The sequence below is a fragment of the Daphnia magna genome, linkage group LG8 (genome assembly GCF_020631705.1).
Source record: "Daphnia magna isolate NIES linkage group LG8, ASM2063170v1.1, whole genome shotgun sequence".
Taxonomy (NCBI): Eukaryota; Metazoa; Arthropoda; class Branchiopoda; order Diplostraca; family Daphniidae; genus Daphnia; species Daphnia magna.
This window is the reverse complement of record NC_059189.1, coordinates 6,676,522-6,748,610: the sequence shown is the minus strand read 5'-3', so window position 1 is coordinate 6,748,610 and position 72,089 is coordinate 6,676,522. Positions and strand designations below refer to the sequence as shown.

Sequence of the window (72,089 nt, the reverse complement as noted above, 5' to 3'; positions counted from 1 at the left end):
GAAAAAGATTTCCTTTCGGATTTGCATTGAGGGATGGCCAAGCAAACTTTTGGTACAATTAATTTTTTTTAAACGCTTCTCTTTTTCCCAAAAAGCGATACCAAAGACCCCCCCCCCAAATTTCAAAAATTTGAAAAAACCCTAACTTTAACATGAAATATCTCCCGAACGGCAGAGAGTTTTAGAATTCTGAAAAAACAGGCAAATCCGGAGTAAAAATATGGATAGGCCTGTATTTTTTTTAGAATTTTACATCCCATAGCGGAATAAGAAAAAAACGGGGTCCATGAATTTGGTGCACTTGAGTGGTGGATTGCTTGTTAATGTTGCACCTTTTTCGCGGGTTGAAAAGAAAGAGAAATAGGAATAGCATAAAGGGGTATGGTAGGCACCAAACTATTCCCTCCATCAAAAACAAATAGAAGGATATAGACCCATTTGCCTGCTAAAGAAACTTCCACGCATGGCTGTATACTGCAGCTTCTTTCTAGTTCTGCTGTACCCCATAATTTATTGTCATTCCAACTTACTTTAGGAACGTATTGTGAGACAAATAGGAAAAAAAAAACAGGTAATAGAGTAAAAATGTAATGACTAATTATATTGAGTTTCATGCCACAGCATTTTCTTCCTGTTTTAGTAGGGAAATGGTATCACAAATTAGTCTGGTAAACTTGGTTGCACATTGTACTAGTTGTCATGGGATGGAAAGCTGCAACGTTAAGACAGTTCCATCATTGAGCCAGGAAAAAGAAGTAAGTATACAATTCTACTAATTATTATCATTTTATTACCCCCAGGAATGCCTGCGTTCTGCTGTTGCTGCTAATGTGGATGTTCTACGTCCTATTTGAAACAATTAATGGCAAGAATGATCCGAATAGTTACAAAAACCTTTTTAGTGTTTATTCATACAGCTTGTATTAAGCATCCATCGTAGAGGAAAATACAGTTATTGTCAGTAAACATGTATTGTTTTTCTTGGGGTTTCCTTAGTGTTCCATTAAGTCCATCAAAATATTTCATTTTTGGAAACCTGATTGCATATCGAACCAGTCATCAACAACTGGATCCAGCTCCTCATGGTTAGCTTCTTCTTGCAATTGGTAGTTTACTATCCTTTCACCATTAACAATAAAAAAATGATGCAACGCACAACAACACGATATAATTGTTACAGCTTTAGGGACATGGGCATGAATATATTGCAACCTGCGCCAAGTGTTTTTTAAATCACGGAATGCGTGTTCAACGACAATGCGTGTTTTAGACAATTTCCTGTTAAAATTCCAGTTTTTCTCTGTGTTGGCCATACTAGATTTTAACGCAAGAATAATATACGGGGTACAAGGGAATGCCGAGTCTCCCAAAATATGAAATTCTTGACTTGGGAAAAGTAAATTTGGATTATCATAAGTAATAGCTCCTAAATCCGATCATCAGAATACTCTAGCGTCATGAGCACTTCCCGGAAAACCAGCAAACTAGCTGAAGGAACGATTTGGGAGGAAAACGGCAAGAAGAATAAGGGAGTGATGAAACTTACGATTGTTATAGTCTTTCTGATTTTCTTCTGGAGCTCGAATATTTATATACGTTCCATCCATGGCACCTATAACAACAGGGAATCCGGCTCGCTGTTGAAATTCTTCACTTAATGCAGGAATTTCATTTGCGGCTGGCCATTTAATTAAGTGATGGAGATGCATTTCCATTATTCGCGTAACAGTATCGACCGTTCTCCAGATTGTTGAAATGGAACGATTAAACAAGAGGGATAAAACTCTGTATGGACAAGGGTTAACCAAGAACCACAGGGTTATCTAAACCATCTCTTTCGTTAATAGCTGGTTTTCTGGCGTGTCAGGTAAATGGGCATTACAAAATGTAACTAATTTGTCAAATGTAGCACGTGTCATACGGAAATGCTGATGAAATACATCTTGAGATTCAGATTATTTTGCAAAATCTACGAGAATTAAACAAAAAAATCAATAGTATACATGCGTCTTTACTGCAAGTGAAACGGAACCATATCTTATTGAAACAAAAATTATTTACCCGAAAACGTGAACATGGGAATTACGCATTAAATTCGTAATGCCTACTGCAATTACCACTTTTGTATGGTTTGCGTAGAAACTGGAAATGTCTTCTTCTTCTTCATTTTCCTGAAACTTCGGGACGTCAGACACCACTAAATCTAGTACACTTTTGCTAACGGCGAGAGCTAATGAATCCATTGCTTCCTATCGCAATAACTAACGCGAGAAAAAGAAATTTTTTTAGTGCACTTGGATGAAGTTTATCGACGGGATCAAAGGGAAAGGGGGGGGGGATATTTCCTTTCGTTACAAAAACTAAAAGAAAAAAGGTTTTCTATATATTTTCTCTTTAGAGAGAAAAAGAAAAATATTTTAAACGATTTTTTTCTTTTAGTTTAGTGAGGCCATCGTTTAATGTTCGAGCTACAGTCATGGAAGACACGCTTGAAAAAAAACCGTTCGACTATATCGGCAATGCGGTTGCCTATGGTTACATTATCTATAAAAATGACTTTTTCTACATTTATTCGGGCACTCTACTCGACGGTAAATGTTATTAAATTTGATTAATGCTTTACTTTTATTACATTTACGATTTATTCTCAAGAACCATGTACACCGTTCAAGTAGACATCGACACTGTCCCTCCATCCCACCACGACGGGACATGTCAATGTGTAGAAGAATATGCTAGAGAAATTGTAGAAGAACAAATCCGCTCCCGAAATGACCAGCAGGACGTCGAGGGTACTGAAAAACTACCACCAATCCCCACGGAAAGTATTCAGGAAGAGCCAGCAGTAGACCCCAGAAACGCTATGCCTGAAACAGGCCACGTAAGTGACCAGAGTACCGATGAAGAGCTCTGGGCGGGCTGCAGATCTCAAGCAAAAAAATCGATAGACCTGGTGGAAAGTACCAAGTTGTTGTAGTTTATTAAAGACCATTGGGAAGTGTTGGAATGTTCAAATTTATAGTGAGAAGGATTTTCTATGTTGTCTTTGCCCGTAGTCATAACTACAGTAATGTGTGACAGTCCTAACTTCATGTCAGGTTGAGTCTCAAGTTAGTCTAAATACAAGACAGTCCTGTTCAAGAAGTACATCGTTCCTTATCATAGAAAACTTACAGGAAGAAGTGTCAAACAAGAAGATGCCGAGAAAAACAGTATTTACTACGATTTCAGCTAAACTTCGATCGGCTGGAGTAAATATCAGTCGGAATCCTGGCTCAAAGTTTATGGTAGGTGGAACAAGCTGAAAGAATCCTACATAACGTACAGGGATTCAGTTTCAGAGACAAAGAGGGGGTCATGCAAACCACCATTACTCGGTAAGATTTGTAAAATATATATTTTATAATTGGTATTTTGCTCTTCGAAATTTTTACAGGGAACCGTGCAATAGTAACGCCCAAAGCTCTAAGTAGCTCCCTTCCTATGGAAAAAAGAGTTTGGGAAACTGGCGTGCAAGAAGCAGCACAAGAGTTAGCAATGATCCAGCAGGAAAATGAATACCTGGTTGCCGACGGCATCATTACAGCCGAAGAAGCAGCATCCGCGGAAGCAGCCATAACAAAAAGTGATCTCCTACCTCAAACAAAAAAGAAAAAGCTAGGATCAAGCGCAATTTGGAAGATTTTAAGTCATTAGTGATGGTAAGTACAGTTACAATTTGGGTTTTGCGAGACATGTATTTTACTAACTTTGTTTTTATTAGAAAAAATAGAATTGTTTGAAAGGAGGCAGAGAGAGCGGGATGAACAAACAGCCAAAAGAGATTTGTACATACAGGAGACAGAGGCCCAAAAAATCAAAATAGCAAGTTCTTTAGTTGACGTGTTAAGTTCCATCGTTCACAAATAAAAAAAGGTTTCCATCTTCTTCCAGCTCAGGATCATCTTGAATGATGTTACGATACAGCTGTTTCCTGTAAAGAACACTACAGAAAAATTTGTGAAAACATACGAAGACAAAAAACAACCATTTACTGACACTAATTGCATTTTCCTCTCCGATGGATGCTCAATACAAACTTTATGAATAAACACTAAAAAGGCTTTTGTAAGTAGTCGGACAACTCCTGTTGCCATTAATTGTTTCAAATGGGACGTAGGACATCCACATTAGCAGCAACAGCAGAACACAGGCATTCTTGGGGGGTAATAAAATGATAATAATTAGTAGAATTGTATACTTACTTCATATTCCTGGCTAAATGATGGAACTATCTTAACGCTGCAGCTTTCCATCCCATGACAACTAGTACGATGTGCAACCAAGTTAACCAGACACATTTGGGATACAATTTCCCCACAACAACAGGTATGAAAATGCTGTGACATGAAACCCAATATTATTAGTCATTACATTTTTACTCTATTACCTGTTTTTTTTTCCTATTTGTCTCACAATACTTTCATAAAGTAAGTTGGAATGACAATAAATTATGTGGTACAGCAGAACTAGAAAGAAGCTGCAGTATATTTAATTTGGTTAGAAGTAGCAATTACTTATTTTTGTTTAAGCGATTACCTTTCTTGGTTTCCGAAAGCCATTGCACTTTTTTTAGGCAACAGCAGTTGAAATTAGCTGTCGAAAAGTGAAAAAAAAAAAAAACTTATGGCAACCAATGGCAAAGGCGGAAAATATTTTTCTTCTGCTAGGACTCAGGAACGGGATTTTCCTTAGAATTATCCGCGCAATCTGGCTTTCTCTCTGGCAATTCCCAGAGACAGCAAGGAAAACGCCTAAGACTGAGAGAAATCCAGTAGGCTATGCTCGGTCTTAACCGCTAGGGGCATGGCGTACGTATTGGACAAATTTGTCAGCTTTTTCATATTTTAGTACTGAATACGTGCTTCACACACACGTATTAGCGGGAATTGGGGTTAACCTTCTTTCTTCAATTGCACACCTTAATTTTCTAGATTCCCTTCCGATATCCTGTGAATTATTTCATAATTTAATTCTGATTTTCAGTTGCGTTTCTTAAAATTCTTATTTACCCCATCGTTTTCTTTTTTTGGTAGTATACAGCTCATCATAAAACGCTGCACTTCAGACAGCATTTTTTATCGCAATGAAATGAGCGCGAAGTTCTGTTGTTACCGTTGCTTCTCTGTTAACTTTATGTTGACATTTATCACGATCAAATTCTCATTAAGTCAATAGTTTTTGAATTTGATGTATTTTTGGGACCGTCTGCACAAAGAAAAGGGTATTCTACCATCTTTGTTATACATTAATTAGTATTCACTTCATTGGCATGTTAGAAAAATATATTGAATAATGTTTGGAAGGAATCATTATCAAGTAGCAGCCATTTAAAGTTATACGGTATCCAATGACAAATTACACAGTAGTAAAATAAGATTCAAGGACCGAGGATAATACTTAAGTCCCAAAATACATCAAATTCAAACACTATTGACTTGATAAGAATTTGGTCTTGATAAATGTCAAAATGAAGTTAACAGAGTAGCAATGGTAATAACAGAACTTGACGCTCATTTCATTCTTCACGCACCCGAAAATCAGAATTAAATTCTGAAATAATTCACGGGATATCGGAAGGGGATCTAGAAAATTAAGGTGTACAATTGACGAAATAAAGTTAACTACAATTCCCGCTAAACGACATATTTCGTTGCAATAGTGAAATAGTGCGTTATTGCACCGAAAGATTTCGTTGCAATGGGGAAAAAGTCCCTTATTGCAACGAAATATTTCGTTGAAATAGATTCTACCCAACACCAAACTTACCTTGGAAGAAAAAGGCGAAAATTCAAAAAGATTGGCTAAAGGTAGATATGACAGAAAGAAAGAAAATAGAAGGAAAAATCCCGTAGGAGTTTTGACATATGGAAATTAGGGGGGTAGGGGAGACCGGACCCATCTTGGAAAGTTCTGGTTTTCCCCTTATATCTCCATTTTTTTTAAAGAAATTTTATTTATTTTTTTTCAGGATCAATCAATTGTGGTCTTTGCATCCCCTTGAATTTTTCAACGATGTTCTTCAAAATTGTAGAAGTTACATCGAATTAAATTTTTTTGTGTTTTTGAGCCGAGCCGGGGTGGGATTGGACAAACCCCTGTTCCAGGTTAGACACGGCCCAGAAAGGAGAAAAGAAATGTAAAAAACTATTTCAAAAATATTGTGCGAAAGTAATTGGTGTAATGACAGTTTCAAAAAATTCTTTTTTACGATATAACTCAAAATCGGCCCAACGCCAGTAAAAGAACAAAAAAAATTTGTGATTTTTTCTCGTGTTTTTTTTCCTAAATATCTAGTGAAATAACAATCGGGGATATATGAAATTTTCTACAGTTGAAGATTTCATAAATGGGAACATACCGTGTAAAAATTTGATTTTTAGAACTTTTTTAACTAATTTTCCCGTCACTGTCCAACATGGTACAGTGTCCAAGATGGGTCCGGTCTCCCCTACCCATAATGTTTCAAGAAAACCTTGGACTCGAAAATCTAATTCGTCCCTTGCAGTTACCATCCCTACACAGGAAGCTTAGCTTCATGGAACATCACTCATGAACGAAGGTAACAAGTGAGCAGCAACATAAGCGTACTAGTTACTAAGTAATCCATCTTCGTAGAATGTTCAGGGAACATCACACATGCTCTAGAGGAAACTGATCTCCATCATCTTCACCAGTAAAGGAAACTGAGCATTGATCATCTTCACCACCAATCGTGGAAAGTTCACTCATGGACCATGGTATTGAACAATCTTAAAACACAAGTTGCTTATTAGTTAAACTATAACCTCTCTGTCCATAAATTGTTCAGATGATGTTCACAGTGCTTTAGAGCAGAATGTTTTACAAGATTTCAACAACATTCACTTCTTGTTCCGTTAAAAAATGCATTGTGTTATTATCGGTATTTCGGCGAAGAAAAAAGTTCTGAATATTTACAGTTAGTTCAACTCGTCGTCAAAAATGACGGCAGAGAAATTGATTTTCTGCTGAACAACCAATTAGTGTTAGAATGTAGTGATGGTGATGATGAATTCGATTCAACTGACGATAAAACAATTTTAACCGATTTATAACTTCTCAATTCTTATTTTATTATACAGTTTATTATACTTTTCTGATTCCTGAACTGATCACCTTATAAGATAGTTATATTGTTTGGTTTTGTTTTGAGTTTTGAAGATGTGTTGATAATAAATTTGAATTCCCCCCCACTGGAGAACGGCATGTAATGCTCGTAGCCGATTGGCCATTCTTTTAGTTCACTTTTAAATAAGATAAACACGGAATAAAATGAATTTAAATGCATCGTAAGATGCACTGATTTATAAGGCATGTGAAAAATACAATCTAAAGCACTAATTATGACAATAACTGCCCTAACGAACATGTAAAAATTCACTGTTTTCTGTCATTTCCCTTCCTCCCCAATTAGGTCTAAAATTTAAAAGAATTTATTGTGACTTAGTTATTCGTCATAACTACATAAAAATTTATAGAATTAGATAGATCTCAACGACATCTATTGAATTCTGCAAAATTGAAATTTAAAAAATGAAAAAGAAAAAAGTAGAAAAACAGTTTCAACTTTTTCGTTTTCTCAGTAAGGTCAAGTATTGCACTAGACTGCAAAAACGAAAAAGTGGAAACTGTTTTTCTACTTTTTTCTTTTTTCTTCAAACTCGTTGGTATGTATGTCTAAAATTTCGACGGTTTTTGGGCGGGGCACAGTGGTGGAAACTAGAATCCGAGTCATCTATCGAGAGAAACTGAGTTATTCAACGGCCATTGTTAGTGTTTTTTTTTCAAGCTTAAATTTTTCTGGTGTCGTCTGCTCCGTCGTTTCCTTTATCACTGTTGTGATTGACTGTAGAAGTTTTCAAACATGTTTTCTGATTGGTGCATTCATCACACCCCCGCTAGAGGCTCTGACTGCTATTTCCGAAATTAGACACAACGACAGACGATTCCCCCCATGTCGTGAACCAACCAGGGTTCTATGACTCTGCTCTAGAGTTCATATGTCGATTTCAGATGGCGGCCCTCGGTGTAGTAGCCAATGCACACTGGCTCGGAGCGAGAAGGGTCATGTGACGTCATGCACTCCACCGGGTTTTCAGAAAATGGAGTTTACACTCGAACACTTTTTTTACTCTTTACGCCGGCTGGAGGAAGAAGCAGACGAAAGAAAAAAGGCTCCTATCACTAAACAACACACTTTCTAAATTCGTCAGCTAAAAATTGCACTGCACCGCTTGCACTGACTAAAAAGGTCGGGCAAGAAAGTGCAGTTTTCGAGTGACCTCGGACAGTGCCGGATTGCAATTGGAACGTACAAATTCGATGCACCAAAAAAGTGGATTACACTAATATTACCACTCGAACAACTTTTTCTCGGGGCAATTGCACCAGTGCAGAAAAGTGCAGCCATCCGAAATCGACAATAGACTAAGAAAAAGTGAAAAGAGGCTTCAAGAGTTTGCTGAGACAATGTGATCCAAACCATCTAGTCGAAATTTTCACTGAGGACAGCTGAGACAAGCTGAGGTCTCAGCTATTTGATACGACCAAGGCCTACTTAATGCTTAAGGCCTGTAAACATACCTCCTATGGCGGTGACGCGTTACCTGTCAGCTAGGGATCGGCCCCGACCCTAATCGGGGCGCAATTTTGCCAATCAGGTTTCGAAATTCGGGGCTTAGGGCGGGGCTTGAAAATTTTTGAATGACCCCCCGAATCAAGGTGCCTGATCGGGGATGCAACCAAGTTTGCCTCAGTTGTCCCAATAAAAACCCGACCCAATTTCGTAGTTTGAATTCAGGTGCTTTTTAAAATCACGTCGGGGCAAGCGGGTTAATCTTGATTTTTGCCCCGCCCTGCCCCGGCTGACAAAGTGGCACCCTGATTCAGCCCCGATTACCCTTTTCCGGGGCAGGGTGATTAACCCGATTTTGGCTAATTGGGGCCGATCGCAACTGGCAACAACTAATCAGAGTAAAAACTAGGGTTACGACGGTACCATCTGGCGCTCGCTCCTGCTACTGCTTCGAAAACGTTCACTTAGTAATATTTTCATCATTACATTTCACCATTACAATCAAACTTGCATCGGTATTAGGATTGTGGTTTAGGACTCCGTATAGAAGTTTATGAATATTGTAACGAGGGGTTGAGAGTGAACTGTGTATTTGTATACGACTTGCAGAAAAAGAGACTGCCCCGATTGGTTTGGCTTGGATTCTCTTTATGCCCTCTCGGGCGGAACTACACGATACTTTAATGTATTGCCCTTTGTTCGAGCTCTAGTCTGTAGGGCGCTGTTGCTTCCGTTACATGCTATGCTACCCGGCTAAAGACTATTAATCTAGCCGTTACAACCCCTTTTTTACTTCCTGATCGTCCCGATCAGCTAAACTAAGGTCTGATAAGTGGTTACGTGGCACTACCTCCTAGGAGGATTTAACCCTTCATTCAGTTTCATCTGAGCTGGTGGTCTGTTCATGGAGTAGTAAGCGATGTTCCAGAGCTTGTATCTGGGCTACTATTTTTTGTTGGCGGTTGGCTGTTTTAGTACGGTCAGCTGCGATGGCGACTCCGGTTCCAAACATGTATAATATCAGGATGCCTATCCACTCCCACGGGTAGCGGGAGTAAGTCTGCGTGTTGTCTATGTTGAATCTGGCGTGTTCTAGGTCGGACAGCCCGTCCATTTGGTACCATGGTCCATTTGTACCATGCCGGTTGTCAATTCTCGCAGACGGTTGTTGGTGGAGCCCGTGCGAAATCCGGTGTGCTGTGTCGATATATCGTCTTGTGTGGTGATCAGTGGTAGTTGTGGTGGTCGTCTGGGTGGTTTTAGGTCGGGGAGGTGTGGGGTGGTCCTTGTAATCTATTGTTGGTGGGTATCCTTTCTGAAACTGGCCTTGTTGATAGAACTGATCAGTGTTGTATAGGTCTCTAGGGCGTGGACAATGGCCGTCGTCTCGGTGGATAGTTTGGCGACTTATTGTTTTTTTTACTTTGTCCAGTTCTTCTGTCGAAGACAAACCAAACAGCCAATTCAAGATCTTGCCTCCGCCATCGACTAGTCCTCGTTTGTTTCTACTTTGTTTGATAGATGCTTTTAGGCCTTGGTAATTCCTCTCTATTGTTTTTAGTCTTGTCAACTCGTATACCGCTCGGTCTCGGACCATTGTTGTCAGCGGTTGTTGAGTTTTCTCGGCGTTGTATAGATTGTAGCTGAGTATGTCCTGAGATTGGGTTTTGGACGGTTGGTCGTTCGTCTTTTCTGATGGTAACATAATCTGAAAATCCTTCTTGCTGGAAGTGCCTATTACAGGTAATTTGGTTTTTTCAATTAGCCACATCTTGAATTCATTTGCTACTTTGTCTCTTTGGTTAAACGAGATGTCGGTGACGATTACCCATTCCGAATCGGAGAAGAAACACTCATCTCATAGATTGGAATATAACGCCATGGGATGACAGCTGAATCTCGAGTGCACCATCTATGGGTGTTGGTCTCATTACCACAAGTAGTAGTGCCATCGACCACCAGGTGGCTGGTGTTTTTTGTTATCACTTGTGCTCTTGTCTCTGCCGGGAGTGTGTGTGCTGATCGTCAACATCTGCTAAAATCGTCTTTAAGTCGTCATTGTAGGATTTAAGGACGGAATAAAGAAATCCTAGTAGTGCCGTTAGGATGAATAAATATCCTTTAAAAGACGTCAGTGTGCTGTTTGCGCAGATTACTTAAATAGTGTAATTAATGCAAATACAGTCTTATCACTTATCTGTTATTATATACTTTACATTTTGTACATACAACTTTACATTTCGTACATACAACTTATCGTTGTATACATATTGTAAGGACTCCCGCTAGAGTCAAGACTTTAATTAGAATTAAGTTACTTGCATTTAGTTAAGTGTTTGTAAATCTTATATTCCCCCCCCCACCCTTGACCTCCTTTTTACGCTATCTCTTTTATTACTTTATTGCCCCCTTCCGCTGACCAAGGTGTCAATGCCCCCACCTTATCTCTCAACCTTGTTTTCTTTTTTTCGCACCAGTTCACATTTCTTCATGAACTGGTTGCTTATGTTTTCTTTTTATTACCCCACGCCAACCTTAGCGTCCCCAACCCAGCTAGTGGTATAAAACCCAAAACACGATTTCTTTTTGGCATTCTTCTCCTAGCTAGTGTGTGTATTAGTTCTCTTGTAGCTGTGTAACCGACTTGTTAGTGTTGGGGACGAGTCGAATAAACGTTCCACACCCTGCCATCGTTACGTCCTTTTCTTCGTCCAACGTTACAATACCCACCGTGAAGCCGTCTTCAAACCGAGTCATCTGGTATCAGAATGGAGTCAACTCAAGCGTAAGTACTACTCCAACCTATCTTTCATTCCTTTTCTACAAACCATTTACTTCATATCCGTGCAGCCGACGTAACTGGCTGATGGATCTTTGGTTACCACCCATTGCACAATTGTTTGTTTGCTTGTCTTTAGCAGTTTAAGTCCGTCAGGTTTAAGACGTGACGGATTAAATATTGCAATATTGTTTAAATAAAATATTTTGATACATGACACCTGTATATTTTTTTCTGATTAATTTTTGCATAGTTGTGAACTGGAAAACCAGATGAACAAAATCGTGTTCATTTCATTAGCTTGCACGGAAAGCTAGTTTATTTAAGAAATAAAATAAAAGAAATAAAAGGTAAATCTTCTTGACCGAAATCCTTTTTTAGAAACACAATAAATGACAACACAATAAACGACGACATAAAACTTAAAACAGGGAACCATCAGAAAAAATATTCTTCGCTTTCAAGAGTGAAGTTCACTTTGGTGTAAAAGAATCTACGAGCGCTTTCCAATACACGTGACGTATGATTTTATATTCCAGAATTTTTCAATGGGGACACATAGATCTTCTTGGTTTCCTGGCTGTTTCGCGTTAAGGTAAATTGTTTTTTCAAGATCCAACCATACCTTTCGAAATGGCTAAACATCTCTGAAATTTTCCGGCCACGGGTTAGCCGTAACATTATCTTGGCCAATGATCCACGCCTGCAGTGCGTTCGTGATGCGTGATGCTTTTCCGTCCATGTAGGTAACATTGACAATCTTGAACTCCGTCAGCCATTCCGGACCAAATTCGTCACTGAATACTTCGATGATCTCGCTAGGGAAATTGGCCACTCGACAAATGGATCCTACTCCCCCAGTCGTTGAGAACCAAGCCCACACATGAATGGAATGCTTCGTTTTTTTTACCTTTCATATGAAATTGTAAAAAAATATGTGACTGGCTTGATGGATAATAAAGAAAAACGAAATAAAAAAAATTACTACTTTTTAGCGCAAAAAAAATTCTAAAAATTAAGAACCTTACCTGCATGTAGCGAAGTCAGTAAAAATAGTATTATTCAATTGTTGTCTATCACGCCGGGCTGCAAGATCACTTGGCGTGGTAGATATTATATTTGGGAATGATGACGATGCCATGCCAAGAGCAAAATTCGTGCCTAGACTTCAAGAAAAATGACAAGAAATGAAACACGAGACCTTTACTTTTTTCCGTGTCAAAATCATGAGAGAAAAGGGTAAGAAAAGATAACATAGGTTGGAATTGGACAGAAAGTAAAAAAAAAGCTACCTAGGCTGAAGTGGAACAAGAAGTTTGTAGCTATGACGTAGAGGGATTTATCCTTGACCTAGGTCGAAATGCGTAAGCTGGAAAAAGTATACCTTTTGGCACAATATAGTTTTTAACTGGAGGAGGAAAGGCTCAGTACTAAAAATTATTGAATAAGGTCAGTCGCACCTCTAAATTTCCTTAAGTGCTATGTTTTTTCGGGAGCCGGGCAAACATTTAAGTCTCCAAGATAAAGGAGCTATAGTTGCGCTTTTTAACCAAAACACTAGCATACCTGAAATCGTTGAAATAATTCAAAGTGGATCTGTCGATACGAACGAAACTTTTGACGTTAAGCGCAAAATAGGATACGGAGCAACCCGTAAAACGACGCCAGCGTAAGATGCAATGTTGTTGCAGGCAATGAGTGTAAAACCAATCACAACCCTGCAGGAACTAAAAGGTAACAGCAACATCAAAAGTTTTATGTTATATATTGTTAAAGCTGTTGCATCGATAGATATTTGTGAAATGCCCATTCATCGAGGAACGATTTCTCGAAGACTAAAGCATGGCATTCACGGGAAAATTGCTGCCAAAAAAGAAATCCTTACACAGGCCCAAAAAAATGCAAGATTAGCATTCGCAACGGAATTCGTCAATAATGATGCAGATTGGCGAGCAAAAGTCATATTGAGTGATGAAAAAACTTTTGGGTAAATAGTGTATTTGAGATATGTTTTGAATTTTTCTTTCATTATTTAATGTTCGCTTAATAGTTCCCATGAGTGTGGTCGTTCCTTCGTGTATCGAACAAACGGAACGAAGTTCAACCCTAACCACAATCGGACGATCGCAGCGGGAGACAATCAATTCCAGTTTGGGCCTGGTTTTCATCCAATGGTGCCGGGAAAATGCATCGCATCAGCGGCAGTCCTACGGCTATAAAATATATAGAAATATTGGATAACGATCTCTTACCATCTACATGGGCTAGGTTTGGAACGGATGAACTCATTCCATTTGTTCAGGATCAATCCCCAATCCACAGGAGTTAGTTTTGTTCGGGACTGGTTTGAAGATGAAGGTGTCTCCTTTCAGCTTCTGCCTTGGAAAAGGAGGATATTTAAATCTCATCGAAAATTTGTGGAGTGAAATGTTGCGTAAAATGGATTCCCACCACGCCAAAAATCCCTTGAGAACTTTGGAATGCTGTCAGTAATAACTGGAACCATCTAAGTCAACGGCCATCTTACTGGCAAACTCTCGCAAAGTCCATGATGTCCCGTCTGCAGCTTGTTATAGCTGTGGATGGTGACTGGACTAAGTATTAGAAGTGTATGTAGTATTGTTCGCCATAAAAAACACATAATCTGGTAATCAACTGGGTGTATTTGCATTAGTTACACTATTCACAAAGCCTGTATTTAATACAAAATGTTAATCGTGCACCAGAAAAGTATTAGACCACACTCTTTAACGATTAAACTTCCTACAAAAAATAATTAGCAACTGTAGTTTTAATTCTTATTTTATTACCTGAAGTTGAAGTTACATCATAGCACCCCTCCGCTTTAACTGGTGTATATATTATTGCATCACTGCAGATTTAGCCTTGGCGTGTATGAATTGTAAAAAGATTATTTAAACTTGTAGCAAGTATATCTTTACACTCTTGAGGATTTTTTTGTGGATAGACATTTCTTTTTATTAAGATACCAGAGAACACAAACTACATGGAGGCTTGATTGTGATGTTTTTGTATTCCCTATTTTCTACAGCTCCTATTACCTAAGACAATAGAAAAAAAAATAAGAATAAAAATTTTAATTAAAAAGTTTTACACATTTACCTTTCCACAGTGTATTGCTTTCTAACCATTTTTTTTAACAAGAACACCTTGGCACAAAATTTATTTTTGACGTTTTACGTTTTCAATTTGACAATTGACATTCGGCTAAAACCATCTGCTGGTAGGATTCTGAAGAACTATGCTATGCGGAAAACGTCACTGTCAAAGCAAGCCATCTTGCGGCCAATATGCTGAAAATAAACATGGACTACTCTAACTAAAGGACGGGACTTTTTTCCTATCTCGCCTTGTTAAAGGGTGTCGGGTGGACTATTTTCATGAAAAAAATAAAAAAAACATCGTTAAATGCAGCTTCAAAAGGAAATTGTAACCATCAGTTTTTTTCTTTATAAAACGAATAATTTAAGAAGATATTGCGATTTTAATTTTGGTAGTAGGGGGAATTGGGCGAGCCACCGGTGCCATTTATCAACCAAAAATCGCAAGTTCTTGCTGATTGACAACTGAAATCGAAATTTTCGGGAGCCATCTATCAACTAAAATCGCATGATCTTGCTGATTGACAACTTAACTTGAAATTGTAGAAAGAAAACAAGCCATGAGTTAGGATTTTTTGCTCCCAGATGGCACCGGCGGCCCCTCCAATTTCCCGATTTTCTGATACAAAATAACTAATATCTCTTTAAGGCTTAATTTTCAATATAGGAACATTTGGTAATTCAATAATTATTTTTTAAACTGAATTTTATAAAAATAAAAAAAAAATTACATGGGTTATGATGAGGTCCAGGTTTGGTATATGGATATTTGCTTTTTGTTTTATCCAGTCTCTGTCTGTTGAATTATGTTCCCAGGTGTGCGGGAATCCGTTTCAATTTACCAAATGATTCCAGAAACAATCGGAGTAAGGATGAATTGACCATCCGTCTACTCCGATTGTGCAATTCTTATCTTCGTAGGTAAAGAATGGCTGAAATCCACTTTTTGATTCTTTTGCGGAGATAAAAATCCGGTTTTCTTCACATTTTTGAAGTGTCATTGTTTGTCCAAAGCCTTGTAGCCTCGAGCAAATTGGCGGTCCAAGTGTTGACGCAGCGAGAAGGTCGTTACCTTGGGCTAAAATCACAGCCTGGTTTCTCTTTATCGTAGAAAGTTGGCGGTATACGTCGCGGATTTCTTTATTCTTTATACTTTAAGGCACGTTTCTGATTCTTGAGAAAATAGGTAGCTGTTCTCTTTTTCTGATATCCATCTAGTTGATTCTTCTGAACAGGTTGCAGCTAGGGATCGGTCCCGATTAGCCATAATCGGGTTAACCTCCCCGCCCCGCCCGGGGAAAAAGCAATCTGGGCTGAATCGTGGTTCAATTTCGTCAGCCAGGGCAGGGCGGGGCAAAAATCAAGGTTAACCCGCTTTCCCCGACGCCATTTGCAAAAATTGCGCCTGAATTTAAACTACGAATTTGGGTCGGGTTTTTATCAGGGCAAGCGGGGCAAACTCCCCAATTTTCATCATAATAATCGATTTCGACTCGATCGATTATGTTTTTACGTCGATTGATTGATGGCAATCGGGGTTGCAGCTCCGATTTGGCACTCCGATACAACCCCGATTGAGATCGGGGTTCAAAAATTTTCACCCCAAGCCCCGAACGCACCGCCCTGGGCCCCAAATTAAAAAAACCGATTGGCAAAATGCACCCCGATTAGGGTCGGGGCCGATCCCTAGTTGCAGCAAATACGTAGTCATTTGTTGTTTCTGTGATGCAAATATTAGTGTTTTGTACACGTATTGTTTGATCGACAATGTATTCAAATTTCGATCCTGGTGGGAGATGGTCGTCCTTAGCGAGTTGACTGTACGTTATTAAAGGATTTCTGCTTCCAGACTCGTAAGTAATGTATATTGTAGCATCCTTTTGTACGATTTTTCCATCTTCATTGATTATTTTTGGTCTTCTATGCGCCAATCTTATAGTTCCCCAGGCGTATGAAATGCTGTAAAGGCGAATCCCAAGTTGGTCGTCTTCAATTTGGGTGTTGAAAAGAAAGTGGACTTCTTGAAGAAGAGAACGTTTTGACCTACACTTGTACAGTTCTCTGTAATCTTCGCATACTGGTGTAGCAAGGTTGGTATTTTGGATAAAGTCTATTTTACCCGACCAAATATACTTTATTGTTACTATACTTTTACTGAATTCAGAGAACCAAGTATACTGAACTGATCTGTATCTAATTGTAAACTGAATAAATGTTCTGCTTAAATTCCAATGTTGCCACCTGTTGGAATGCAATGTTGCCGTCATTAATTGGTAATATAGATTAAATACCTATATAGATATTGCAAAATATTTATATGGAATCATTACTCTGCTAGCTTAGTGGTATAGCAATGGATTGTTAAGAGAAAGGATCTAGGTTCAAATCTAGTTATTGGATGTATATTTAATATTATATCTTTAGTATTCAGTATATTCAATTGGTTATTAAGTTGATAAAGTGATTCTAGTATTTACTTTATTAGTATTACGACATTTTAAAAAGTATTGTTTAGTTAAGTATTGTAGGTCTATGATAATTAAGTTAGAAATTTTTTTACTATACTTAATTAAATTATATTTAGGGGTGTGTTGTTACTTAATATTAGTATTGATTCAGGTATGGCTACTAATGTATCTATTTTCATGAGTTCCTCAAGTAATATTATTAAGAGTAATAGTGAAATGCTTGAAAAGTTTTATTTCAAATGCAAAAAAGGGAAATCCAGTTCTAAATCTCAAATACCATTTGATGAACTGTGTTGGACATCTTTTACCATAACAATGATTTGTTCTGTGCTTACTCCAATGGATTTGTACAAATACTTAGGGGAAATTGGATTTATTGATATCAGTGTGTCTTCGTATTGTCTTCAGTGTTCTGGGTAACTAACATTGGTAATTATTTACAATAAGCTATATTCTAAGATATTAGTTGTATTATTTACATTTATTAATAGATTCCTTCTACTACTGTCATTGGTGGTTGCCAACTGAAACGTAATAATAGAATTGGAGTTAATGGTAGTACTATAAAAACAAAGTTGTGTTCTAAAAAATTTACTATTAGAAGATATTCTTGGTTTCACAAATCTCATCTAACGATTCATGAAATCTTAACACTAACGTATTATTGGTGGAGTGAAATTTCTCAGAAGTATGTGGAAAATGATTTGGATTTAGGTATGTTTATGTTTTATGTAGGTAAATATGTTTTAAGTTACTGTGTTATACTTTAGTTCATTACTGATTGATATGTTGTCTTATTCTGTACTTTATTTTTTTTGGTATACCGAATATGATTATACTGTACTATATTATTTATTGTACTATGTTTGTTATACTAACCTATATTTTGTTATTTTATACTATACTATACTATACTATACTATACTAAACTATAATATACTATACTATACTATACTATACTATACTATACTATACTATACTATACTATACTATACTATACTATACGAGCTCCAAATTCTACTCCCCACATCTCTCGTATTTGCCTGGATATATTTCGCCTAAAAGTCGCAGATGCTGTGATAAATCTTGTAGTACAAACCAATCCGACTACCTCCACTATCGATGACATGATTGTAAAGCTCTCTGCCCTCATTTCCTCTGCTGCCAAAAGCTCTAAAGATCCTACCTACATTCCTGTGTCCACACGCAGAACGCCTTGGTGGACAAAGGAACTCTGGGTACTTCGTCACAAATCCCGACAGGCTTTTAAATTATGGTCAGTCCAACGAACAGAATCTAACAGGCAGGCATTCAAAGCTCTCAAAGCTACCTATCAGAGGGAAATTCGCAGCGCCAAACTCTCGTCTTGGAACAAGCTATGTGACTCCCAGCCTAGCAGTAGTGACCTCTTCTCGGCCCTAAAGGCCAAATCAGGCAAATCATCAAACGTCAGCCTTCCATCCTCTATTTCATTTGACGGCTCGATCTCCTCCAATCCTACAGAAATTCTAAAAAAGTGTGCAGAACACTCTTTCCCCTCCCCCACTCCATCTACGCAGGCCCACGCACAGGCCGAAGAGCTTGCGGCCTCCTTCTCACAATCATCCACGGCATTCGTTGTACCATCCAACTCTCCTCCAATTTCCCAGGAGGAGCTTTCTAATGCTATCGCCTCTCTGAATCTCAAATCTGCTCCTGGAGCCGATGGCCTTTCCACTGCTATCATTTGTGCAATCTCTAATCAGATAATTGGTCAGCTTCTATTCATCATGAATGCATGTTTCTCTCTTTCTCACTTTCCTAGCTGTTGGAAGGTTGCCAAGGTGACCATTATCGGTAAACCTAACAAACCCGCTTACGACACTCTGAATAGCTTTCGACCAATTAGCCTAGTCAACACATTTGCTAAGATCCTTGAAAAGCTCATTTTAAATAGACTCCTTTGGCATGCGTCGATCTCTCAGTGGTTGAGCCCGAACCAACATGGATTCACTCAAGGCAGATCAACTGAAACGGCTGCTCACTCCTTGATTTCTTTTTGTGACGAAGGCAGAGACGCTAAATGTGTCACAGCATGTGCATTTCTTGATATTAAAAGCGCATTCGACGCTGCTTGGCACCCTGCTATTATCTCTGCACTTGCTGTCCGCAACTGCCCAAGATATTTGGTCCAGCTAGTCTTTGACTATCTCTCCAACCGCACGGCCATCCTCTCGCTTGAAGGCTCGTCCTCCTCCTTTCACGTTGATCTTGGCTGTCCTCAAGGTGGGGTCCTCTCTCCATTTCTGTGGTCGGTTCTTGTTGATGATGTCCTGCGCCTCAAATTTTCATTTCCGTATCGGATTGGTGGATACGCTGACGATCTGAACGTGGCCACATATCATAAAGACCCTAGCATTGCCACCCGAAATTTACAGACCATGTGTGACGAGGTGTCGAACTGGTGTCTAACCAGCAAACTCTCCCTCAATGCGACAAAAACGGTGTTTATGATTATGTGCAAAAGATTTTTTGACTGGTCTCATCTCAGCATCTCTATAAATGGCATGCTTATCCCCCCATCTGTAGAGACACTCTTTCTGGGTCTAACAATTGACTGCCGCCTCAAATGGAACTCCCACATTGCCAATAAAATTGCTGCAGCTAAACGTGCATTCTTTACACTGAGATCCGGTCTGAAATCCACCTGGGGATATGACAAAAAGCGTCTAAAATTTCTTTATCACTCTGCGGTTGAGCCTATATTGCTTTACGGCTGCTCCGTCTGGGCCCCTTTTCTTAACACTAGAAAAGGCGTTAAGCAGCTACGCACCTTCCAGCGCTCTATTGCGCTTTCATTAGCCAGCTCTTTCAAAACTGTCTCCGCAGAGGCATGTTTTGTTCTAACAAATATCCTTCCGATTGATTTACGTATACAAGAGATCACCCATCTCCGATTCAGCTCCGGACGTACAGGATGCTTTTCTGCTCTTTCACTAAAGTGGCTTACGAGCAAACTACCACCCTTTTCTCCACTGCTCAAATGTGATTCTAACCACCGCCACTTTAATCTCTACTGGCCACCATGGGCCCCTCCTTTACATCCGACACTGACAAGCGAGGTTTGCAGATTACTCCCAACTAAGGATTCTGTTCTTAGAATTTTTGTTGCTACCTCTCGGAGCGGCGACTCTTTCAACTGTTGCATTATCTCCACATGTCATAATATCGTAATGAAAGTGACCAACGGCCCACTTTCGGCTGACAGCTTACACCATGCCAGTCAACTCACTGTCCTTCACGCTTTGATCCAGGCTAGCCATGTTGTGGAGAGCGGGTGGCAGGTTGAAATATTTGCCCAGCACATTTCTTCTTTTGCGTTTACTCGCTACGGTGCTCACCTCTCTGAAGTTGAGCGGCTTTGTGTCGACGCCACTGCCCCCTACCGAGATAATTTACGCCTCTTCGTCTGCCAGCCCTCCTCTGCTGAGGGCATCCAACTTGCATTAGCCGGTTGCGACATTCCTAGCTCAGGCCTGAATGTCCTCCCACAACTTCTTATCTCCAAAACTTCTTACCGTTACTCAATCGGTAAGCTAGTGCGCGATGCATGGCAGACAGAATGGCAGGCTTGCCACAACGGTGCAGTAACTAAAGAATTTTTCCCCACGATCCAATCAGCAACTGTGCTTCACCCAAACCAACTCTGTCGCCAGATGGCTCAAATTCTCTCAGGCCACTCTTTCCTCAAAGAACATCAATTTCGCTTCAATTTTACCACTTCTCCAATGTGTGATTGTGGGGGCGGCTCAGAGTCAGTCTCTCATTTCTTATTTCACTGTCCTCTCTTCTCTACACAACGCCTTGTATTTCTTACGTCTTGTTCCTCTGAGGATGGCCACTGGCCTAGACCTCTCGCCTCTATTCCAGCTCATCCCAACATCTGGAAAGCTTTCATTGCTTTCATCCGCTCAACCAAACGTCTGCGATAGTATAGCTCATAGGCTACCCTATCTATCGGGGCTAACTAGGCTTTGTTTGTTTTAATAATAATCCTTTTCATCAATTTACCGATTAGGCATGTTTTCATTTCTCGCTGCCTCCATAATTGTTCTAGGCCCTTGAGCTTCATAGGCCGCCTCTGAGCAAATGTGCAGCTCATTATGTCTTGGGTTGCATATCTCCTCTCTCTTGCTGGCCAAGGGAGAGTGAGTCAGTTTTACCACCCTCCTTCGCTCCCTAGCTCCATCTCTATACTCAGCATGCCACAGATCTCCCCACTGCAACTGCGCGCGATACCCTCTCTGTCTTGGTGGAGGCTGTATCGGTGGCCGTCGGCTGGCGGCCTCGAAGGTCCAACCAAACCGAGTAGGCTCCAGCAAGCCAAACAGAGATCGTGTACGTTCCGCCCTCTCAGTGTGGTGCAGATAGGCCCAGTTTCCCCCATGTACATATATATATATCTGGTATCCACTCGTGTATGTCACTTTCGCATGTATTCTAGTTGTTGACTACGGAAAATAAACTCCGGACAATACTCCAACCTCGGAGTGCGTCCAGCTATAAAAAAAAAAAAAAAAAAAAATACTATGCTATACTATACTATACTATATTATACTATACTGTAATAAACTACTATACTACTCGACTATACTACTACTATACTACTAGACAACTCTGCTGGGGGGAGAAAGAAAGGGGAAAAAAGGATAAATTGATAAATTGGATTTTCAAATTGAAATTCATTGGGTTAAATTTAAATGAAAAAATTTGAAAATGATGTGTATTGTAGAACTAGCATAGTTCTGTTTTTTGCATCTTTTCCCGTAGTTTTATTACAAATAGTTCACTAATAAGAGGTCGTAAAAGTAGCCACATTTCCATAAGGCTCTCTCGCGTGTTCCGATACTTAGGGCTCGGATTTAAAACACCCCTTCCCAACATTGAAAAAATCTAAAAAAAAATCACCTAATAGCTGACCCCTATAACTCCCTACAAAAAAAAAATTGGTCGCTTTCCGACGAATGCGCTGTATTTAGGAGCGCCGAGAAAATCGCGTTTTCCCATAAGGTTCTCTAGCGCGTTCCGATACTTTAGGTAGCCACTGTACTTTACCATGTTTTCATGGTTCGGAACATTAAAAATCCTTATTCTATCTATTATCGGATTTATTGCATTCATCATATGCCTACGCATATTTCTTACATGTGACCCTTTCACAAGATTCATGGAAAGAATTCGACAAATTAGAAGACTGAGAAGATACGGAGTCAACCTAGAAGAAGCTCACGAGTTAACCTCAATGATTGCTAATTCAAACACTCAAGCACCAGAAGAGATTACAGATCAACCATTTAATGGAATAGCGGCACCAACAGCACTTACCACGGAAAGAATTGCACAATCACGCCCTGTACAACCAAGCTCACCGTAACATCGAAGTATTTATCCCAAAGTGGAAGAAAATTGGGAAGTGGATCAACCTGGCAGATGCACAGGAAAACACACGACGTGCACTTACGTTGTCCGACTGACGTAACAGAACGTCAAGAAAAAACTAAAAGAAGAAAAGAGAAGAAAAGCAGACAAAAAATTGAAATCTGTCGTAGCATTCCTATAAAAAAGGAACGTAGACAATCATTTATTAACTAACACTCTTTTTTTGCCTAAAGGCATTGAATAACGGTAAAGGGAGCATATCTTGTATACACATAGCCCAACAAACAAATAAAACGGCGAAGGAAAGAAAATAGGTTAAGTTGGTGACAGGTAAAATAAAAACAAGTTTTCATCTAAGTATTGTCTTGCCAAATGCCGGAAGAAAGTAAAGAGAAGAAGAAAATCGGATGACAGAGAGGAAAAATTGGAGGACCAATTTCGTCTTGTCGTAGGGGGAAGGAATGTAATAGACAGCAGCAACCGCTCCCAGCAACAGCAACCTCACCCAGTAAGAAGGTCGTCACGTATGCAACCTTCCCTTAGGCTAGCTGTTTATCACAAAAGTAAAAGTTATTGTAAACCCCTCCCTTCTTAACATGCAATCTTCGGTATATATGTGCATGATTGTAACATCATATTCAGAGTTATCTATTGGCAAATACACAGTCTGGAAACCTTTACAATACTTTAATGTATTGCCCTTTGTTGTAGTTCTAGTCAATAGGACGCTCTTGCTTCCGTTACATGCTATGCTACCCAGCTAAAGGCTATTGATCTAGCCATTACAATATGATTATGACGGTTCCTTTTATGTCATGTTATCAATGTGAGTAAAATGTTTTATTTTATCTCTAAGTTACAATGTTTAATCCATTCATAGATTTTTTGCCTAAATGATTATTTTTACAACTACAAGAACAAGAAGAAATTTTTTCATTAACGTTACAATAAAACTTATATTTTTTTAACAAACTACTTTTTTCTTTTTAACTACTCAATTGCCATATTGCTGTCAAACTAGCACCCTTTTCATTTAAAAAACTTGATTTCATTTTGTTTTATCTTTATTCATGAGTTTTGGGGTTGTTTTTTTAACGAGGTTATAATTGCGAGCACCAGATGGTGTCGTCGTCACCCTGGTTTTTTTTGGTCTGATTTGCCCCTACTAGGGAACTGCTACCCGCCATAGGAGGTATTCAAGTTTATAGGCCTTAACCATTAAGTAAGCCTTGCACAAACACCCTCCGAGATCCAATACAGTCTTCATCAGAGAACGGCTACAGATCCGATTACGTGTTGGTCGAAAACAGATCCACCAAGTGGTGGGAAACGGGAAAGGGCTTTACGACATTTTTTTTTACCCTTTCCAGATCGTGTAACCACAGACTACGAAGTAAAAACCACTATAATCGCCATAAGGCTGAGAGAAGTCCAGTAAGCGATGCTCGGTTTTACCGCTAGGGGAATGGCGTACGGATTGGACGAGCGGTAAGACCGGCATCGCCTACACAAACACCGTCTTTTCCCGTGATTGGATACAGTTCCGTTTGCATTGGTCACTCAAAACGGATACTTTAGTCGATTTCGGATGGCTGCACTTTTCTGCAATGGGCCAATTGCCCCGAGAAGAAGTTGTTCGAGTGGTAATCTTAGTGAAATCCATTTTTTCAGTGCTTCGATTTTGTACGTTCCAGTGGCACTCCGGCAACGACCGAGGTCACTAAAAAACTGTACTTTCTTGCCCGACCTTTTGAGTCAATGCAAGTGGTGCAGTGCAATTTTTAGCAGACGAATTTAGAGAGTGTGTAGTTTAGTGATAGGTGACTTTTTTTCTTTCGTCTGCTACTTCCTCCAGCCGGCGAAAAAAGTAAAAAAAGTGTTTGAGTGATACCTCTATTTTCTAACAACCCGGTGGAGTGCATGACGTCTCATGCCTCTTCTCGCTCCGAGCCCGGTTGCACTGACTACGGCACCTAGTGCATCCACCTAAAATCGACATTTTGAGTCGTTACCAACGGATTCGTTTCCACTAATTAGTGTGAATCCAACGGAATGCGCGCTACCTTTCTCCTGTACACGTAAGTGTAATGGCTCAAAACCATTCAGATTTGAATCTCTTCACCGATGTTTGAACTCTGTTTGCTTTTTGCAGTTTTAAACGTGAATTTCCGTTCACGGGTGAAATGAAATCAAGTAAAAGGAGTAAAATTGTCTAAAGGACTCAACTGATTTGTATCCGTTTTCTATTTTTATTTTTAAATATTAGATTTTACAATTATCAAAGGATTTGATTCCATTTTCCTGAACTGATGAAGATGACCTTTGATAATTTAAATTTGATATCAAAATGTTTATGTTTTACTATTTTGACAATGCCTGCCTCTACAAAGGTGAAGCAAAGGTATCGCCAAAAATCTAAAAAACGTTAGTTTCATTTGAAAATTGTGACACCTTTGTGGATGAGAATGTTATCTACTTATGGTGTAAGTTTCAAGGAAAAACAAAGTTGTTTCAAGGAGTTTTAGTGATTCTCATAGTCGTTCTAATTTTACCCGTAGTCTAATGAAAGAAACTGATGTGTTTCCAAACTTTTTCCCTATTCTTTTCCGAAAAGGCTAGAACAACCCGGGGATTGAAAATTTTTGTGGCAATAGATTATTCTTTTGTCACAAAAACGTATCCAAAAATATAAGATGCAATTACTACGAAAAAAGTAATCGCGAAAAAACCAATGATACATTTTCCCGTAAGGGGCTGAAAGTTTGGAAACTCGCTATGGTTTTCAGGCGTTTCCAAACTTTCTGCCGCTAGTGTACGTTGGTGTAGCATGATATAAACACTGGAATTAACCCTCCAATTCACCAGCTTCCTTATAAAAGTGCCTGGAAAGAACGAGCTGTGATCCAAGAAGTCATGGAATAAATGAACACTCTGATAGCCCTTGGTCTTCTCCTGTGGTCCTAGCAAAGAAGATGGAACTTGAGGAATTACCACTAGCTAAATGCAGTGACTGTAAGGGATTCTTATCCCCTGCCTTGTGTAGCCGATATATTGAGCCGCCTAGAAGGGGCCCCAATTATCTACAGCATGGATCTCCAATCCGGATATAACCAGGTTCCAGTCGTCATCAAGGATAGACCAAAGACAGCCTTCGTACTGCGGTTGGATTTTATCAGTTCCGTGCTATCCCGTTTGGATTAATTAAAGACCCGGGTACGTTTCAGCGGGCAATAGATATTATTTTAGCCGGACTTAAATAGACGACGTGTTAAGTGTATCTTAGTCTTGCAGCGAACGCGCACAACGTATGAATGGCGCACCCCCCACGCACAAACGTATGGGCGGCGCACAATTAGTTTATAGCGTTGGAGGGGCGTCGCATAGAATTTTGAGCAGTGAACGCTCAGTTTTCCGCTCAAACTCATCAGTGCCACCATACGGTCCCACACAAAAAGCTTTGTTTCGACGCTGTCGTCGACGCAGTCGTCTTCAGTTGGGCGTTTGAAAGAACAGCAGACACACTTAGAAAATGAAAAAGGTGTTGAAAATGTTGAAGACATAAGTGTGTATTTGTAGTCTTTAGTCTTAACTTGATTGAACTTGTGTTTTTTAACAGTAATAGCGATAAGAAGGTAATATTTAACCTTAAACGTTTGAAACTTACTGACAAAAACTTTGAATGTTATCGTTTTTAAAAGTGAATCACAAAGTTTTTCAAGAATGGTGACTTACTGACTTACCTAACTCACATCTGTAACGAGTGACAAACTTTATCCGTTAATAATTAAATTGAATGAAGAACGTTGTTGTTTCTAATTTTCATTCAACATATAACATAAAAATAAGAAAAGCTTGTAGTTGTAGAAAACAATAATTTAATTGTGCCTTTTCACCAAGAAGTGTAAATTTTAGCTCTAGATGTCATGGAGAAATAAGCGGTATAATGAGCGGATCAAAAAGTTTGAGTGGATGGCAAGACTGGTGTACCTAGATGACGTCATCGTCTACTCGGCAACGTTTGAACAACATTTGAATAACTCCGCTTTTTGATGGATTGCCTTGCAAAAGCAAATCTGAAACTAAAATCTATATGTTTAGTTACTGAGAAAACATTAAAAGTGTTAGGACACGTCGCTACCAAGGAAGGTGTAGGTCCGGATCCTGAAAAATCGGAAGTGGTAAAAAATGTTCCATCTCCGGCAGCAGGCCATTCAATGACAAGCAAAATTAAACGAGTGCAAAGCTTCCTGGGATTGTGCTCCTATTATCGACGTCACATCCAGAATTTCACAGCCATCGCACATCCACTCACATCACTAACAAACAAAGAATCTCCATTAATTTGGGGAACGGATCAAGTTAACAGCTTGAATACTCTGATACTCACATCTGCTCCAGTGTTACTTCATCTAAACTACGATTTGCCGATGGAAATTCTACTGTACGCCTGCGGTTATGGCATAGGAAGTGTACTAGCCCAGCACACTGAGGGAGTCGAAAGACCAGTAGCCTACACAAGCCACTTACTATCTAAATCAAAAACAAATTATACATTCACGGAGAAAGAGTGTCTTGCATTAGTGTGGTGCCTTACCAAGTTTCGATGTTTTGCTTGGGGTTCCAAGGTGAAAGTGATCAACGACCATCAAGCGTTGTATTAACTAAAGAGTAAGCGCAACCTCGCAGGACGTTTGGCGCATTGAAGTCTCTCGCTTCAGGGGTAAGATAAACTATCGTATATCGCAGTGGGAAAACCCACGACAACGCCGACTGCCTCTCACGAAATCAACTTCTGAAAATAGGAGAAATAGAAGATGGTTGATGTTTCATCGTTGCGACCATTGGACCAGACGCATCGGACATCCTTTCCGCTGAAGAAGAGGATTCAGTTGTCAGCAAACAAAGAGTTCACACTCACCCACCGCGATTGGGATGAACAAATCTCTAAGCTAAGCGATACATCTGAAAAACTTAGTGATGTACACGAGTCCATAAATATCTACCCCCCACCCCAAAAAAAGGGCACAAAAAATAAAAGTACCGCAACAAAATTGGTTTGGCGCTTACTGTCATTGTAAACTGATTGAAAGTATGCGTAGTGTTAGAGATACCTTTTTTCGTCGCAAAATAAATGGGAAGGATGGGCGATATGCATATTTTTTAAGCCATACAAAAGCTTTACAAAAAAAAAATACTGTATTTTAAAGGAATCAAATGATAATTGCAATATTTCAGAAAAACAAGGAAGTCAAATAAATTATAACTTAATATTATGGCAGCTGGCAGACAAGAAAAAAGGTGAATTTTTAATCAGAATCTAGTCCAACCACCTTGCGCATCTATAACACTTTGAAGACGAATAGGCATACTTTCAATCAGATTTTGAAGATACGCTTCATCAGTCATCAATTTCTCCCATTCATAGCTAACCAAATCAAAAACTGGTTTGCATTATTTGAATCCCGGGCGTGAAAGGGCATTCCTTCGGGAGTTCTCGAATTTTTCAGTTTACAGACAAGGTATCCCCAAACGTTTTCGATTGGGTTCATGTCCGCACATTTCGTAGGCCAGTCGAGCGCAATTAGCTGTGGGTGTTGAACTAACCAATTTCTAGTATGAATAGCGTTATAAATCGTCGAACTGAAATAAAGAGACCTTATTAATAGATAAATTGAGTGAAATTTTTACGAGTTTTACTTGTCTTGCACGAACGTGACGGGCTCTCCCGCTGGGAAAACTTCTTCAACGTATTGAAGTAAAACTCCTTCCAACACGTTTGTCACGTATTGTGCGGATGTCAAGTTGCTCATAACACGATACAGTGGAGTGAGTCCAGCCAACCACATCCCTCCCCAAACACTGACGGTCGTTCTCCCACTTCACTTGATTGAATAAATATTTTCTCTTGCGAATCCTTTATTTGGTAATCGACGAACTCGTTTTTGGCCGTGCGATGCTGACGACCACGATTTCTCGTCCGTGAAACCATCCAGCGCAAAAATTCCAATGAATAATTAACATACCGTCTCGCAAAGTGAAGACGCGCAGCTCGATGTTCATCTGAAAGAATATCCTTCATTGCTGCAATACGAGAGGTTATTCCTGGATTTGATAGACGTCGTGATATAGATTGTTTGGATAAGTTGCCAAAACCAACTCTTCCAGCAATATCTAGTGAATTTTCGATGTTGTTCATGGTCGCTGTCATATTATGAAACAATTTTTAAAATTTTGATGAAAGATTCGTGACATATTACAGTAACTTGAACAAGCCAGTAAGAAGTTTTCGTCTTCTGTTGTCAAACTTGGTCTTCCGTCCGAATTCACCTGGGGTTCTAAATGTCTCTTTTCATTGTATCGTTTTATCCAAAGTTGGACTGATTTTTATTGATATTTAAAAATTGCGCAATTCTGTCCTTTCCAACTCCATTTCGATGAAGCTGAATTATTTCGATGCGAATGGCTGGAGTTATACGATAAGTATTTCGATGAAAATCGGGTAAAGGCCCTATAAAGAGCTCCACTACACGTGCCATTTTCAAGATAATTGGGCCGGATTTTCTCTTAAAATAACCAGTGTCAACCATTTTCATTTTTCTAACCCCCACCCCTTATTTTTGTGACGAAAAAAATGTTTCTAACTCTTTGTATACTCGCTGTGCCGATGCATAACACTATGCGCAAAAACAATTTTGCAGCGGTAGACGATTTTTATATTTCGCCCTTTTTTTTTTTGGGGGGGGGGGGAGATATTTATGGACTCGGGTGTACAACGAAAAACTTTAAAAAGAAACTTTTAAAAATGGCAAAATTAACAGACGTCTATGTGTACCTGTGGATTTCTGCGAAAGAATTTTGTAGGCTTATCACGGCAACATTGTTTCCGGTTGTTTAGGAATGAAGCGGGCTCTCCACAATTTAGCAATCGATTCTTTTGGCCAAAAATTAGCCTTTAGATAACTCGCTACATTCAGAGCTGCGTTAGCTGTCACGGAAGAAAAGGAGTCCCAGATAGACCTCCGGGATTCCTGCAGTGCATAAAAGTGAAAAGACCTTTTGGGAAAGTGGGTATTGACTTGTTAGGTCCCTCTCTCTCACAAGGGTAGCACATTTATAATTGTTGGAGTGGAATACCTTACTAAATGGGATGAGCTGAAAGGTATGCCAACCGCCGAAACTGTTGCTGAATTCTTCGTTAATAAAATTTTCTACTCCACGGAGCTCCAGAACAAATCATCACAGACCGAGGAAAATTTTTCGTTGGTGACTTAAATCCAACAGTGGTCAACAAATTACACACCAACCACAAACCGACATCCAGCTATCATCATCAGGGAAATGGAGCTGTGGAAAGAATGAATCATACATTAGCGCCAATGCTTTCAATGTGTGTTAGTGGTTAACAGCGCGACTGGGATGAGACCCTACAATACGTGTGCTTTGCGTACAACACAGCCAAGCAGGAATATTCTACATTTTTGCCTTTCGATGGACGTGAGCCTAAACTAACAATCGATTTAGAGCTTGGTGCTGACCCAAATCTATTATTGCCAGAAAATGGTGCCCCAACAGACTACGCAGATCGACTATTGGCCGAATTATCGGCAGCCAGAGAAATGGTGAAAATTAGAATGGAGAAGTGAAAAACCAACAGAAACAGAGGTGCGACTTACGTCATCGGGAACTATCCTTCCAACCAGGAGATTTAGTGTTAGTGTACATTCAGAAAAGTGGGAAAATCTAAAAGCTTCTTCATCGTTGGTTAGGAACTTTTAAAGTTTTGAGAAATAACACGCCAGTGAATTATGATGTGATATCGGCAACTTGACGAGGAAAAACAGATATTGTGCGCATCATAAAGAAGAAATTTTTTTTGAACATTCAAATGAATGGCAGCTTCTACAGGAAGTAGCTCCAAGCGACTCAGAGGAGGCCAATGAAAAAGAAGAAGAGGAATTTCAGGTAATTGAATCACAAGATGTACCTGTATTTTGCATTCCACAAGTGGGTGTAGACGACGAAAGAATAGCTACCAAGTATTCCCCAACAGGTGAAGTCACGGTACCATCTCCTGCTCTGACGGAAGTACAGAAAGCTCAAAGGCCCAGCCGTAACAGGAAACTACCTGCTAGGTACAGTATCCTGCACAAAAAGGTGAACACCGATTTATTTTGAAAAAGCTATCTGTGGGTAGAAAATATTAAAAGTTTACTTTTTTAAGGAGAGGTAGGGCGGTTTGGCGCAAAATCATCATAAGGGGGTTGGGTAATGTCAGCCCAGACACTTTTTTTTGCCCTAGGTATTAAATGTCTGGAAAAGAGTGTAGACTGTATTATCGGTAGACTCCCCTACCTAGTGGTGGCAACCTAGTTTTTTTTGTTACTAGGTATTACTAGGTAAAATACCTAGTTTTTTTTACAAAACTAGGTATTACTAGGTTATTTACCTAGTTTTCGCAAAAACTAGGTACGATAATTGCAAAAAAAAACTAGGTACTAGGTACTAGTAAAATTACTTTAAAAAACTAGGTAAAATGTTTAACTAGGTAATTACCTAGTTATTTAGGTACCTAGTTTCAAAATTCAAATTAGGTACAACTTTTAAACTAGGTTCTTCAAAAATGTTTAATTTCCCAAAAAATCAAATGTAAGCTGCAATACCCATACCAAATAAAAAATTACCATATACTTCGATTTTAAATCTCTTTGTTTCACTTATTTGAATTACTGAAAAGAAGAAAACAGATTAAGGGTTTATGTCAAATTTCTTATTGAATCTGAAAAGCGTTTGCGATTCTAGTAAAACTGATGACACTTTTGTTTTTTTGTCTTTGCAAGAAAGCCCACTGCAAGAAAAAAGTCGCTCTGCGGATGCAGACGTTGCTGGCATGGCCAGATATTGCAATGCTATTCCAGACAGATAGGAAAACCTCCCTGACTTTTCTTTCCAGAAAGAAAATGGGTCAATTTCCGCATCGAACTCTCCCTTGTCCAATATATCCAAGTAATCCTTAATCTCCATTTTTAATTCTACTAGACTTGTATTGCAACGCATGGCTGGACATGGAGTGTCAACAAGTCTCCTTCGTTTGAAGAGCTGCGTATGCTCTGAATCAGAACCAGACAGCATGATCTCTGTGTGAACTGTGATTGGCAAAGTAATAGTTAGTTAGTCTAAAATTTGAAGTGAAAAATCTTGAAGAAAACATGGTGAGACTGTGAGAGATGAGACGTGGTGAGGGACCGTGGGCGCGAAAAAACGTTGAGCAGCCTGCACAAAGAAATATCAAGTGTGTCACATAAAAATGAATAAAAAACATCGTTGCCATTATTTTGACAACGCTGCATCAAAATCAAAATTTCCTAGGTAATTATCTAGGTAATCATTTTAAAAAACTAGGTATTACTATTACTAGCTAGGTAGAAAAATGGACCAAAAACTAGGTAAAGGTAGAGAAAAATAAACTAGGTAATACTAGGTAACTAGATAAAACTAGGTAATACTACCTGGTATTGCCACCACTAATTTGGACACAACAACTAAATGTTGCTGAACCCAACTAGCAGAATACTTTTCGACAAGTGGACTCAAAATCTCAAATGTCAGCGACGTAAAGACTTCCAGTCCAGTTAACGACAAGTGGACTCCCAGGCAATCGACGTTTGGACTCCCGGGTAATTGACGTTTGGACTCCTTTTTGTTTTTGTTTTTGTTTTCTTTCTTTTGGAGTGTTCTCTACGACATAGAGACTCCTGATCCAGCGACAAAGGAACTCGCAATCCAGTGACGCATGGATTTTCAGATTTACTTACCCTGAAGGATTCTTAGCAACATACAGTAGTCATCATTCACTTTAAACGCTTGCGCGTTTTACCATCAGCGCCCCTGTAAAACGCGCATGATTCAGACCCGCGTATTGTGGTCTAACATTTAAGCTATATCTTTTAAACTAATATGAAATTATAGCTAAGAAAATGTTTTATTTAGTTGCGTGATTGAAAATTTTTTCTGATAGCTGGATTTTACGTCAAAGTAAAACCCAGCTATCTTTGAACATGGTGTCATTTGCATGCTAGCTTATGGGGAAATGGGTGCTTTTATTTCTGTAATTGTATAAGAACGGCTTGAACAATTTACATGCCGTTTGTTAGCATCGATGCGGATCTCATTCCTCTGTAGATGCTAGAAATTCCCTGGTACTAACTTATAATTTAAATTCCCTGAATTAATTTTTGTCGACGCAGGTCTAATTTAAGCGAATCGGCCCGGTGTTCCCCCCTCTGGCATACTCACAGTACCACCCTCTGAACCTTTGTTCCGCGCGCGCGTTACGTTCCATGTTTCCAATTTTTTTCTCTCGCTTTACCATCCTTGCACAGCTCTTTAATGCGCTTTATAAACTGACATCCGAGGTTTTCAATGCTAGAAATCCCGCCATCATCAATTTGTGAATGGTCTTTAATGATCAGCGGGCGCGCTTAGTCACAAGGAAATGCCCAGAATATTCGAGATCTTTCCCATCCCTTGGTATTGGTGATGTTTTTTTTTTGGTATAATAGGGGTATTTTTCAATAGCAGTTAGAATGAGGTAAAGTCAAGGTAAAAGTTATGCCATTTGTCGTAGTACAAAACCGCATTGTGCACGTGCAAAACATGGCGAAAACGAAAGCGCTTTCGTTAAACGATCGAATAAAAATCGTGAACCTTCGTTCAAGTGGCCTGCCCTATAGAGCTAGAGCAGCTAAAGTTGGTTGCTGTATCGGCACAGTGTCCAACATTCTAAAACAACATAGAAAAACTGGATCTGTTCAACCAAAATCTCACAACGTAGAAAAAAAGAAACTTTCCACAAAAGACGAAAGGTATTTGCAACTTCTTAGTGTTCGAGACCGTCGCGTAACCATTTCCATATTAATGGAAATGTACAATGCATCAATGCAAGTAAAAGTGTCACGTTCAACAGTGCAAAGAGCTCTTAAACGACGGGGTTTGATTGGAAGAGTAGCTGCTAGAAAGACGTATTTACGCCCAAACAACGTAAAAAAAAGGTTAACTTTTGCACTCGCTCATAAAGACTGGACAGTGCAACAATGGTCCAATGTTCTTTTCACCGACGAAAGTAAACATGAATTATTCGGCAACATGAAACGTGCTTTCGTCCGTCGGAGAAATATTTGGATCAATGCCTCATTCCAACTGTGAAACATGGCGGTGGTAGTATAATGTTATGGGGCTGTGTATCGAAAAAAGGTGTTGGTGATTTAGTCTTAATTAAAGGCATAATGGACAAATATCAGTAGGTTCCTCTCTATACATTGTTTTTTCTTCAGTAACATTTTCCTTTTGTAAGGTATCATAGCATCCTGCAGAGACATGCTATCCCTTCTGGGGAAAGGCTAATAGATGGTAAAACGAAAGACTCACCTAGTCAGAGGCCTTTTATTATGCAAGAAGATAACGACCCCAAACATGCATCACACTATTGTCGAGACTATTTGAAAAAAAAAGAAAAAGCCGGCGTGTTGGCAATCATGGATTGGCCTTCTCAAAGTCCTGATATGAACCTTATCGAATCATTATGGGCCATAGTCGACTCAAAAATTCCTAAGGGTCAACGTACATCGAAAGACCAAATGTGGAAGCTGGCTCAAGAAGCGTGGCGCTCGGTAACGCAGCGGGAAATTGACAGTCTCTTCGAGTCTATGCCAAGACGAATGAAAGCTGTTATACAGGCCAAAGGAGGTCATACAAAGTACTGATTCAACCCTTTCATCATTGTTTGATTATTTTGTGTGTCAACTTGGATGCATGAGAAATAAAATTTTTCTTTTGTTTTAGTAAAAAAGTTTTCTTTTAATTTTCCCGGGTTTTAATTTTTTAATTTTGTTAATTTTCCATCAGCGCCCGTTTTACACGGGCGCTGATGGTAAAACGCGCAAGCGTTTAAAGTGAATGATGACTACTGTAGGTATTCGTAATATTGGATTTATCGGCTAAATAACTTTTTCATTTTTGTTATAGAAGAAAATTTGAATAACAATTATGTGAAAATTGTATATGTGTATTGTAATTATGTGTTTGAACGTTCTTTCCCTTGTATTCTGAAATGGAACGAACATGGGTAACCATGTTTGTTTCAGTCAGACTTATTTCCCCTCTTGTATTCTGAAATGGAACGAACATGGGTAACCATGTTTGTTCAATTCAGACTTACAGTAGGTGCCAAAAGTATCCGAACACTTCGAGTTTTCGGACCATTTTAGCATGGGTTCAAATGACGGAGGGCGCTTAGCGCGATTGCGAAAAAAAGGGATAAAAAGCCCGTCTAAGTGCATGAAAATAATTTTGTGACCTAATAATAAACTAAGGTATCTAAAGAAATTTTTTTAAAATTTTTTTGACTTGTAGCCGCTAGCCGGCATATCAGTGCACAATTATCCGAACGCGGGGTTTTCCGCCGTGCTTCCTTATGGCACTACGTGTCTTCTTTATTATTTTTTAAAATATACCAAATATAAGACTATCAAAGACTAACTAGGCTTATTATGTGTACAAATACGTAATCTAATTATTCCGGCCATTTGTTATACTTAAACTTAAATCTATTTTTGGTAATTAATTTTTCCGTGGCCGGCTATGTGTCATTTTCTGATTTTTCATCGTCAGAAAAATAGTTATACATGCTGAAACTAGGGGCGCGCGGGTATGCGCTCCTTTGTGGGATTTCGCGCATTCAAGAAAAAGCGGAAAGCAAAATTAAATGATAAAACAATTGCGCAATTGCAAATGATATAAAATGTTTAATCAGATGTTGACATTTACATAAACGGCGTCGTCAGTAGCGAGTATGGCCACCTTTTGCATCAATTACGGCCTGGCAACGTCTAGGCATACTAAATATATATTTTTTAAATACATCATTTGTTATACCATGCCATGCATTTTCAAGACTCTTGAAAACATTTGCGGCCGACGTTCTGGGATTTTTTTGCAGCATACGGTCCAAATGATCCCAGATTTGCTCTATTGGGTTAAGATTGGGGCTCTGGGGCGGCCATATCATTCGTTTTAAGATGCCTATAAGTATTAATTTTTTATACCCTGGTATTTTGCTAAATATTAAAACTTTAAGAAAAAACATACCTTTCGATTCCTTACGCTCAATATACCCCCTACACATCTTTGATGAATGCTTAGGATCGTTGTCCTCCTGATACACGAAACCCTCCCCCAATAGTGATAAGCCACCAGGAATAGCCTGGCGGACAAGGATATTATGATAAACTTTTTTATCCATAATTCCTTCAATTCTTTTCAGGCTTGTTACGCCATTTGCAGAAATGCCGCCCCAGACCATCACTGACCCGCCACCGTGTTTTACGATGGGAATGATACAATATTTTCGGTACCTTTCGCCGGGCATGCGGCGGACAAAACCCCGGCGGTTATTACCGAATAAACAAAATTTGCTTTCGTCAGTAAATAATACCTAAGAAAAACAAATTGTAATAATATCTTGGTAGTTAGATAATATAACGAAAATACCTTTGACCATTGCGCACTAGTCCATTTAACATGTTCCTTCGCAAAAGCTAAGCGCTTATCCATATTTATTTTTCTTAGTAGAGGTTTTTTTGCTCCTACTCTCCCATTCATGTTACACTCTTTATGCGCTCTCCTAACAGTTGTTTTACTTACAGTAATTTTTCGAGTAATATTAAATTCCTGGGCTATTACACCTGCTGTTTTTCGCCTATCCCTTTTCGAAATATTGCGAATATACAGTTTATCACGGTCGCTCAGTTTACTTTTCCGCCCACGACCTGGTTGATTGGTATTACTTCCCGTTTCATTAAAGCGATCAATAGTATCTTTAACTGTACTCACTCCACAATTAACTAATAAAGCTATCGCCCTAAACGATGTTCCACTTTTACGCAACCTTCCAATTTCTTCTCTCTTATGCACACTTAATTCCCTTCGCTTAGGCATTTTAGGTTACGCGAACACAAAAGTTAGTGCCTGACTGACCTTTTTCCATGATTTAAAAAAACCTTTTTTGTTTTTCTACTTGAAAATCATGCAAATTTCGGTTGCATTTGTCTCCAAATGCGCGAAATCTGACAAACAATGACGCATACCCGCGCGCCCCTAGTTGCAGTATGTATAACTATTTTTCTGACGGTAAAAAATCAGAAAATGACACATAGCCGGCCACGGAAAAATTAATTACCAAAAATGGATTTCATACTAAGTATAACAAATAGCCGGAATAAGTAGATTACGTATTTGTACACATAATAAGCCTAGTTAGTCTTTGATAGTCTTATATTTGGTATATTTTAAAAAATAATAAAGAAGACACGTAGTGCCATAAGGAAGCACGGCGGAAAACCCCGCGTTCGGATAATTGTGCACTGATATGCCGGCTAGCGGCTACAAGTCAAAAAAATTTTAAAAAAATTTCTTTAGATACCTTAGTTTATTATTAGGTCACAAAATTATTTTCATGCACTTAGACGGGTTTTTTATCCCTTTTTTCGCAATCGCGCTAAGCGCCCTCCGTCATTTGAACCCATGCTAAAATGGTCCGAAAACTCGAAGTGTTCGGATACTTTTGGCACCTACTGTATAGTAACTCTGGCCACAGGTCCACAGTGGCACAGCCACTCAGCCACATTACTAAGGTTTTGCTAGACCTGAAAAACATAAATAATTTTTTGTTGTATGTAAGATAAGTGTAGGTGATGTGTTATAGACTTGGTAATAACTGAAAATGTGCAAAAAAAAAATTTTACAAAAATGGCCTGGCTTTGTACCTCATGTTTTTGTATAAGATAAAATGAATGTACACAAAATGGTTTGTAGCTAATTTTTTTTTTATATCTAACATAAAATACTAAATTCTTCCGTCTCGCTTCGGCAATTATTCAGGGTTCGTTCAGAGGATTGAAATCACGATCAAACGTGGATTTCAATAATACTAGGTTAGATTTGGGCAGCACTAAAGTTTAAAAACAATAACTTCAAAGAAAAAATAGTTTTTATATTATTTCAAAACAAAAAATAGTCCAAAGGTCGCTGCCACAGAAGTCCATTTGTCGCTTGCCCGGGAGTTCACTTGTCGTAAAGTATAGGACTTGCTGGGTTCAGCAACATTTCATTGTCACGCCCAAACGTCGGGAACCAATAGTCCAAACGTCGCTAGACAGATGTCCTCATGTCGCCAACCGCTCGTCCAAGTGTCGAGGGACAAAAGTCCAAGTGTCCGAAAACCTGGAGTCCTTTTGGCAACTAGCCCAAATGTCGCTATCCCAGCCCCCCCCCTCCATCAAACTCTATTCCGCCTCCTTACTTCCGCCATCTAATTATCCATCTAGTGAGTAAACTTTGAATTTATTTTTACAATCATTAATTTTGTAAAATGGCTTCTCGTGCCTTGTTGGAAACCAAATGACAATGGAAAGTGTCCAATATTTAAATAAGAACTGCATAGTTCCAAATTGTTTATTACCTAGTGCAAGAAATAAGATATCGCTTTTCTCTGTTCCCCCAAATAGTTTTATTAGATGGAAAGAGTTAATACCGAATGCAAAATTCAGTAGTAAATCTAGGATTTGTAGTTAGCATTTCGAAGAATGTGACGTTAAAAAGGGGGAATATCTTCTCAGTGACTTTTACCCTAATTCCAGATGGAGATTGAATGCTGGTGCTTAACCAAAGCACTTTCTTGGTAATTATAAAACATCATAACATTTAATAATAACTAAATAATTTCCCAACTGGTTTTCTAGAGTTGCCGTCTCTTAAGACCATAAAAAAAGGCAAGTTCTTTCCAACATTTCAAATGTTGGCCCTTTTTCAATATCTGTAAGGCATCAGCAAGACATGCCATTACCTGTGTGCAAACCTAAACGCATAAAAAGAAAGGAAAAGAATGTTGTTACAAGAACATCAGCGTCAAAAGGTAGTTCTTCACAATCAAAGGCACCTCTTTCCGTATCAACCAATGAAAATTTCACAGCTGTATCATTGTCTGTAAATGATATTTCATCTCATAACATTTCATCTCATATTTATGGCAGTACTGCCACACCAGAAAGTGTAATTAGTTTACTTTCACCAGACGGTAACTACTTTTAATTAAACTAAACTCACCAATATCATAATGAACTCTTTCATATCAGTAGTGAATGTGGAAGAGCATCACATCACTACACCTGTAGAGAAACTCCCCTCCCCCTGCTTGCTCAACTTGCCTTCTGAAGGACAACTGAGCATTTTGATTGATTCTGCAATGTTTTGTGATAAGGATTTGCCAAATGTCGAAATCTGTTCAGAAACAACAAAAAATCAAAGAAGTTTGCTTGCACCGGATGGTATCTACTTTTCATTAAATTACAGTACCAAGTATTTTTAAATTTCTTCTTTAATTACAGTAGTGACCTTGGAGGATCATCACACCATTGCACTTGCAGAGAAACTGTTATACCCCTGCTTGCTTAACCTGCCTCCTGATGAAGGACAACCAAGCGTGCAGATTGACTCTGAAATAGTTAGTGCTGACAGATTGTTAAATTACGAAATGTGTTTAGCAACGTCGGAAACCCAAACGTGTTTACCTGCACCAGAAGGTAGCTATACTTCTCGTTAAGTTACAATGACCAGTATTACAAGGGATTCTTCTTGCAATTTATTAGAGAACATGGAAGAGCGTCATATAGATTTAGCTGTAGAGAAAATCTCACCTCCCTGCTCGCTCAACCTGCAACCTGATAAAGAACAACAAAGCATGTTGTATGATTCTGAAATGTTCTGTGATGACGACTTTCGTAGTGTCGAAACCTGTTCAACATCGCCGGAAAGTGAAGCCAGTTTGCTTGTACAAGAAGGTAATTAACATTTGATGAATTAAAATGATCAATATTAAAAGGCCATTTTAATGATCCAAACCATTTTTATGTCGTAGACACATTTGAAGTGTGCATCACAAAAATGTCAGGCACACATTTAATAGAAATTTTTTGTGAGGAACATCGCGAAGAAATGATATGTTATTTAGCAATGGAGTACGCAAAGATTCGGCATCACTTTGAACAAAAGCGATTAAACAACCTTCTATTGTCAAAGTCTAAGGCTAAAATAAAATCGAAGTCAAAGGAAGCCAAAAATGCATAAGTTGTTTTATCACATGCGTTTGAAGAAAACATGGAAAAACTGTTGATTTACTTTGAATACATTTTTGAATTGAAAACTTGTTTATTTGTCAGTTATTGTTTAGTAAACTGAAGAGTAATGTTTAAATGAATAACTGATATGAAATCAAAATTTAAAAAGATGACAAACGTTGGGAAATAACAATGGCAGACGACAGTGAGATCTCAATAAACCAATATTTTGAGTTTCCCACTATTTTGTCAACGAGTACATCACACACCCACCAGAGGGATACAACAGCTAGATTTTGCAAATGGTCATCGAGGGCTTATGGAAGGATTTAACGTTGAGCGAAGTAACCATAGGTTTGATGACTCTGGTGATAGGGAAAAACACGTCTTTTCATTTATTCAATTTTAGGTAAAATCAGAGTCATAGACCCCTGGTTGCTCCACTATGGCTATTTTCCCTCTCAGAAAAGGGGTACCCTCTTGTGGGGATTGCTATACAGAAAACGGGGGTTTTGGGTCGGGGCGAAAGAGTGATTTTCCGCCCGGTGGGAGCGCCTCTTGCGGGTGTGTGGTTTCACTCCACGCAGAGACTCATTTGTCAATAGATGGCAGTCCCACCGGGCGGAAAATCACTCTTACGCCCCGACTATGCTCCGACCAAAAACCTTTGTTTTTGTGGATAGTAATCCCCGCAAGAGGGTACCCCTTTTCTGAGAGGGAAAATAGCCATAGTGGAGCAACCAGGGGTCTATAACTCTGAATATCCCTGAGAGATTTACCTTGGTAAAGATGGAAGGCTATGCCGTGGTTATTGGGCCCCAAAATGTTTATTGTTTCCCCAGGGGTTCCAGCCGGGTTTTGATTGGCTGAAAATTATTGTGCGTAAAAAGGGGATTTGTTCGTTTTCATTTATTTTTTATCTGGTTCGCCGTGTTCAACTTCGTGCCTATGGGTTGTTTCTAAATATGTAGGTTTGTTTGTTAATTATATATATATATATTTTGATCAAAATTCAAATTTCGATTGTGAAAGTCGGGTTCTGATTGTTTGGTGGCAGGTTGGTGGATTTAGGGACCCTCCTGTGCCGCGGGTTTTCGTTTTTTGGGTAAAAATTTATTACAGTTGGATTCTCCATGTAAAACTGTATGGAATAGGGTATTTTTGGTGATGAAAGGTTGGTTTGTTAATTTTAAATTTGTTTTGGCTTACAAACGACGAGGGCGGCTGTCGTAGTGGTGGCAACCTAGTTTTTTTTTTACTAGGTATTACTAGGTAAAATACCTAGTTTTTTTACAAAATTAGGTATTACTAGGTTATTTACCTAGTTTTCGCAAAAACTAGGTACGGTAATTGCAAAAAAAAACTAGGTACTAGGTAGGCCTACTAGTAAAAGTAATAAAAAAAACTAGGTAAAATTTTTAACTAGGTAATTACCTAGTTATTTAGGTACCTAGTTTCAAAATTCAAACTAGGTACAACTTTTTAACTAGGTTCTTCAAAAATATTTAATTTCCCAAAAAATCAAATGTAAGCTGCAGTACCCATACCAAATAAAAAATTACCATAGACTTCGATTTTGAATCTCTTTGTATTCACTAATTTGAATTACTGAAAAGAAGAAAACAGATTAAGGGTTTATGTCAAATTTCTTATTGAATCTGCAAAGCGTTTGCGATTCTAGTAAAACTGATGACACGTTTGTTTTGGCGAGAAAAAACGTTGAGCAGCCTGCAAAAAGAAATATCAAGTGTGTCACATAAAAATGAATAAAAAACATCGTTGCCATTATTTTGACAACGCTGCATAAAAATCAAAATTACCTAGGTAATTATCTAGGTAATCATTTTAAAAAACTAGGTATTACTATTACAAGGTAATTTCTAGGTAGAAAAATGGACCAAAAACTAGGTAAAAGTAGAGAAAAAAAAACTAGGTAATACTAGGTAACTAGGTAAAACTAGGTAATACTACCTAGTATTGCCACCACTACCCCTACCCCCCGGCTAAGTAGAACAATTTTTGCAATGCAAAATAGAGTCTTTCCATTACTCGTTATTGTCATTATCGGGTCGGGTAATCTGATAGCATATGTAAACAACAAATTATTTTTATCAGTATGCTAGCTTTAATCAATAAATTGATAGTGGCTAATTGGATACGTTTCCGTCGGCGACGCGGGAGATACGCGTTCAAAGCTTACTTGTTTTTTAATACTTTTCAGAGCAAATCTAGCTAATGAATATAATTAAATAAATCTTTGATGAGATATATTATATTTAAAATTTTGAAATTATATATACAGTCATGCGTGCAAGTTTCCTTAGCAGGCAAATGGGTCTATATCCTTTCATTTTGTTTTTACGGAAGCGATACTATGGGGCCTACCATACCCTCGTTTTTTTCCATTCTTCTCTTCCTCTACGTCTCAGTCAATTTTCCTACTTTTAATTTTGCACTTTTTTCGCGGGTTGCAAAGAAAGAGAAATAGGAATAGCATAAAGGGGTACGGTAGGCACCAAACTATCCCCTCCATCAAAAGGAAATAGAAGGATATAGACACATTTGCCTGCTAAAGAAACTTCCACGCATGACTGTACATATTTATATATGATTAATGATTATTTAATTCGTAAACAAGTACACCATTTTCATGAGCGGAATAATTTTGAAAATAGTTATCCCATGCAAATCTAGAACGCGGATCTCCCGCGTTCTAGACGTATGTAAAGAAAACTAAGAAAAGGGGCAGAACGTGAAAAGGGATGAAAAACAAAACATAAAAGCCTTTTAATTTTCTCTTACTGAAATTGGTAATTGCTAAAGTTTCAAAAAAATGTAACCCTACTTCATGTGAAAAAAAACACATTTCGAGGCTAGTGGCCTGTAGAAGAAATAACATAAGAAATTCCAACCGAAACCAAAGGAGACACCGTTCGAGCCGTATGAGTTTGGATGGGGAAGCTATATTACAGGTGACCCGTAATTAAACTATCTTTGTTGAAAGCAGTAGAAGCATGTCCTGAAAAAGTGGTGATTACAATTATCCTGTTTCGTGGCAGAAAAGGGGTTATAGCAGAAGTGTGGTAATGATCGAAAGCTGCCTTTTCGTTCTTTTGAATAATAAAGAATAAATCCAACTTGTTCTGATTGTTGTTCTTTAGGAAATAATCGAGGTAATAGTATAATACGACTAGTTGAAATAGTTATAGACAATGAAACACGACACACTTTCTTCTGTTCAATTTTGAAGTTAAGCAGGCTTACGCAGTCAACAATTTGAATGTGACACTGAATTTCCCGATCCACTCTCGTCAGCTTGATTCCTAGACACATCTGCGTGGTCTTCATGTCACGAACGATAACCGAAGAATGTAACCCTGCTGATAGGAATCGATTTCGCAATCGCTGGCTTCTAGGTGGAAGCAGAGGCCCCCGATTATATAATTGTGGGCCTCTGCTTCCACCTAGAAGCCAGCTAGAACAAGTAGGCCCATCGCCTTCTTGTCCTGCCGCACGACGAATGCCAGTTCGTTTCTAATATCGGGTCAGATGAACGTCCTGAAAACTTGAACGAAGTAATCATTCCATTCTGGTAGCTAAAGGCCAAAGACGTCGACAAAGAACAGCCCGTTCTATCTGAAGATGATCTACACGGAAAACGCATCCTGAAACGTTAATAAAAAATATTGGTAATCAGTACCATGTCGGATTACTGTTGAAAACCGGCAAAGTGAACCTTTAAAATGGTTATCTGCAATGAAATGACGGGCTTTCTGGAAACGTTTTTATAGAGATGATGACTTTGCCCAGAAATACGATGCAGTGGTACAGGAGTACTCCGGCTTGAAACACGCCATACCTCTCATGTCCCATGAAAGAAAGGCAGGAGGCATGAGAGGAAACCAACAAAATGTTGTATTTACCTTACAACAGGGTCGTGAGCTTGTCTAGCTCATCGACCAAAGCTCGTGTTGTCTTAAAAGGTGATGCCGAGTACTCTGGCACAGCAATTAATTAAAATATACTTCGGATACCTAACTTGCTCGTTAACTTGATTGGTGTACTTATCCGTTTCTTTCGCCAGTTGACGCGGACATCAAAAATGATTCATCAGTTGAAATTCCTTGAGGAAAACCAGGCAGTCTATCGTTTTGTTTACCAGACAAGCAGGAGCCTCGTTAGTGCTCCAGATGACCACCACAATCCACCATCCAGACCAGATCACCATCCAGACCAGATCACCATCCAGACCAGATCACCATCCAGATGACACTTCACCAAAGACCTGTATATTCGCCTTTAACCGAACTTCCAGTGATCATCGTGAACAGTATCCAGAGGCAGTAGACAGTGTTCAACAGAATTTTGACGTCGAAAACTAACTTGACTCCTTCAATTCTGAAGACGAGTCAGTAAAACGCACCCTCCAAATGAAGAACCTCTTCCAGTTGGGCGGTTTCAACTTAGCAAAGTGGACGTCATCACCAAAAATCGTGATGGCACCTTTACGTGAATTTGGGCTTGCTTCGTCATCGGTAGACCTCGACTTAGATGATTTTTGCATCTAATGAATACTTAGGGTGATGTAGGACAGTGAGACGGACATGTTAAAGTTCAAGATTAGAAAATCGTCTAGTCATAACGTTCTCACCAAGCGAATCTTCCTGAGTATCATTTCCAGTGTCTACGATTCATTGCGAATCATTGCACCCGTTGGCTTCTTTAAATAGTCTTTGCTCTAAGACATCTGGATGAATGAGAAGAGGATTGGCTGGGATAATCCGTTACCCAAAGAATTATACCACCGATTTCACTAATGGTACGAGTATCTTGATTACCTGGAGCTCCTTTCGGTGCTAAGATGCATCAGATTACAACATGAAAATTGTACACAGCTATATCTACACGTTTTTACGGATGCATGTTTGACTAGCATCGTGACTAGAGCCGTGACTTACTTCCGTTCCATCTTCGATGACAAGTCGATAGATGTGTCCTTTGTCACGGCGAAAACGTACGTTACACTGGTCAAACGTCACACGATCCCTAGACTGATGTGGCAAGCCACCGTAGAAGGTCTAAATATAGCCCTTATAATTTATTGAGAGATTGGGACCTACCTGCGGTAAGTTCAGACCTTTTACGCAGATTCACAAACCGTACTACGTTGTATCCATTTGTGGACTTTAAGATTCGAAGTATTCATGAGCAACCATATTGGTAAAATTCTCAGAAACACCGATTGACGACAATCGTGTCTTTGCGGTCCCAAACGTTCATAAAAATAACTTAATAGATCGGTGTGTGACCTATTACTCTAGTTTGCTGATGTTTCAGCGTATTCTAGCCTAGAGTTGGAGATTTGCCAATAATAGCAGAGCTAGAATAAGTGGTGACACGCTAACCGTAGGAGAGTAAACGACAGAAGAAATGTTAACGTCACTTAAGCAATCCTGTAAATGAGCTATGAGAGCCAGCATCGGAAATTTCCTTGTCGCCAATTTAGTTCTGAGAACAATTGTCACCGAAGTAGCCGCCCTCTTCAATCCACTGCCATTGACATATCTTAGTATGGACCCGGAAGCCCCTGATCCATGAACTGCAAATCACTTTCTTCATGGTGGAGCTCATCACTACCTTTTCCTCCAGCGGTTGGAATTAGAGAACGTAGACGTTACAGCAAAACAATTCTTGCAAAGCCAAACCAGTATTCAGCATTTCTGGAAAAGATGGCTGGGGAAATACGTCCGCCACCTGATCGGTAGAAGAAGATAGAAGGAAGATCGTCTCAATGCCTCTGTTGGGTACTTACATATTGTTATAGAACCGAAAATTTAACGTAGGCTACTTGTGTGCGGTACTTGAAATCATACCCAGTTCCACCGATAACATTGTTCGTTTGGTAAAAGTCAGCAACCACCAAGACCTTGCATTTGTCCTGTGACAAAAGTCTGTGTTTTAGCTACGGCATAAGAGTAGGACGTCGACGTCAAGCATTAGTAAAAAAATGTCTTCAGTTGCCTAGCTTTAACCGTTTTAGGATTAAAAAATTAGAAAAATTTTCAGCGATATGTTCAGAAATTTTACAACCAATACAGTGCCGGTCCAGTTATAGAACCGGCCTGTGCGCGGTTCTATAACTGAATGGTTCTATAACCAAGCACCCGATCTTAGTGCCACCTATCGTCGGTTCTTTCATCCCTCAAACTTTAAAGGTCTTAAAATGTAAGGGCACATAGCAGAGTGGTAATGCTGTTCGCTATGGAACTAGAGTCCGGTGTTCGAACCGCTGCTATGACTAAATAAAAAAAGGTTTTTAATATCTGTGTAATATAGTCTATGGCTATGAATGGTGAGATAATAGTGTATCTTCATTGACTGGGGACCATCCACAGAGGAAGTGGTTTGATGAACTAGAAGAACTGTTGTCATAACAGAAGGAAAAAGAAATTAGAGTTGGTAGAAGGACTGGAATGGAACAAGGTGCTAGAAGATAAGAATGAATAAAGGAAGCTATTGTATTCTATTGTATTTGGTATGAATAACTTTACCGCCTATTATTATTGTATTTGGTATGAATAACTTTAACGCCTATTATTATTAGTTGGGTCATTGAACCGATGTACAACATTGCCTAAAAAGATAAAACCCATTACAGTAATATTTTTTTGCATGTTTTAAAATGCAAAACCCGTTCATTCCCGCCATAGAAAATCGATATAGTTCATAATACGGCCAACGGTGGCGCTGAAACACGGCAAAGAAAAATCGGTTCGATAACCGAGCCGGTTCCATAGCTAGGCGGTTCTATAACTGGACCGGCACTGTATTGAAATTCATAAAAATAAAGGGTAAATACCAAACCGAAAACATAGTTGTGCATAGATTATCGTCGGCAGTACTCTTATATCCCTAATTTTTAGTTAAAAACTTTTATCATACCTAGTTTAATTGGGTTCAAATGATGTCTTGGTGTAGTAAATTCACTTTGAAAATATTCATTTATCGTAGCTTCCCCCCGCTTTTGGCGGGGTAATACCCGCGTACCCCACACCAACTTTCCTCTTTTTCCCCTGAGGCATAGGGGAAAAATACCCCCAAAATATTACCCTATCACTGACACTAACTCCATCTCTTTGTGATCATTGTCCATTGGCAAACAACACGTTTGAACCTGTAAATTTTTTATAGGAATTTTTAAGATATTTTATAATTGGGTAGAAATTAACCTTAACCAGAGTCTATAATTGATTCGACGGAACATTTCTAAATACTAAATTAACACGATCAAATGAGAGAATAATGAAAAAAGGGTTCTGTAGTGTTATTAATTTTAACCACCGACACCGCACGGAATAGTGGGTTTAGCGGGGAAGAGCCCTCTTTATCACGAGATTGGCTGCTTTGGTTTGCAAAGTGAGTGGTGTGGCCACATTTGTAGATTTTTGGTCCAAACAAGCACGTCTGACATGACCCGATTTTTCTTACAGTGGTAACAAATAGGATATCCATCAACAGTTCTCTGGTAGACCTGCAGTCTCGCTCACATATCTTGATTGTAATGCATATCGTGAACTTGATTAGGGGGAGATGGTTACGTGGATTACGCGCTGTACTATGCGGGGCACTGAGTTTTAAAATCCAAAATATACATTTTAAAATTCGAAATAATCACTCTCTAAAAAGGGATGTCTAGAAAACGGTAGACGAAATTTGTCTAGCGCGTTTTCTTTACATATTATTCTGAAAAAGGAAACAATTTGTATGGTAAATGGGTTTGAGGTTCACTCGTCTTTATAATCCCTCTAAAGGTCACTCCTATTGTGCCTAGAGAAAAATAAAAAAAACGCCTTATCTTGTCTCACTTTTCTTAAACGTCCACACCTTCATCTTTCTACCGCTCAATACAAAAAAATCACACACCCTTTTTCTAACTTCTATCCCATGAACTTCAATGCCACTGGAATTAAGTCTTAGGTTTAGCAAATTTTTGCGTTATTTATTATTTTCATTATTATAACTTATTCGTTTGAGATGGCTAGATTTATAATTATACTAGTTGAAATAATTATTTTTTTTTCACTAGGAACCATTCTCGCGCCATAATAAGAACTACATTTTTAAACATAAAACAAAATATTCAAAAATTTTAAAATTGTGCCGGAAAATATTCTATCAGGCATCATGGGACGTGGATAACCACTGTACTTGAGTAATAATAGTTTATAACTGAAGTAGCTCAGTGGTAACATAGATACCTACGGATCGGAAGGTATATGTTTGAAATCCTGGAAACAGACAAGAAACCACGGCTAGTGTGATAATTATAGGTTAAAGATATTTAGTTTAAAATCAATTAAATAATATGAAATATCTCTTTCGGAAATCCATTCATAATATATCTAGCTTCTACGGCTTTGAAAACAAAATTAAGGAAAAATTCTTTTTGTTTTTACATTCAAAATTGAGGGGCGTATCAGTTGCCTAGGTAACACGGGGAATGGCATAGAGGAATAAACCTGCTAAATCCTGAGACACTCTGTCTACATTTTTTAAGACCCAATGTCTCGGAGCTCCTTATTTTACGATAATGTCTGGATGAAAGTAGACCATGGCCTACCTTTCCTAGACATATCTTCTTAGAGAGCACACGGTATTGTCAGCATCGTCCTTCGTTCTACTAAAAGTTTGGTTCGATTTAGTTGGGTTAACATCTGGACATCTAGATGGTAAGCCATGTATATGGCACAAAAAGAGGTGTATGTTGAATGAAGCTTGGCACGAGAGATCTTTAATATTGTCACACGAGCTGTATTTGAACAAGAACAAATGACTACAACAGGTGAAGACTTAAATCTAAACAATGGTTTAACTCGAACAAAAAGTGATAACCATTACCAAAAGTTGGAGAAACGTCTGAAGACCTCTAGGGAAACCAGGGAACTTCTCTATTTGTGTGTTTACATGTGTAAAAAGGTTTAAAGCCACTTGGAAAAAGAAAGAAATAATGATTTTTAAACATCAAACATTAGTGGCACTGCCCCCCCCCAAAAAAAACAGTTGATACACGAAGGAAACGCGTTGATCTATGAAATCTTTAGTGTGTAGCTCCACCCTTCTTTTTCCGGAAAACACGAAATTGCACGTTGTTTCGGCAAATAATAAATTAAAATTTTTTACTCATAATTAGTTGTGCAAAAGATACACTAATTACTAGCTATCCAGCATCAAGATCTATTATGTTGTTTAAAAGATATCAGAGAAAATGCTATCAACTCAGAAGTGGAAAATATGTCCTGTAGAAATCCTTGGTAAACCAAGAGGGAATTAGTATTCTTATCATCAGCTATCTTAGATATTAGTTTACCAATTTACCTATACTTCATAAATTGAAAAGGTCCAAAATTAAGTGTCATATTTGCATATTTCAATTTTTTTCCATTAGCTTTTTCCTGCTGAAACACCCTTAAACTAGTACGGAGTTGAATCCGACTAATGTGAGTTGAATCATGTCACCACGCGTCAACAACGAGCAGAAAGTTGTCCCTATCATATTTGAAGATCACCTGACACCATTGGATCAACTGACACCATCTGAAACGGATTCACGGAAAGTCGGTCCGGATATAAAGGTGCAGCCGAAAAACCATTGTGATGTGTTTGGCAGGTTAAGCAGGTGGCCACCAAATTTCCTCATCTTGTCATCACACCCAGGCCAGTAAACTGCCGATCGGTCTCTCAGGACGGACTTTACCTCTCTAAAGTTTTCCTGAAAGGAAGTCTCGGCAATCACAAAATTGTGTTTGCTTAAACGCAGTTCAGAATTTCTCCCTCAGCGAGATCTTGAGCTGTCATGTTCCGTAAAGTATGACTTATTATTGTTCTTCTTTTTTACAGTTTCCAGGTGTTTGCTCGTCATCTACAGCCCCATCTTTGACACTTATATATTTAAATAATGTCTGCTCTTCATATTGGTAATTAACGTGCTAATGTTAAATTAATACAAAGTTTGGCCAAGGTTTTGTGTGTTAACGTGTGGATGTGCTTGAGCAACAATTATACTTTTTTTCAGGTTATAGGCATAGAAATTCTTCACATATGCGATGAAACCATTCATCACATTTTTCACACTGAACTAGATCCCCATTCCGGATTACCCCTAAGTTCAATGCGGTGGCAAATACAATATACAGGAGTGGTAGGATTTTTAACGCATCGTTGCACGTCTCTCACTGGATGGGAAAACGGATAAATTTTTCGACAAGAAACAATCCCTGAGGTGGTCACGGATGAGTTCATATGGGTAAAAAAGTTTTGCTGGATCTTTTCCATTAGCGATGCTTATTGCGAAGGCTATAGAAAGAACTCCACAATCACCGAAATTAGCACTTGGCATCCGCTGGCATTGGGCTACTTCATATTCCATGACAGAATTCTTAATTCTCACCAGCGACGACTTGCACGCTAGCGCTTGCTGCCCACCTTCGCTAATGAAGCTCATGCTAGAAGTAAAGCAATTAAAATAATCGTTATTCTGTGAACAGTTTATACACTAATACGCTTGCATTATGTATAGAATATATATAGTTGAATATATATAAAATATCTAAATAATCATATATATAAAAAAGGTATCATATTAATGTATACATTACTTATATTATAAATGCGAATATGATGTATATAATTTATAACTGTCTTACCTGTCATATACTTGAAGTCGATTTCAATTTTTAAAAACCTTTTGTAACAAGGATACAATGCCCTGGACTATGGATAAATTGCATCCATTTTTGTTCTTGAGGTGCCGGAAAATTCGCTTGAGAAGAAAATGTGTTGGCGGACATAATTTGGCGGACATCAGTCCGCCAATTTCTAGAAACTCCTTTCTAAGCATAGTTTGGTCTACGTTAATATGCCCACTGCATAACCAGGATCGTTGAATGCATACCGCTTCAATTTCATCGGCTTTAAGGTACTCTTCGGTGTAATAAAAAATTTCCCTGTGTTTTATATGTGGAATGATTTCGTCGACTATCACCTATTGCGAATGTTAAAAAGAAAATATTTTATCTTGAAATACATTTTCCTTCCGTAAAAAAGGGCTTTCGGGGCGGGGCGAGTCATTCCACGATCGTATTCCACGATATAACGGTACGCGGTACACGGTAAGCGTTCTGTCGACTAGATGAACACTGTCGCATGCTGAGCGGAATCGGTCGAAGATTGGTGTCAGTGTTTTCAAGATTTTCATCATTAGCTGTGCCAATGATACTTCTCCATCAGTCCCCTTGAATTCTTCATACATTCTTTGAAATGAAGAGATGTGTTCCATGACAGTGTGGCCTGGATTAATCTTGTAAACAAAGAATCTGCCAAGGCTTTAGATTGCGTTTACGGGGCCTTGAGCGAGTACTCCATGTCTTGCTGGTCCCACATCTCATCTGCTGTTTGGCATGCTCTCATACATGCTTGTTGGTCTGGTTTAACGTTAAATAGAATGATTGCCCTTGCATCCACTTCTCTCTGAATCCATGGATCGACTTCTCTCTGAATCCATGTATCGATCTTAGTTTGGTTCAGCACTGCAGGTGGAACTTTAACTGCAGCCTCTGCGATTGGCTGTAATTGTCCTTGAACTGCCTCAGCAATGGTTGCTGGTCCTTCAGGAGGTTCTGGGGGCATCTGCGAATAGTCAAGAACACATTGAGCTGGTATATGATACTTTACTCGCATCACTGTGAAGTGGAAAACATTCAACTGAAACATTCAAATGAGACCATGCTTGGGATCTTGCTCACCTCACTTTCATGTGGAATACTTTCAGTCATGAGGCCATGATATGCGCTTGCATCACTGTCGAATTGAAAAAAGTTTTTCATAAGGCCATGCTCTCATTAACCATATTAAATTATGTGAGATTTAATGTCGGAGACGGCCGACTCAGGTAAGTATTTCTCTGTGTATTTTATATTATTTTTTAGGCCTAACACCGGAGTGTCAGTGTATATTTTGTCTGTTTTTTAGGCCTAGCACCGGAGTGCCAGCGTATGAATTCTTTTATGTATTTCTGGCCTGAAACCTTATAGGGTGTCAGCGTAAAGAGAAGAAGTTGCCGTAAAGGACGGAATACAATGGCGGTTATGGCCGCGACACAACAGTGATAACTAAAAGACACAAGAAAAGTAGAGAATATTAATTTTACTGATGGCTGGATCTTCTCTAGGCGTGGATGCCTGGATGATTCTGGCTATTTGGATGGCTAGGTGTTCGGCGGCGGATGGCGGATGGAGACAATGGCAGCAAGGCGGCAGAGACAGCAAGGCGGCAAACACAGCAAAAACAGCGAGGCGGCGAACAACAAGCAAACGAAAAACAGGTAAGAAATTCAACCAGTTACAATACCAAATAAGGAGACCAGGCAGGAAAGTCGGTGGTCAACAAATTCACAGACATTCTTTTAGTTGTTTTTATACATTACAGCAACAATCAAAAAAGATTAAATTCATTCTTTTTATGATAAAATTAAATTGTTTTTAATTTTTTTATACGAATAATCTAGCTGTGTTAAAAGAAAAAAAAATTTGAACACTTGAAATTGATCCCATTGGGTGGCGCAAGCACAAATCTTAATTTTCCCTGTAAAACATTTGAGTGTAACAACTTTGGGGTATAGGAAAGCACTTTTTTAGTTAAAATAATTCAAAAACATGCACTATATTCTAATAGAGTAAAGAAAAACGCGTCGTTCGGCAAAAAAAATTAATTTAAGAATGTTTTGAAGTATTTTATTTATATTTTTGGACACGCCGGTATTAACATGGCGTTTATGGGAAGAAAAGTGGTGTACCTAATCATGTGAACGATACTTTAACGCCCTGGGTGTAACTCCTACAAATTTTTCATTCTTAGATAACTTTTAGAGCACTTTCTCTTCTGATAGAGGAAAAAAGAAAAAAAAATTTAGTCCTTACCAGTAAAAAGATATTTAAGTTTTCCTGAGACCCGTAGCGCCATAAGAATGCACTAAAAAAACGGGTTGTGTACCTAATCGTTTGGTGGGTACTGTATATGCATATAAATTTTAAAATTGTTAACTAATGTGTTTCCGGTGCTAGTCTAAAGTCAGTTTTTATCAGAATGTTGTGGAGTTTTGCTTTCTCCAGTGCTAGCAAAGCCATCGTCTTCCACAGTGAGAAGTTTCGACCATTGACCTTGGGGAAGTTCCTGTTCCCGTAACCCTAACCATAACCACTTACTTCGTACTTCACAAAATATATTACCACTAGCAGTACTCATTTTATAGATGATAAGCATTATCGAATTGATGAGCAGTAATTTTTTTCTTTTTTATTTAAAAGGACGTAGACTCGGAGGCCGAGTATTGCCACGTGTATTGCTTCCGAGAACATAGCTTTACATATTTACATGGGGAAGAAGGACGTTAAGGATTGGAGATGTTTACAAATGTGTGGAAACTGGGCTTATCGACGGCTCTAGTGCGGGCCTGCCGGTGGCGAGAACGGAAGGAATTTTATGAGTACCTGTCCGGCTTGGTTGAACCTTCAAAACCACCAGCCGGTGGTCGCCGACATAGCTACAGTCTCACCCAAGTAACCCCCGGCTGCAGCTTGCAGAGCCCCGATCTGGAGAGCTGATGGGCAGGAGAAATAAAAATAGAACAGAGGCAGAAGAGAGATAAAACAGTGACGGATCACATCTAGCTACCATTAAGTAGTTGCTAATAGGTCCCTAGAAAAAGATTTTTTACAAAAAAGAAGGTTTAGGTTTACAGAGTACAGTGTAGGGGCATCCCATTTGCACAGCACCAGTCTGTCCACGGGATATATACGTTGAAAACATATATGTAAGTATAACGCCACTGGGTGTCGGCCTTCGAGATTTATGTGGGGCTGCGTGGGCTGAACCGTAAAAAAACCTGACGTTTTCCGCTTCTCTCCATGACAGCATAAAAAACCAATGACAAACGAAAGCCGCCCTCATCGTTTCTAAAGAAACACAAATTAAAAATTAACAAACCAACCTTTCATGACAAAAAATACCGTATTCCATACAGTTTTACATAGAGAATCCAACTGTAATAAAATTTCACCCAAAAAATGAAAACCCGCGGCACAGGAGGATCCCTAAATCCACCAACCTGCCACCAACCAATCAGAACCCGACTTTCACGACCGAAATTTGAATTTCAATAAAAAAAAATATATAAAATTAACAAACAAACCAACATATTTAAAAACAACCCATTGGCACGAAGTTGAATACGGCGAATCGGATAAAAAATAAATGAAAACGAACAACTCCCCTGTTTACGCACAATAATTTGCCAATCAAAACCCGGCTGGAACCTCTGGGGAAACAATAAACATTTTGGGGCCCAATAACCACGGCATAGCCTTCCATCTTTACCAAGGTAAATCTCTCAGGGATAAATATTTGTATGTTTATAGTATATATGTGTATTGGCAACCTTCGACGTATATATATATATATTAATATAAACATATAGCGAAGTCATATAAGTATTTATATAATAGGTATATATAGTAAGTATATTGTAAATATACATATAGAGCATATACAATAGCCATATGCGATACCTATAAATAGTATATATGGTATACATTAACATAGTCACGCATATGGAGCCGCCAGTACTTGATCACGTAGCCGGCAGGTATTTGACAAAGAAACTGAATAATGACAGACTTGATGGACGCTGGAATGGCAGGGCCATTTTTGTTTCTTTTCATCCATGTCCCAAGGAAATTTGAAATTTTTTTATCGTAAAATTAAAAACAAGAAACAGAATTAGAAAAAGAACCTTTCTTTGTATTGTTACATTTCACCTTCAGTGTTTTTTTAATGACACTTTAAATAACATTTTACACCTCAAAATTACTCGCGCTCCTCCTGCTGCTTCGTCTTGCAATACCGGCGCAGTTCTGTCTTGTCTACCACGGTTGGCCGTACTTGATTTAATTTGTGCGAAATTGCATTCTTCAGTTTGGAAGGTAAGCGATTTTTAGTCAACTTCACCTTCAACGCTGTGCAAATGGCATCAAAATGGTTATAGATAAAAAATTATTATTGTTTAACTTTAATCAGTATTTGAGTTACCCTGAAATTGTGTGTAGTGGTCGCGTGAACTCGGTATTTTTAGGTTTTCACCGACGGTGGCCTTCTTTTCGTGTAGGCGCAAATGTGTCGGAGAATAAATACTGCCTAAGAGATCCAACACAAATTTTTTGTCATTAGCTGTGCTGATTTTCAAAAGATCCTCCTTTTTTATGGGAAGGCATCCTAATTCGAATATTTTTAGAATGTTTAGATAACAATTTATTATTATAGCTACAGGATTACACTATATGCATTGTATGCATCTTCGTTCACGCTGCCGTCCTCCTCTTCTACTCTTTGGTCGTTAATAGCAGTTTCTGTTGTAAATTCGAATAAATGAGTGTGCATCATGACTAGGCTTCTGTTGTACAGGCATCTGTATTGTTACAGGAATTGCATATCAAGCTTGTTGAGGTTTCACGTCAAATGACGTGGTATACAAGGAACATAAAGTATAATTAACTGAGTGCACAGCACTCGGATGGGATAAACGACAACAAAACTGTGTGACCACAAATGACTGTGAGTAGAACTAATCTCTCAACCAGAGATGAGGTTCCGACAGTCAAACAAAAACACGTTTGAGTACGATTCTCACAGTGGAGATTAACTCCATAAGTTGAGCGAAAAGAAAAGAATTGTTGAGCGTGTAGAATCCGTTGGCACTAGAGAGAGAGTCACTAGCGTGGTGGTAGCAGACGACTATGAGTCAGAAGTACAGTGGTCTGCATAGAAAGAGAAAAGAAGGCTGAGATGTCTCCCACGTAACGAGTGCTGCCATCTAGGGTTGCATGGTTGATGGAAACTTCCAACACTCTTCCTCAAACATGTAACACATAGAAAAATTTGAGAATATGAAAGTAATTAAGGTGTAATGATTCTTCTTTATGACAGACGAGAGGTGATGTACCGAGATTCGGTATTGGCTTGTTGCCTTCTTCTAATCCTGAAACGGAAAGAGAAAAATAAAACATTTGAACATATGCAACACCGATTGCCTCACGCAATTGAAAGAAACGAGGGTTTGATAAGGGTTTTGTGAAAGTTTCCGCAAGATCTTTGCCTCTTGTTGTGCCCTGACAAAATGGAATCGGACATCTGTGTGTTTGTTCCGCTGGTGGAATTTGGGACTCCTTGTTAATTCAATTAATGAGATGTTATGGCAAATTAGGGGCAGCGGTTGCTTCAATTCCGGGACTATCTCTATTAGAAGACGTCGTAACCAGACGCTCTCTTTGGCTGCTTTAGTTCGGCTACGCATTCCGCCTCAGTGGTGGAAGTGGATACACAGTGTTGGCGGCGGCTGCCCCATGCAATCTTTCCTCCGTTCAGAGTGAAGATGAAGCCAGATGTCGATCTTCTGGTGTCAGTGTCTCCGGCGTAGACGGAGTCAGAGTATCCAGTGTGCGTAGTAATTGAAGGCCCTTATCGCAGTCCGTGATTTCTTGTGCCTTTTAGGTATGAAGAGATTCTTCTCACAGCGTTTCAGTGAGCCTGTTGCAGAATTTCGAAAAACTGTGAAATTTGGTTCTCAGCAAAGGCTATGTCTGGTCTGGTTGACAACATCAAATACACGAGGAATCCTGTGGTTTCCTTGAAGGGAACTTTGATGGTTTTTTTCGGGTTGTTGTACTTGCTGAGAAAAGAGCCGGGAGTTGCTGGTAGATCCACTGGATTGCATCCGTCCATGTGGAAGCGCTTGAGGATTTTCTTTGTGTAGTCTGGTTGTGACACTTAGAGAAGCTTTTATTTCCAATTGCGGGTAATAGAGATTCTAACAAAATGGTTTGCTTCGGATGATCGCATTTCAAAATGTTCTGCAAGGTAATTGATGATGTCGGAGACTGCTTTGTTTTTGTTGCTACATACTAACCCATCTTCCACCCATATGACGACCATAGGAAACTTCTCCTTGTGGTGGAGATGGTAGAAACAAGAGTAAGACTTACTGGGAATAAGGCCAAATTTCCGAATGAAATCGTCAAAGTGCTTGTTCCAGACGCGAGACGCCTGCTTTAGTACATACAGACACACGTGTAGTCTGCAAACTATGTTTTCCTGTCCGGTTCCTATGAAACCTTGTGGCTGTTGTAGATAGATTTCTTCATCAAATTCACCATACAGGAAGGCCGTCTTGATATCCAGTTGGTGCATCTCAAGATTATAGGTTGCAACATAGGATAAGATTATTCTAAGCGTGTTCGGTTTGGCGACTGGGGCGAAAGTTTCTTCGTAGTCTATGTCAAAACGCTGTGCGTAGATCTTCGCTACTAATCTCGATTTGTAGCTAGGATCTGCACCACCTACACCTGGTTTGAGTTTGAAGACCCATCGTCATCCCATCCCATCCCTGGATGACATTCTTCGATTGTTGGCGGTCAGGTCAATTTACCGCATCCATGTAGGTCTCAGGCTCGTATTGCTCAACTGTTGAGTGGAGTGATTCATCCCATTGTCTCTTTGGCTCTCGATGACGCAGGGGGTACTTAAAACGGCGAACGTGAGTAGATGGCGTCTCGATGTTGATCCAATCCTGTCTTGCGACTGGTGCAGTGGGAGCATGGACAGTTGGATTCGGTTGCTGGACTTGGAGCATGTTTGTCGCTGGACCTGGGTCTGAGTGTTCTGCATCTTCCATGGGTGGATGTTGGTGTTGATGTGACTCACTAAGACTTGGCTGAACGAGAAAATCTGGAGAGTTATTCGTGTTAGGGACTGAATGAGTTATTTCCTAATTGGCAGTGTTGGGTTTGAGTTGCATGACAGTATTGACATTATTAGGATAGTTGGCAATCCAATCATGAACATTGTCAGCTGTGTGGTTGTCAGTGGATGGTGACTTTCCTTTAAAGGTGTTGACAGTCCATTCATCGAATATGACATCTTTGCTGATTCTTATTCTTTTGGCGGCTTGGTCCCAAAAACGGTACGTCTTTTGTGTGGTGCAGTATCCTACGAAGAAGAAGGTGACACTTTTTGAGTCAAGGTTTCTTCTTTCAGCTTTGGGCACGTGAATGTATGCGGTGGATCCGAAAATACGTAAGTTGCTGACATCCGGTTTAGTTTAAAACCAGTTTGGTACGGGGTGTTGGGAGCTGTTTTGGTGGGTACGTGGTTAAGCATGGATACTGCGCATGCAATCGCCTCCCCCAACAGCTCCAAAGGTATATTTCTGGAGTGAATGAGACCTCGTGTGGCCTCCATGATCGTTCTATTGAACTTTTCTGACACGCCATTCTGCTCCAGGGTGTGTGGCGCTGACGTTTTAAACCTGATTCCGTTGTGGGACAGCCATTTTCTAAATGGTTGTCCCGTGAACTCGCCTTCATTGTCGGCTCTTAAAGTATGAACTTGTTGGCCGGTTTCAGTGCGAAGATGGTTTGTGAATTCTTGGAATATGTCAGCCACCTCTGATTTCTGTTTCAGGAAATAAACAGTTCGACAACCACTAAAGTAATCAGTGAAAAGAACAAAGTATCTGTGCATCAATTGTCCAACTCAGGTTGCTCTTGTTCTACCTGATTTGGATCTAGAACACGTCATCTTTCCATGCGTACAGCCCGGACAAGGATGGTTACCTGGGGTGTCATCAACGTGCAAGATTAGACCGTTTACCGTTTGCTGGAGTGCCATCTTGCGTATTTTCTGTACACTGGTGTTCGAGTGATCTCCGTAGTCCATTAAGTTTCCTTCCGGTCCATGGAGTTTTTTCCACCTTTACTACTTGTTTCACTGTCCCTTTCGTTCATTATTTCTTCTTTGTTGTTGATTTTCATCGCAATTTCGAGCTCTTTTCCTTTATACACGATGTTGAAACTCTCCATTCTTCACTTTGCACTGGTTCGTCCGCTGAGCACTGATAGTATGACGGAGTTACTTCGAGTTTTAACTATGTTGAAATTTGTGTTTTTAGTACACTTGCTACTGTTGTTATTGGTTTTTAGTTTTCACTTCCGACGATCATTTTCATAGATGTTCCCATACCATGCCGTAACCAACGACGTATGTGCATGTTGTGTGTTTTCCTGTGCATTTTTGTGGTACTTTCGATTCACAATTTCCTTCTACCATAGAGTAGATGCCAAGGTTTTTGGTGCACTAGGTTAATTTTTCGTGTTTGTCTTTCCATGGTCAGAGGTGTGGGTGCTGTCATCCATACGAACGGTTGTTCTAATATTTCTTCTGGGACGTAGACTGTGTCCGTGATCATCGATTTTAATTTATGCGATTATTCGACGTCGATTGTGTACTTTCTTTTTTTTCTATTTTAGTGGATATTTTCGATAATATTTGCGAAAGGGTTGCATACGATGAAGATTCGTAAGCATATGAAGAATAGAATAAATCTAATGACAGACAGGATAAGGATTTTTAATGTGTCATGAGTTCATGGTTCCCATTGTAACGATCCGCCGACTAAATCAAATTAAAACGGTAAAATTTAAGATGTTGCTTTTATTGCCCGTATCTCTTAGCCGTAGCCCTGTTTTTGACAGCAAGTTTGCTGCCCCGAATGACCCACTTTTAACTTTTATTACTTTAATGGTGATGCCAGCCGTCTTCCGCCTGTCCTTATATTTTCGGACACGCCTGACCTCATTTGACTTTAAATTCGACTTTTTGTTTCACCGTATAAAAGACAAAAAAATAACTTCACTAGAAGAAGTCGGTAGTCTGCAGTCAGTGGGAGACCAGTCTGTCAGTCTGTCAGTCTTCTACTGAATCTTTTCTCAGTTTTTGAACCTTTTCACTTTTTGCCGCTGTTTTTGTATTGTGTTGGTGTCAAATTCAAATAAACCCGAAACAATAAACTGTTTTACCCCAATTGTTTCATCTGGTGGCCGCGAGGACGAACCCGCCGACCGAAGTCTTGGCTGTTACGGACGCGTTACCAAAACCCCTACCGCAGCAGCTCTCCGCCGAAGATGACACCAATTGAAGAAAAATATTCTGTCACTGACATAAAAGAAAGACCATTAAAGAAGAAAATAAAAGCATTGTTGTTGGAAAAACTCTAGAAACTGAACAAATATGTAAGTAAAACACTGAAAATTAAAATATCTCGAACTGTTTTTTCGGCTGCTTTTGTCGCAAGCCAAGTAACCATGGACAAATCCTCTTCCCACTCGAAAGAACAAGAAGAAAATAAAAATCACCAATGTGAAAACAACATATTTGCGGATGAATCTATCACCCAGCATCAGTGTCGGAAAATCAAACGACTGTAAGTTGCATTTTTGCCAGCCCTCGTCCTGAACAAATTAACCAAAAAGCGGCTGTTACCATGTCGGCAAGTAAGGAAACAAAGGAACAAAAAAATCGCAGGGACTTCCGACCCCTTAGGTGACCGCGACGACCATCCCAGGTCCAAACATCTGAACCAAGTAGAGATTTTATACTCCATCCTATACGAGGCCCACATTAAGCCAGGCGATGTTCAACAAGCTTCAAACTCTGTACACCAAGCAAAGAAATTCAGAAACTCTGATCACCCGCGGCCGACGGCCAAAATTAAGAAACGAAGCAGTCTACGCTGCATGAAAGAGTCGTTGCTTTTTACGCAAAGACTGTGCGTGCTTGTCTGTCCAGTCGCCTTAGCCCCCATCACCTAGACCAAGCGAATACCTGACAAAACCGACAAATTCAACATTACAGTTCGAAACCGATCCAACAAATTTCACAACTATCCCTACCCCCCCCCCCTTGTCTTACATAATTTTTCCATCTAAAACTAGTTCCCCTTTCAATTCGACACCTCCAGATTTATAGAGACTGAGGCAAAAGTCAACTTCACTTCTATTCCACCCTCTACCCCTCCACTTAACCAAACAGAACATTCTAATGCAAACCATTCTTCAACTTTTTTATTTTGGAACAGCAGAAGTTTTATTGAGGTTTTAATCTCGCTTCTTCTCTTATTGACACATCTGTTCGCGAAGCTGGGTTCTAGGTTTAGGCACACCTCTTGCAGAGGCAATTGTATCTGTACCGAGCTCCGGGCTCGAGGGCGTCACGTATTTCCTTCGACGGAACATGCCACATTGAGCTCCGCGTTCAATATAGGATTTCATTAAAAAGGAAAGTCGAATCCACGATAAAATAAATCTTAGTCGAATCCTCGCGGTTCTTTTACACTAAAACTCATTGGTTTTTGTTAAGTTTTTAAATGTAAAAAAAAAATTATTTTTCGTAACCCATCATGGACAAGATTTTGTTTTTTTCTCAAATTGTTATCCTAGATTAACATAAATGCTGCTCGTTTTATGGTATTTTATAGAGAATTTTCTTGGCTATCTTTTTCAATAAGTGGAATGATTCTTGAGTAACTAATAACTCGTCTATTAATTTAAAAGCAGGCATAATGGTGGGTGAATTCGCGTAAATACACTTTGGGCCTTATGTTCGGCTACTTGGGGTTTGTAGGAAATCATTGATTTTACGGTACGTTTAAGTTAAATCACGGAGCCAGGTATGGGCATATCGGTCGCAATTTATGTAGTAAAATTAGATCTACAGCCTTCCATAAACAAAAATGGCCCTGGCATGCCGGCTTCCATCAAGTCGGCCATTATTCAGTTTCCTTGTCAAGTAGCCGTCGGCTACTTGATCAAGGGCGGCCGTCCGTATGGTCAAATGGATAATCTAGTTGAAAAGCAACAAGTAGCTGATAGGCGTCATGTAGTTGAAAAGCAACACATGGTAGATAAGCTTCATGTAGTTGATAACCACCAGTATATAAGGATGAATGTCTTTTCTATATACTTCTTGATTTTATAGTTTATAAATCCTTTTTAAACAAATTTTTATTTATTTCCTTTCTCTTTAGCATTATTTGGTTCCTCAGACAGGGGAATATTAGTATATTACTATATTTACTAATACTAATGAATGCCATTTTTCATAATAGAGCAGTAAAACATCCAGGGATGCGCGTTCTTCACAAACGCGAAAATCTCATTTGTGTCTGACATGGTCTTAGCGCTCGTCCTCGCGCTAATCGGTGAACTTTTTAGTCGATTGGGTGCGGGGATGATCTTTATCGTTGCGGTGATATAGGTGCTCGTCACGGTGATCCCCGATTATCAATGAATAGTGATCTAAATTGGCAGTTGCCTTGCGGCCAACAAGAACAAAATGTGACCCTAGTCATGTGATTCTCGTTGGCCTATCAGAACGCAAGGTCACTGGTGGTAAGACTAACCCTCTATGGCTGAAGCGGTGCTATCGGTGCAGCACCGATTATAGCACTATTCCGCACCGAAAAAAGGAATCCCCGCACCGAACTTCCCCGAATCATTTTTATCGGGGAAGCATAGCGGTGTCCCCGATTAGAATGTGATCGGGGCCGAGCCCTACTTGGTCTGCTGTGGCTGCAGCGTCTTATGGAGAACCAACTCCTTCACGTTAAGAAATTAGTTTTAGTAACTATAATTTAGATTTCTCCTCTGTTCTTTGTTGCAGCCACGAAGTATGAAAAGCTGCTCGTCGCAGCTCTATGTAAGGAGAAATGACGTCCTACATCGCGCCATGGGACACCTGAAACAGAGCTCGGTGTAAGTCGCCCCTCCCAAAGGTGGAGCTTCAAACGAAATGACGACTTTAACGTGGGCTCTTATAGAAGAGCCAGAGTTTTCTGTTTTTTCAGCAAAAACTGGTTAAGTTTACAGTCTGAGAAAAAAACTATTAATGTTCAGGAAACGGTTCATTTTTTTACACCTTTTGTGGTTCTGTCCTGAATTTCTAACTATTTTTAAATAACCAATGAAATTTAACCGCAAGGCGCACTTTTAATTTTTTTATTTGGGCAGTCCCCGCAAAGCACGTTTACGGATTGGTTGGTTTTTACACGCTACTCCGTGGACTGTGGAAGGTTGATTGTTTTTAGGCAAATTGTTTAAAATTGTTTTTTTAGGCAAACTAATATAAATGAGTATGGGTTGGATTTACTGGTTACATGATGGCACGCACGACAACAGCAGTGCACCATTTTTGTACACTCCACTTAAAAACAAGGTATGTCACAACATGGTCTCCGTGAGGACTCCGACCCTTCGGTGGGATCGCGTACCAAGTTTTCCCCTATCTCACTGGTGTCGCCGCCGAACGGTCAGTGCCACCAAGTTGCCGGTAAAGTGAAAGCCCAGATATCCGAAACACGATGCGATGGATAAGATCCTTGTCGCACGCTTGCATAAAGTAAGATAGACCCACTATAATTGAATCGGCAAAAACCGCATTGCTCCGATCTGGCAACGTTTAATTGTATTTTGCGCTTTTCTTTTTCTCTCCTCCCTTCTTCTTCTCTCTCTGACAGTCTTATCACCATTTTTGTCGTCTGCTGAAAGCGTGGTTCGCATGAGCAAACGCATAGTCTCTGTTCTCTGACAGATTTACTGGTTTCTATCATTGCGGTTATTTGATGTCATTTAGTGATGTTTCTATCATTGCATCAGGTATGATAATTCATTGTCCGTATTATGTGTACTTGAATCTAAACCAATTTGTTTATTCAGTTGAAATCTTTCGTGATTATATTTGGCCTGTGATTGTGAGACATTGTGATTCATGTCCTTTCTTCACGTGATTGTTAATGTTCACTTATCGTTTGACCTGTGCCTCTTTCTAATTCAATGTTTCCTTTACCAGGTTGATCTATCATCTTTCCAACTTATGCGAGTGATCATCACTCTTTCTTTCTGTTGTGTATGTGTGTCCTGTTATTTCCCAGGTATTACGCATCATGGTTTTCTTCCTTTTCACTATGCTAACTAATTCTCTTATTAGGAACCTTCAACTTCAAAGAATATTACACAACATTTCGTCACAGACTTTCTAGTCCGTTACTGTCAGCTGCTCGCAACAGCTGACCCAACTCGCAATCATTTTCAGGTTCTCGTCTAGTGAGCGGTCCTTCGAACCGAAGCTGAGTCCCCTACAGCTCCATACAAGATTTATTTACATCTTTACATTCATTAGTCCAGCCAGTTGAGTCTTCAACCGGCCGTTATATCTTGATAGAGGGGTCTCCCTGCTGACTATCGACTTTATTCAGAATCTAATCTCAAGTCTTACCATCTCATAGCACGTCGGTGCACTTTCGTTTGGTGCCCAACATAGACGATGGGTCGCCAGCTGGCGGAGAAGAAGCAAACGAGGAGGTCGTCGAAAGACTAGCAGCCATGAAGTCAAGAAGAGCGACGTTGCGTCGCCAGATCACGATGACGAACAGACAGATCAAGTCAGTGATCAATGTAAGAGGTTCAAGAGGAGCCTTGAGAGGACTTCTACGCCACGTTGAAGAATTGCTGCTGGAGAGCACACGGCTGCACTCCGAGATATTGTCGATCCAAGACGACGACGTTGAGGCCGAAAGACCAGATTTTAATCACTTTACCTACATCACACGTTCGAGAGAGCTGGCCACTGCTGCACAAGTCTATTTGACCAGCCGAGAAGGAGATGAAGAATCGGTCATCGAACGAAACATCATCCCGAACCCAACACCTCCAATCGACCAATCGGAAGTGCAGAGAAGGGGACGTGCTCGTCAGGAAGAGGTCGCCAGCGCAATGCTGAGAGCAGAGTAAGCTCGTGAACGAGTGGATCGGGCCTGGCAGGAAGCGGATGAAATGCCAAAATGCCCAAATACCCTCAGGTTGTTGGGAATAGAGAATCCAAGAAGGAATCAGCCGCCCGAAGAGGACCAGCTTACGTCTGTTAGTCAACGTCCTATTCCTCCAGCTCGGGATGGGTTGAATCAGCAACGTCAAATGAACATCAACAACAATCAAGAAAATCCTGACACTTGGATCGACTTATACAGTACGGGCCTGCTTCCACCTGTTGTCACCACTCATAGCGCGCGTTCATCCGTGTCGGTCGAGCTAGAGGTTTTCGAAGGAAAGGCGCTCGAATGGTTCTCCTGGATTGATCTATTCAGGGCGCTAGTACACGACACTCCTAAGTCAGCTGGAGAGAAGCTGGCGCTTCTGAAGAGATATTTACGTGGAGACTGTTTGAATTTAGTCTACGGACTTGGAGGTGGAGAGCCAGCTTATATCGAAGCTCTTGTTCGTCTGAAACAGACTTGTGGACGGCGTGACGTCATGAGAGCAGCCCATCATCAAGCCATCGGAAAGCTCGAGCCAAAGCAGGATCCGGGATCATTCAAGCGATTTGCGGAGAGGATCCGCACTCATCTATTCGATCTCAACAGGATCGGGGAGACCGGCACAACGGATCTGATCGAGAAATCGATCGATTGGCCTGGAATGAAGGGAGGCGAGGACGGATTGAAGATCGGAGTCTGGATGATTTCGGGATTTGGCTGTGTTCTTCGCTTCCGCGTACCAAAACGCTTTCAGCATAGCAGCAGACCAGGTCAATCCAGCCTCGAACAAACAGTTTAATCAGAAACGTCAAGCCCGGACAAATCAGAGTTCAGCCAAGTCATTTGACGGGCAGAAAGGGGAGTTTAGTCGCTTTAACAGTAAGCCGTTCTGTTTTAAGTGTGAGAAGGAGCATCGATTGGTTGAGTGTGAGGATTTTAAATCACTTTCCGTCGGGGAGCGTCTCACATTTTGCATGTGTCGACGTCTTTGCTTTTGCTGCTTTTCAATTAAGCATTCAGTTCGTGAATGCGACAGACGGAGGCTATGCAAGTATTCCGGTAGCGGTTACTATCATCATCAGTTGCTGCATGGCTCCACCAGAGTAGGCCGGTCGTCAGAGAAGGAGAGTGAAGAGAAAGCAAGACCTACGACAGCGATGAATGGTGCACCACAACGGGTAGCAATGGGTATCCTGCGACTACCAGTGATGGTCGAAGATGGCAGTTGGGTTTTAGCCAACATTTTTATCGACGAAGGAAGCGACTCGACTCTAATGCGCAGTGCGTTTGCCAAGGCCCTGAGGCTTCGTGGGCCACCTCAGTTTCTAACCGTGGATGGAGCCGTTGGAGTAATCACGCGTTATCGTTCGAAAAGGATCCAGTTTCGGGTTCAAGCCGCAGATGAAAAGTTCCTGTCTTTGGAAGGATCCACTATGAAGAAGGTGGCTAGTCCAACACCTGTGACAGACTGGCATAAGGAGAAAGCCCAATGGTCCCACCTAGCGAGTCTTCCGCTCGGGGAGACAGGAGGAGGAGTTGACATTTTAGTTGGATTAGATCACGCTCATTTAATAGCGGTCATTCAATCAAGAGTTGGAGCGGAGAAAGAGCCCATTGCCTCCAAGACGGCGTTCGGGTGGATCGTGCGAGGTTTTGTCGAAGGTCGAGTAAACGTCACATCCGTTCGGAGCTGCAAGATATCCGAAGGCACCTCGTTAGCCAATCACGCCGCGGAAATGCGTCGGTTTTGCGAAACGAAGACTATGGAACTGATCATCAGATTGGGTGTATCTCACCCGAGAACAAGCGAGCCCTCGAGATCGTCCAGGAGAAAACGAAACGATTAGAAGTTGGTTACGAGGTACCAATCATCTGGCGTGAGGGAGAGCCCAACTTAGACAGCAATCGTCAGATGGCGGAGAATAGATTTCGAAGCCAGTTGAGCCGTTTCAGACGTCAACCAGAGTTCGAGAAGGATTATCGAGCGGCCGTTGAGAAATACCTAGACCAGGGTTATGCCTCCCATGTTCCGGATCCAGCTAGCGCTCGGTACTTTCTAGCACATCACGGAGTATATAAAGGAAAGAAACTACGAGTAGTCTACGACGCCGCCGCTGCCTTCAAAGGGAAATGTCTGAATGACGCAATCATCAGTGGTCCAGCCTTGCAGCCATCATTGGCCGCAGTCATCACCCGTTTCCGTGAAGGAGAGATTGCCTGGGCCTCGGATATCGAGGCCATGTTCAACCGTTTTCGTCTTTCTAGCGAAGATCGTAACTACTTCTGCTTTTTGTGGCAGGAGTAGGACGCTGTTGAGCCAATTGTTTGTCGAATGGATCGACTCCCATTCGGAGTTAACTGTTCACCGTTTGTAGCTATCTACACAGTCCGTTGCATCTTAGAAGACGCCGGAGTGCCAGAAAATGTGATCCAGGCCGTCAAGGAGAGAATGTACATCGACGACTATTTGGGTTCCGCCTCATCCGTAGCAGAAGTAGTCGAGGAAGCCGTCGCCGTCAAGAATGCATTGAGCAGCTCAGATCTCAACCTCCAAGGCTGGATTTCAAATTCCAGTGATTTCCTGCGAGCAGTATCGAGAACGGAGCCGGCAACTGATCCAGCCTCTTCTCATCCACTCACGGGTGAAGGCACAGAAAGGGTGCTCGGAATCGTCTGGGATCCAAAGGCTGATCTGCTGGGATTCAAAGTGGACAAGATGCTAGATTCCGCGTTTTCAAGAGCTGATTTGGTCATTAAAGTGGCCAGCGTCTTCGACCAGTTGGGGACTGCATCGCCTTTTATCGTCAAGGCTAAGATCCGTTTGAGAGTTCTGGGTCTCAAAGGGCTCGGATGGACGGATTTGATCGCTGGTGACGACGAAATTTGGTGGAGAAACTGGTTTCTCTCTTTAGAGCAGCTCAACACGTTGAAGATGCCACGATGTCTATTTCCCGATCGAGTTAAGATCTCCATGGTTGAGCTTCACGCTTTTGGAGACGCTTCGGAGGAAGCTTAGGCTGCCGTTATTTACCTTCGTGTTGTCTACTCGGATGGACGGATCCTGGTGCGCCAAGTCAAGGCAGCCAATGAGATTGCACCGAAGAAAACTATTTCAGTTCCTAAATTGGAGTTGAATGCTGCGTTGCTGGGTGCTCACCTTCTTCGAACGGTTCATTCCATCCTCGAGCCAGCGGCGTTTTCTCTGGACGGATATCAGTACGGTCCGGAATTGGATCCGAGCGACCGCAACTTACTACCAAGTCTTTGTGAGCAATCGCGTCGGAGAAATTCAGACCATCACGGAGCCGGAAGAGTGGCGTTTTATTCCAGGAGTATTAAATCCAGCAGATCTCGCCACCCGTTCATCACTCGATGAACAGCCAACGCCGTCAGTATGGTTGAATGGGCCGGACTTCTTACTTCAATCAGAAGATAGCTGGCCAGTGGATCTTCCATGGATGGCCGTGACTGAAGAAATGCGCTCGAGCCGCTCATATTCTGCTGCCGTTAAGAGGGATGCGTGTCTTTGGAAGGAGATTCGAATAGGACCCGACGAAATTCCAGCCCTAGCCAAGCTGGACGAGAAATACCAGGAGCTGGTCAAGGCGGTTCAGTCGGAGGTATACGAAGAGGAGTTGTATCGTCTCAAGAGGGGCAAACAGTTCCACTCTACTTCCAGTTAGCTGGCCTTGGCTCCTGTTCTCGGTCCAGATGGCGTGTTATGGCTTGGAGGACGTGCTGGGCGCGCAAAACTACCGTATGACCAGTTGCATACACCTCTACTTCCCGGAAGCCATCCATTTACCGAAAGGATCATCATCCCCTTCCATGAACACCTCAAGCATGTTGGTACGGACTTCCTCCTCTCTTATATTCGCCAGCATTTCTGGATCACAAGCTGGCTAGAAGCAGTGAAACGAATCAGACGGGATTGCTTTATTTGTCGGAGACCCCGGGCGCAGCCTGGCGAGCAATTGATGGGAGATCTTCCTGATTCGCGATTGGATTCCGGTTCTCTCTCCTTTACACGGACTGCTGTCGATTTGTTCAGTACGTTTGAAGTTGGTCTCGTTCGGAATCGCACGGCCAAGCGATGGGGTGTGCTGTTTACGTGTATGGTCACACGTGCAGTCTTTCTAGAGCTTGTTCCATCTTTTTCGACTTCAGACTTCCTTCTGGCACTGAGGAAGTTCATCTCTTTGTATCGAAAGCCAGAAGTCATGCATTCCGACAATGGAACTAACTTTGTCGGTGCTGAACGAGAGTTACGAGAAGCAGTGGAGAAGATGTATGCGGATGAAGCCCTTCCGAAGTTCCTGAAGGAAGTCAGCATAAAATGGACGTTTCAGCCAGCCCGGACCCCACATTTTGGGGGAACGCACGAGTCACTGATCCAATCCACCAAGAAGGCCCTGTACAACGCCTTAAAGAAAGAAGGGAACAAATTTCGATACCCAACAGAAGATCTATTCCGCACGTTGCTGTATGAGGTAGCCGGACTTATAAATACCCGGCCGTTGACTTACGCTAGCTCTGATCCGGAGGATTTTCGTCCGCTCACTCCGAACGATTTCCTAAATCGGCCGCCGACGTCAAATACGCCAGCTGGATCCTTCGACGATGCTTCGCCTTGAGAGCACTATCGCTACATGCAACGGGTGCTAAATTTGTTTTGGAGTATGTGGAAGACTGTATATTTGCAGTCATTGGCTGCACGGAAGAAGTGGAAGATCAAGCGTCCAAATCTGGAGGTGGGCGACGTCGTATTGGAGATTAACAAGAATTTTCGGCGTGGTGAGTGGAGTATTGGAAACGTCACCAAGGTATTCCCAGGCGCAGATGGATGTGTTCGAGGTGTTGATATCCAACTCCCAACCGGGATCTTTCGTCTAGGGATAACTGAACTCTGCCTGCTAGAATCCAGCTCGTCTGTCCAGCCGGACTCGGGGGAGAAAGAATCGGCGAAAACCGCATTGCTCCGATCTGGCAACGTTTAATTGTATTTTGCGCCTTTCTTTATCTCTCCTCCCTTCTTTTTCTCTCTCGGTCAGTCTTATCACCCTTTTTGTCGTCTGCTGAAAGCGTGGTTCGCATGAGCAAACGCATAGTCTCTGTTCTCTGACAGATTTTCTGGTTTCTATCTTTGCGGTTATTTGATGTCATTTAGTGATATTTCTATCATTGCATCAGGTATGATAATTCATTGTCCGTATTATGTGTCCTTGAATCTAAATCAATTTGTTTATTCAGTTGAAATCTTTCGTGATTATATTTGGCCTGTGATTGTGAGACATTGTGATTCATGTCCTTTCTTCACATCATTGGTAATGTTCACATATCGTTATGACCTGTGCATCTTTCTAATTCAATGTTTCCTTTACCAGGTTGATCTGTCATCTTTCCAACTTATGCGAGTGATCATCACTCTTTCTTTCTGTTGTGTATGTGTGTCCTGTTATTTACCAGGTATTACGCATCATGATTTTCTTCCCTTTCACTATTCTAACTAATTCTCTTATTAGGAACCTTCAACTTCAAAGAATATTACACAACATTTCGTCACAGACTTTCTAGTCCAATACTGTCAGCTGCTCGCAACAGCTGACCCAACTCGCAATCATTTTCAGGTTCTCGTCTAGTGAGAACAATATATTTTGCTTTCTCTATGTATTGCAGCGAATTCCTCCCTTTCAGGCCCGGAAACAGGCTCCTAAATATCGCAGCAAACTCCAAAAATTGATTTAAAAAAAGGCATTTCATAAAAACAACTTCCGCTTATTCTAGAGGAATTAAAAATAAAGGCCAACGAAAGCAATGGTATTATTATTGTATTATTTTAGTATGATTTCCATGAAAATTTAGCCTACGTTAATGCAAACGGTCTTGATTTTTCAGAAAAACTCTTCTTTTTCAATTGGCCACTCTCTTATGAACGAGGGGATTTAGAAGGCACTTACCTTCACATTAAACGAATTGAAAGAAGAATTGCTCTGATTGCAAGTAAGTTATTTGTAAGCACAAGAAATGTGCAATTATTTAATTCATATTACTAGCTTATAGGTACTTCAAAAGAACGTATAAGAATGCGTGAGCGTAGCCAAAAGCAAAGCAAAATTACTTATTTCTCAAATCAATGAAGCGGTGAAAGATTGCCGTGAAAGGAAAACATTGTCTATGTCTAAAGAATTCGATAGTGAAATAGACAAATGGGGTGAAATTTCGGAAAGTAATTTTTATGACGTTGTCTTCCCATGGGAAACGGATGGAAGTAATTACTTTAGATACTATCATGGTCTGATACTATTATGAATTGCCACTAATTTTCTACTCTCATAACATATAGTCATATCCCGTGAAAATTTCGATCTAATCAATACCTGGATGCTGATGCAGCGTTACGAGGAAGAAATAATTCAAGTGGAAGAAGAAATGATTAATTATTGCGATGCTTTGACAAACCAAAAATAGAAATTAGAAAAGGAAATGGAATCCATGAAACTCTTGTCGGATCCATTGTCAAGTAGTTCGTGGCAGATATTTTCTGCTTTCACGTGAATTGGCTAATTTGAAGGAAAAAATTACCAAGTCAGTCTTTTGCTTTAAGAATTTGGAAGACGACGATCATACCAATAGCTCCTCCAGTTCTTCAGATGAAGACGAAAATCAGCAAGACTCGCCAGCTGACAAGGAATAGTTCGAGCGAGAATAGCCTACTTGATGTGTATGATTAGAAATGCCAATACATTTTTTAACTATAGCCCTAATACTCTTTCTGTGGTTTTTTCCTCTGCTTTATTTATGCAAGATTTACTATTGCTTAATATTTAATAAAATAATTATTATTGGCAATGATAAATCTAAGCAGATTTTTCGGGGTGTTGCGTGAATGAATTGTGAAAGAATTGAAAAATGAATTTCGACACAATTATACGTCCAAAACTAAAAGGTTTCATAAAAATGAATAGCAAATAATAATGAAACAAAATTTTTTCATTTAATCGATCAAGCGCAGTATTGGACCTTTGCGACAAAACGCTAAAAATTTGTTTGATTTTGAATTTTTTTTCCTTTTCCATATTTTTTCACGAAATTCGCCCTTCCGTGGGGGAGGAAGGGCCAAAAACAGACATTTTTGGGTACGTTGTTTGGTTTCTAATATACACCAACCTAAACAGAAAATATATTTTTGAGATTCTTTATTATCTCCAGCACGTTTTGATATGATATTTTACTTCGATTTTTATAGTTTAAGAACCACAAATTACAATTAAATGTACCCCCCTTGGCCCCTTCCCGGCATCCATTGCGCCGGCCATTTTGATGAGGCTCGTAATTCAAATTTGAATTCTAACTTTTACTTATTATTATTCCAACGTATAAAATTACCAAATATGTATGTAAACACAAGTACATTTTAAAGAAAAACTCAATGTGTTTTAAAGAGTAAGCATTAAGTGTTTACATGAAGAAGTTGCCAGTTGGTTTCTCCATAAGACGCTGCAGCCGCAGCAGACCAACTTCGACACAAATGAGATTTTCGCATTTGTGGAGAACGAACAACGTAGGATGTTTTACTGCTCTATTGACAATGAATCACAACTATAAAGTAGTAGTCAAACAAATGAAGTTCAAACAAGGTCTTAATAACAAATTTACAACCAATTGTATACCTTCGTTAAGTTGACATAAAATCTCAGCATCCACTTCTAGGAGAGATCTTTTGTTTGCTTTTGTTAATATTTGAATAA

General features: G+C 40.0%; 3 protein-coding genes, 1 long non-coding RNA gene and 2 pseudogenes across 4 annotated transcripts; 4 read left to right on the top strand and 2 right to left on the bottom strand.

Moving 5' to 3' along the window:
- The first annotated feature begins 13,108 nt into the window (after nucleotides 1–13,108).
- On the top strand, nucleotides 13,109–13,759 carry LOC123475362 (annotated as a pseudogene).
- A 13,973-nt stretch (nucleotides 13,760–27,732) lies between these two features.
- On the bottom strand, nucleotides 27,733–28,806 carry LOC116929548 (annotated as a pseudogene).
- A 9,504-nt stretch (nucleotides 28,807–38,310) lies between these two features.
- LOC116929549 lies at nucleotides 38,311–39,600 on the top strand. Its single transcript, XM_045177965.1, has 5 exons — nucleotides 38,311–38,551; nucleotides 38,610–38,801; nucleotides 38,862–39,056; nucleotides 39,123–39,314; nucleotides 39,392–39,600. The coding sequence occupies exons 1-5, from the start codon at nucleotides 38,311–38,313 to the stop codon at nucleotides 39,598–39,600; spliced, it is 1,029 nt and encodes a 342-aa protein (XP_045033900.1).
- Nucleotides 39,601–54,432: 14,832 nt separating this feature from the next.
- On the bottom strand, nucleotides 54,433–55,409 carry LOC116928508. The gene is made up of 3 exons (XR_006650305.1): nucleotides 54,975–55,409; nucleotides 54,732–54,914; nucleotides 54,433–54,658 (listed from the first exon to the last, which is right to left on the bottom strand). It is a non-coding gene; the product is annotated as an uncharacterized LOC116928508 (long non-coding RNA).
- Nucleotides 55,410–65,525: 10,116 nt separating this feature from the next.
- Nucleotides 65,526–67,357, top strand: LOC116929557. The gene is made up of 3 exons (XM_032936819.2): nucleotides 65,526–66,008; nucleotides 66,122–66,614; nucleotides 66,729–67,357. The coding sequence occupies exons 1-3, from the start codon at nucleotides 65,526–65,528 to the stop codon at nucleotides 67,355–67,357; spliced, it is 1,605 nt and encodes a 534-aa protein (XP_032792710.1).
- A 1,204-nt stretch (nucleotides 67,358–68,561) lies between these two features.
- Nucleotides 68,562–68,975, top strand: LOC116929556. The gene has a single exon (XM_032936818.1). The coding sequence runs from the start codon at nucleotides 68,562–68,564 to the stop codon at nucleotides 68,973–68,975; it is 414 nt and encodes a 137-aa protein (XP_032792709.1).
- Nucleotides 68,976–72,089: the final 3,114 nt, after the last annotated feature.

Excerpts from the sequence above, each read along its gene's own strand:
- LOC116929549 (XM_045177965.1), top strand. The coding sequence starts at position 38,311 with ATGCCATTACCTGTGTGCAAACCTAAACGCATAAAAAGAAAGGAAAAG. Across the intron at positions 39,057-39,122 it reads GTGTTTACCTGCACCAGAAG|AGAACATGGAAGAGCGTCAT; the intron begins GTAGCTATACTT and ends GCAATTTATTAG. Across the intron at positions 39,315-39,391 it reads CAGTTTGCTTGTACAAGAAG|ACACATTTGAAGTGTGCATC; the intron begins GTAATTAACATT and ends TTTATGTCGTAG.
- LOC116929557 (XM_032936819.2), top strand. The coding sequence starts at position 65,526 with ATGGGTATCCTGCGACTACCAGTGATGGTCGAAGATGGCAGTTGGGTT. Across the intron at positions 66,009-66,121 it reads GAGGTTTTGTCGAAGGTCGA|ATTGGGTGTATCTCACCCGA; the intron begins GTAAACGTCACA and ends ACTGATCATCAG. Across the intron at positions 66,615-66,728 it reads TCGTCTTTCTAGCGAAGATC|TCCGTTGCATCTTAGAAGAC; the intron begins GTAACTACTTCT and ends CTATCTACACAG.
- LOC116929556 (XM_032936818.1), top strand. The coding sequence starts at position 68,562 with ATGCATTCCGACAATGGAACTAACTTTGTCGGTGCTGAACGAGAGTTA.